We start from the raw sequence: 70,397 nt of genomic DNA, 5'->3' as shown, positions 1-70,397 counted from the left end.
GCGAGGCTGTGATTGACAGGCAAGGGAAGCGAGGCTGTGATTGACAGGCGAGGGAAGAACAGCAGTTGTGCCTGTGATGAAGATCCTCTGGTTCTTTGTGGTTCTAGGCCCCATCGCTGTATCAGCAGCTGCCAGTCGTATTCCACCTTTAGCTCTGAGAATTTCTCTGTGTCTGATGGAGAGGAGGGAAATACCAGCGACCACTCCAACAGTCCTGATGAGTTAGCGGACAAACTTGAAGACCGCCTGGCGGAGAAGCTAGATGACCTGCTGTCCCAGACGCCAGAGATCCCCATTGAGATATCCTCGCATTCAGACGGGCTCTCTGACAAGGAGTGCGCTGTGCGCCGCGTGAAGACGCAGATGTCTCTGGGCAAGCTGTGCGCAGAGGAACGTGGCTATGAGGTGGGGCTTCTCCCTCCTCCTCTCCTCACTGTAGCTCTTTGGGGTCAGAGCGTGCCTGGGTCCCTACGGCCTTTATAATTATTAAGTATATGAGATAAAACAGGTGCCTCCAAGAAGTAAGTAGAGTACAGAGATACACAGAGCTCCCCAGTAAGGGCAGGTCTCCCAAGTGAGACTCAAACATCGAACGGCTCAGGCCTCCTTCATTCTAAGATTAGGTCAAACATCACCTGCTCCTGACCCCGTCTCGCTCCTCCATGTCCCCACCGTCCCCTGGATGATGCTCTCATAGCACATGGGATGCTCGAGGTCTTGCACAGCACAGGACTGTCCCTGTCTTGGGAGGCAGGATAGCATGGTGGCCAAGAGTGCACACCCAGCCTCCAACGGCCTGGATGCCAAGCCCAGTCAGGGTTCTCTCCTGGCTGCCACGCTGGGCCAGCTGCTAACCTCTCTGTGGGTCAGTGCCCTCGTCTGCAAGGGGGAGTGATGACGGCATCTGTCTCCTAGAGTGCTTGTGAGGATTAAGTGAATTTCTAGACGTAAAGCCCTACAGCAGTGCCCAGATCATAGCCAACACTCTGCAAGCGGGGCTGAGGTGGTCCTGCTGTAACTGCCATCATCATCATCGCTGTCATCACCTCTCTAGGTCTTCTTTCTCCAGAAGCCCAGCAAGGGCGGGACCTGGGCTCATTTGTCTTAGCCAGCAACCCAGTATGGTGCCTGTCATGTGGGAGGTGTCCGATACGTGTTTACTAAATGATTGCCCAAATGGATTAATGTTTTATTTTGTCTCGACTTTGCAGAATCCTATGCAGTTTGAAGAATCGGACTGTGACTCTTCCGATGGAGAATGTTCTGATGCCACAGTTAGGACCAATAAACACTACAGCTCTGCTACTTGGTAATGGAGGAAAACCCATCCTGAAGATCTCATGACTATACTGGCATTTCAGATCGTTCCCCCCCCTCCCCCCAGACTCTTTCCCCTCTCTCCTTGCTTTTTTGTCTGGGAAGAGAGCTGCCCCATCTTTCTTACCCCTAGAAATGAGCTGCAATAACAGGAACATGAGACTTCGCAAATCTCTGGAAAAAAATATCCAAATGAAATTAAGTCTCACTGAACATTTCAATCAAGAATGGCAGGGATCTATTTTATTGAATATTCTAGCTACTGTAACATTGATATTTATTTTTGTTTGACATTTTAACACTTTGTACTGTAAAGAGTGAACTATATATGATATAGAGAGAGAGACAATAATTCTTGCAAAAAAAAAAGAGAGAGTGAGAGAGAGATAAAGGAAGAAAGAAAAGAAAGAAGTGGAATTTAGGAGCAACATCCTTGGGAATTTGTGGGGCCAGGAGGTATTACTGCTACTTGAACAGGGGACCAGTTTTTTGGCCATAAGTGACTGAAGAAGAGCCAGAGCAAGACATATGGATTATTTTAGAAAACAAAGAACAACAAAGGAAAAGCAATTCCAGGTAACTTGTGAACAGACCACATTAAGTTCAACCAGCTTGTCCACACAGGTGATGGAAATGGCCTAGAAAAGATTGATGACCAGATACTTGCACCCAAGGCCTTTGAGGGCATGTGCTTACTCTAGGAGGAAAAAGACAACTACACCTGTGGAAGCTGATTTCATTTTAAAAATTTGAAGCAGCATCTGGTAGTGAGACTTACAGATAGCGTCAAACCTTGTCTTTGACAAATACTTCCCTTTTTAATGCTGTCATCGTCATGACCTTGACAAACGTGTGACCTTGACCAGTGTGTTGATTTTTCAGACTCAAGTGCCATTTTCTTCTAGCCTATTTCCTTTCCACCTGTTGACCACTTCCTTTAGGAAAAAAAGGCGGGGGGTGGGGTGCTGATAAGAGAAAAAGGGGATTTACAACAGTATTAGAAAAGCAAATGTGGAATTTGTGAAAGTACATTCTAACAGTGTCTCAGTTCCACCTCGTGCAGAAGATGGGACCGCCCCTCTGTGGAACCAGGTTGCTTGTCTACTAGAGTCATATTCATTCAAACAGAACAGACTTTGAAGGCAGCTAGCATGTGTGTGAGTCTGTCCAGTGTCCAACCGCAAACCACCCCCTCGTTTTCATTCATTAACTCATTCCATCCGGGAAGCTTTAGGGCCCGGCTACCCCTAGCAGGCATAAAGGCAAAAGAAGCGACTGGCAAAAGGCAACCCCTTTCCCACCACAACAGCATTTTCCTTAAATGCAACTTGTAAAGTATATTTTACTGCACTCCGGATCAATGCAGTTTGGAACAATTGGATTTGGAAATTTCTGGAAAGAACTGATGCCGAGCAGCAGTTAGAAAGATCTGACACTGTCCAAGGCATGAGGTCCTGCTTGGCTCCGGGGTCCTGGGCTTTGAAAAGCACCCCAAGGTACTTCATGGTGCCTTGGCTTCAAGGAAATTTTTATCTAGAATTTTATATAAAAACAGGTGTTGGCCTAGTTTCCGTCTCTTTCTCCAAGAAAGGTTACTGTCAAATAACCTCTCTAGGCTCAAGACCTGAAGACCCTGGCTCAACTCTTTGACACTGCATCACGTTGGACATTAGGAAAGACTTACACATACAGGTATTAAACTATTTCCAACACAGATGAAACTGTTGCCCCCCCTTCCCTCGGTGTCACTGATTGCATCAGCCAAAAAGGAAAGGCGGAGGGAATTTAGAGCAGTTCCTTTTGCTTGTTTGATCCCTCCATTTGTTTACACTTTATGTTGAGACATCGATTTAAAATTTAGTGTCTATAATTTATAGCTCTTAGGTAGGATGAAGGAGAATGTTTAACTTATACAGAGAGCAGTATTGTTTGCATTAAATTATTCCATTTTGTATAAATTCTGTAGCTGGACTACATGAAAGATCTTAAGTTATGGCATTATTATCATTGTTATTTTATTTTATAATAATTATTCTCATTTTCTGTCGATCAGAAGGTGTGGTTTACAGTGTAGCACAATGATTGTGTGTATTGCTAACCATGAGTAATGATGGCTTTTTATGATCTTTATGAAAGAATGAAAATGGAACTGCCATTTGGGAGCTCCCTGGTATTCATCTTAGTTGTATTCCCTCATTTTCTGTGTGCAACAACAATCATCTGAGGATGCGGGTTCTGCCCTGGAGCCCGGTGGATACACTGTGGTTTTGACTTGATCCTAAAAGCTCCTGGGTGGGCAGATGACTGAGTGGATGGACAAATACTTCAGAAGCTGTAAACTTTCTCAAGTTTCTTAAGAAATAAAATCATGGGACTACATTAGAAGCAAAAAGAGAATTATTTAGTGCCCTGGGAGGAACCGACCTAGGGGGTTGCCGCCCGGGGCCCGTAGGTCAGGCAGCGGGCGCGGGCAGCAGGTTGTCCTCTCCCTCCTGCCGGGTCCCATAGCACCAAACCCTTTTTTTTCTCCTGGCTGGGAATAGCAAAGAAACATTAAAACAAAATGACATAAAATGCCTGGCTGTGATGTCATCCAGTAAAAGATGAGAGAAATTCTAAAAGGACGCCTAGTCACTTAGAGGGTCATACGGCTGGAAAGGTACCTTGAAAGGCCAGAGTTTCCATCCTTGGACCTTAGACCCACACTGTCCTCTGACTCTCTCTGCTTTGTTGCTTCTGGGAACAGAGAGGCTACAAGTCTACATCCTCTTTCTCTCTAGCATAAAACACACTTCAGCTCGTCCAGTTCTTGCCCACCTCTAGTGGCAAAAGAGAAACATGAGGGTCAGCTTCTGTCTTAGCACCTTTCAGTGATGGTCTTCCTAGAAAATCTGATACCTGATACCTCATAATTTTGATGTTTTTTTGAATTACCATCTTGACTGCCTGTCATGATTATGCCATATATACCCATCTGGGTTACTGTTATGAGCATGCTAGGCTAGCAGACAGTGTTGAATCTTTAGTCATTCACCGTATTGTCAAGAGTTGAATAAAGTTCCACACTGAACATTTTTATTTTTAGTAGAAGTGACTAGAGGCTTCAGAAGAGAACAGTGTCCATAGTCTAGGTGAAAAGCCTTCTCTATCCCAGCCTGGCCCTTCACTGCCTGCCTTGAGCTAACCAGGACAGTTGTGAATCGGTGTGTGTTTCTTTGAGAACAACTTCACAGTCATCTGAAGAGTGCTGCATCCAGAGCTCAGGGAATCGAAGAGTGGATTCTTCAGTCCTCAGGACCATGCAACATGCTGTAAGGAGCCTCACAAGACTATGATTTCAAGCTTCAGTGTTGACTGAAAGTTTAACCCCCTTGGGATGAGCGTTCACATTCATTTAGCATCTGTTTTTGACTGACTGCAAGATAATGGGTTTTGTCTTGCAGATGAACATTTGGTTCTGATTTTCATCTATTTCTAGATCATGTCCTCTGATAACAATTCCTATTAAAATGGCTTAGCAGAGGGACTGAGAAGCCGACATCCACTTTGAAATAATAGACCTTACCGCCAGTGAAGTTTCAACCTGTTCGCAAGATTGTGGGAGCTCCTACTCAAAAAGGGTAGCGATGCTAGCTAGCTCTGCCGTAAGATGATTTGGTACAGCCTACTTGAATTTCAGATATTTAAAAACTTTAGTATCAACAAATCATCGTTCTAGAATTAAGGATTTTTAAAGTAGGACTTAGTAAATACTAGACATACATTTCAGAGCCTCATTTTTGCTAAATTTCCCTCTCACCCCAAGTAATAGATGTGATGGTATTGGATTTTCCTGGTACCAACCCAATTTTAAATGCCCTCCCCTACTATGAAGAATTGACATCCTTTCCATGTGAATGCAGCCTTATTGATCAAATAATTTACTTTTTTATCCCCATGCCCTTTTGTCTCAAGTTTTCCCCCTTTTCGTAAAATGTTCCCACTTGAACTTTCTGGAACTGAACTCTCCAGAAGAGAACATATTTGGAACCCAAGGAATTCCTGCCCTGCCCTGCCCTGCAGTATAGTGTGTTTTGTTTTTCCACTAGAAAAAGAAACCAGAAACCAAAATACTACTGCATACCGCCATCTACCACCTCCACCCTGAACACCCAAGACTGGTGTTATTTATTGATCGTCATATTCTTTCCACAGCCTCAGAACCTCTCACAGCAGGGCACTGGGGACAACTACCACTTGATTGGAATTGGTGTGTAGGGGGAGATCCGTTTTGGCATCCCAATCCTAAGCTCATAATTAATTTTCTCAAGGTGGTTTGATATCTTGAGTTAGCTCTGAAGGGAGAGTGACAGGATCACACCAGTGTCCTCCTTATGGAGCCCACCCTGTGGCTGTTGGGGCGTCAGCACCATTGGCAGGAAAAAAGGCCACTTGCTTCCACCCACTGCCCTTTTGGATGACAATTCCAACTGAATAATTTCCAATCACTGATGAATGGAATTCCAAAGTGTCTCTTCATTTACATCATTTCATTGTGTTCAGTAAGCATGTTCCTCCCTCCCCTTCTATGAACAAAGTTAATACGTTAAGTCCCAGTTACTTGCTTCTTTCTTAGACTCCGTGAGGCTAATGTACCAAAACAATGTGATATTCTTTTTAAGACTTTGACTTGTACTGTCGGTATGAATTTAGTGCCTTTCCAGGCAGCAAGATTTTTCTTCTTTGCTGATTTCATAGAATAAATGCCCTAGTATACTCCTACCACCGTTACCAACCTCATAGACTAGCACATAAGAATTACATTAGTCGGCTTGTTTGCATGCTACCGCCAATATTGCAAGCGCCTATTCAAACTGGAATGAACAAGGTTGCCAGGTGGAAGACCCTTCTGGAACCCGGAACACTTCTCAGGGACAAATGGCAGAAGAAGGGGAGCTCTCAAAGCACTGCTTTGAGAAACAGGGTTACCTCCAAAGAGTTGGGGTAAGGTTTCTGTTAACTGTCACGTGATGAGGGCATCGTGGCAGGATTTCACAGAGACAGCCCCCTACGTGGATGCAAGGCCGCTGTAAGGAAACCTTCAGCCGAATGCCAGGCTTACTCCCTGGAGCCACTTCACCGCACTCAGGAGCGCTAGCCCCTGGCCCCAGGTTGCTGCCCAGTGTCCTGGCAGAAAGGGTCCTCCGATGGTGCCACGCAGAGGGCCCCACAGTCAGAATGTGCCAGCTCTTAGGAAGATGGCCCTTAGGGACCGTATCACCTGGGCGGCTCTCCACCACTCGGATTCTTTATTGCAATAATTGGAGTTCCTATCAGTTTGGAGCAAATTCTTTCCTGTGGTTAAGTCTCAAAATGAGCTTCCTCATCTGTCTCCCCGGGGTCTCCAGTCCTGTCAGTCCCCCGCTCCCTGTGGTTTCGGACGCCAGCTCCATTTGTACTGAGCAATTGTACGGTGAGGGGAACGGGAGTGACGATCGAAGCAAACCAATGCATGGAATTAAACAAAAAGTGTGCTTCACTCCTTTCTGGTCCTGTCTTTTCCTAAGGTGCTATGTGGGTCCTGACAGCTGCCTTCACCTGTCCGGGCACTTGTCAGAGCTTTCGGGAAGGGAAGACTCGACAGGCAGGGTGTCCTGCGGCCAGGAAAGCCGGGGGTGGAGAAGCTGGTTTCTGTGGCTCTGTTGTTTCAGACACACCCACAGAAGGAAGGGAAACCATCGTTTTCTTTCCTCATAGTCTCTTCTTGTTTTGTCACAGCCTGGACAGGTGCCCTCTTGCCTTCCCACGGCTTCCCCGCTGCCCATCTTGTAGGTCCTCCTCTGTTTCTAGTGACCCCACTATCGAGTGAGTGCAGAGAAGAAAAAGGGGAAAACAAAAATCTGGCATCCAAAGAATCATAGTGGTGAGAAGCCTCCCAAGAGTGGAAAGCTAAAACACCATTTTGGATCGTCTGCTTTTCAGCCAATCCTAATTCCCACTGGCAAGGGGAATGGAAAGTTAGCAACATGTCCAACACACACCACACAGAACATTAATATCCATTTATTTGGGAAATTGCTTTACCTGTAAACTCACAACTGGTAAGGCACATTGTAGCAAAATCATGGGGGGAGAGACAAACACAAGGATCTGTGAAGGGCAAAGGGCACATACTTGCAATAGTGTAGAAGACGCTGGTTTCCCCCTTCCCTCCTCCTCCTCCAGAACACAAAAAGCTACAGATTTCACACAGCCTTCTCCTCACCCCCCACTCGTTACCAAGCTTCTTTGAAAGCAACACATCTTTAAAAATGAAGTCCTTGTTGTGTTTTTTTGGATCATACCATGTCCCTAAAGCACAGCTTGGGAACTGATGCTTCCTACTGAACAGGAGCATTCTCAGGAATGCATGTAGAACAGTGGGCCAAGTGAAAGCCTTGGTAAGACTTTGGCCAAGCCAGATCAAAACCCAGCAGGTGACGCCCAAAGGCAACAGTTCCGGTAAGAAACGATGAGTTACTCCTGTAGGGTCCGGGATACCAGAGCTGGCCAGTTTAGGTGCCAAGGTCCTTGTGTCCCTGGCAGCATTAACCCAGGCCTGTGCCCGTTCAATACCACAGCTGCAAGAAGCAATGACAGCTACAGAACATTAAAACATCACACAACAAAGTAATCCAAAACCAAGTTTCCCTCTTTGGATTAAAAGATAAAAGTATTCCTCAGTTATTCTCGACAAATGACAACATGAAAAAAAATAGAGGGCACACTGGCTGATAGCTGAGTGTACTGAATCCATTCTCCTAGCAGGAGGATGGAGAAAGGATTCATACACAGAAAGGATAGATTAGAAAATGTACTGATAGTCATTTGGTTCAAGTGAGCCAAGGACGCTGCCCCATTCAGACAGGTAAGAATTTCTCCAGAACATACCTACAACATAGAGTTTGCTGCATTCGTATTTAATCTATTTGCAATCAGCTTATTTGTCAGGACATGCAGCTAAGAGGTTTGACATATATGGTTAAGGTCAGTGCATCTGAACACAAAGAGCATCACGGAGATCACTGTGCATTTGAGCTGTACGTGCAAGTTCTGCGCAGTCCGTCAGCTTGTTTCCCTTGGTTTATGGAAGAGGTAGCTCATCAGCAAAAAAGTAGTACACAATACTCTTCGAGAGGCTAACAAGATGAAGGGTAATGTCAGTGATGCAGGTTCACGTCATCATTTATACCACGAACACCCACTAGGGACTTAACAGGAGAACACCTATCACAACAGCCTACCACTTAGCAAAAGAGGCACTCTGGACAAGGACAATCAGCATCTTCTCCTAAGGCAGCTCAGGGCTTGGCAAGAGGCAAATACAACAGACCACCCTGAGTTCCTTGTTATTCAATAGAATATAAATAGGATTTTCTAGAAGGCCATCCGTTTCACAGAGTGTCCTGCTAAGCCAGGACTGGTTTGAGGACCTGGAACAATCCCCCTTCTAGGGCACAGAAAGTCCTTTATGAAAACACTGCACACAGATGAAGAGTGTCCAAATCACCTGTTGAGGGTAATTAAAAACGATGAGGGGCTGCAGAGGACCACACCATCACACAAATAAGCAACAGAGTCCAGGGACGTGGCAAACAAAAAACCAAGATCACGTGTCCTTTCTACTATTTAGGTGATTAGTGTTGCTTATTTCATTCAAATGCAGGTCCTTCTGACTAAATTTTTTAATGAGGGTTCCAGGAACTAAGGCGACCAGGGCAATGGCCAAAAGCTTGAAGACTGTTTCCCAGGAGAAAAGAGCATCCAGAGAGGTAAGAGTTGACAGGATGGAACCTGTCTGCACACAGATAAAATTGTACGGGACCAAACCTGGAAGAAAGGGAAAGAGCCTGTTACCAGGGGCAGCAAGATGAGAAACAATAACCCCTCAGAAACGTCCCCAGGAATTCACAACCATAACTCCAGATTTTTTTTGCCCAACTCCTGACCCCTAAGCACATTACCTCTTTCCCCTCTCCACCTCTTCCCCTCCTTTCCTCACTTCCCATAAACTGCCCTGTTTAACAAAAAGACTTGAGATGATTTACAAAAAATGCATGTGGCACAATAAGATAAAAATATTTTTAATAGGAAACAAAAAAATAAATGAAGGATAAAAGAAATCAGGAGATACGATTAGTATGAAAAAGTGTAAGGTTCACACATTTGCTAGAAGTGCCCTCAAACTGGGTTCTGAGGACCCAATAGCCTAAGTAATGAGAGGCACCAGCATTATGAGACTTAAAATATGCATAAGATAAAAACAAGTTTCTTAGAAACAGCACTACTTTCGCGTTCTATACTGTCTCTAAGAGATCATCAAATCCACTGGATCCCCGAGAAGTCTGACTGGTGGCCAGACAGGCTGGCTGTTTAACAATCCCCTGGGGAAGCTGTTAAAAACACATCCTCGGGCTCCCCCGACCCTCCCCCAAGATTCTGGTTACCTGGGCCTGGAGTAAAACCCAGGAACCTGCATCCTAACAGCTTCTCCTGACCGCCACTCCTGAGACTAATTGGTTTGGGACCCCCTGATCACTCAGTCCTCCCCTACAGTAGACGATGCCTCAAGATCACAGAGCACTCAAGGTCACACAGCTTGTCAGAGAGGAGACTGGAAGCCCGGTCTCCAGAGTCTTTCCCGGCCTCCTGCCACCTAGGTAATCACAGGCTGCTAAGTGAGGAACCAAGACACTTTGTCTGAAAGCCAATATGACCGGAATGAGCTGTGGTCGATTTTGCTTCGACTTAAGATCTCAATTTCTCTCTCAAGCGTTCCCTACTAATAGCAGCTGCTCAACCACAGATTTGTTCTGTCCGACCTAGAAGTCCTGAGTAGTCAGTCTTTCTCTCCATGCTCTCAAGTAGGTTTACGAGCAGCGCTCCTTGCCTTAGGCTTACAGAGGGCGGTTCACCTCCAATGTGAAGACGACAACAGTCACTGACTTTACGGGCTGATCCGAGGCCCAGACCCGGAGAAACCATGCTCTTGTCCCAGCCCCTCACCTGGCCAAGCTGCTCTGCTCCTCTCTTCAGCCTCCACCCTTTCTTCACCCACACCCCCTCACTCCAGCTCGGCTTTCCTGCCGGCATTTCCTGAGACCTGGCTAAGGGCCAAGTGACTCATCTTCCACAGAGGATGCTACCAACCCCCGTGCCCAGCACAGTGCTGCCCACAACAGGCGCTAAGCACCGCTGTGGGGTGAACTATCCTTACTTCTCCCAAAAGTATTTTTATAGGTTTTCTGTTCAGCCCTGAGCAGATCTGAAATCAGGAATAATTACTGGAGGTCGCGACTCTTGATGCTGTTCTTCACAAACCTGGGCTCTCAGAGGCAGACACAGGCCCACGTGGGTAGGCCTCCGACACAGCAATGCTCAAGACTCAGACTTACCCCACCAGCTTCTTACCAATCAGAACAGAGAAGAAGAAATGCACAATCGGGATGTTCAGAATCGGAGCTGAGAGGTTCAAGAACCAGTTTGGCGTCATGGGGAAAAGTCTCAAAAACAGCAAGAAAAAAAACAGGCTATTTCTATTCTCCTCCACCTGTAGCCAAAAAAGACAAGGCCATTAAGAAGCAGAGAATCTCTAGATATTGAAAATCTGATAGCACCAAGCACTGTTCTAGATACTTCATATATTCTGTTCCTGAATCTCCCAACAAACCTCCAGGGTAAAGACTATTTTCTTCATTTTTTTAAATTGAGATTTTATTTATTAATTTGACAGAGAGAGAGAGCACAAGCAAGGGGAGTAGCAGAGGGAGAGGGAGAAGCAGGCTCAATCCCAAGACCCTGGGACAGGGGCAGACACTTAACCGACTGAGCCGCCCAGGCGCCCCTGTTTTCCTCATTTTTAAAATGGAAGTACTGGGGTGCCAGGGTGGCTCAGTCATTAAGCATCTGCCTTCGGCTCAGGTCATGATCCCAGGGTCCCGGGATCGAGCCCTGCATCAGGCTCCCTGCTCCGCAGGGAGCCTGCTTCTCCTTCTCCCCCTCCTGTGTTCCCTCTCTCGCTGTGTCTCTGTCAAATAAATAAATAAAATATTTTAAAAAAATAAAATAAAATGGAAGTACCTGAGACTCAGAGAAGTCAGGAACTTGCCCAAAGTCACAGAGCGCGTAATGATGAAGCCGGAATTTGATCCCAGGTCTGTGCCTCATGAACAGACCAAAAGGAGCCCCTAAGAGCTCCAAAGCAGGGCGGGGGACCACGGTAGGAAATTCCTGCCTGCACACCCCTCAGGGCCCTGAGGTGACCGTCAGGGGGCCCAGCACTAGGTTGCGGCCCCTCCCCTTACCTTCCTCTGCAGCAGGGACACTTTCTCAGGAAAGTAGGAGACCACCAGCTGCTTGCCAAAGACACTGGAGAGCAGGTAGCAGCACGTGGCGCCCACTGATGTCAACACACAGCACAGCAGAAGCCCCAGCCATGGTCCGAACAAAGCACCAGCTAAAATATTCTGCAAAAATAAAACAAACCCCTCAGCCGTTAGAACATCTGCTGGCTACCAGTCACCTTGTACTGGGGCCCAAGAGTCATAGGTTCCCTCCTCTTCCAGTGATTTTCCCAACCCACACTCAACTCCCATTCTAAAGGGGTGAATGAACAGTGATGACAGGGCTGGGAACTGTACCCCTGGCCTTGGTCTCTTCACCTTCCAAACAGGGATGAGGTGAACACTTCAGAAGGCAGGAGAACATTCTCTGGGACAACATGGGTATACAGCCCCCCGGCCTGCTGCGCGGGCTGTGGGAGGTCCTGCGATCAGGAGTGCTCCAAGAAGGGAGAAATGCAACTCACACGTTATTGTTACCATTTTAAATGAACAGAAACCATGAATTTTCCTTCAGTAAGACCACCCAAGTTATATAAAACGTCCTCTTTCTTTGCTTCCTGCTGGAATTACATCTGTGGTAGAGAACACTGGGGGTTCCATGTTGACCAGAGCTCTAGCTGACACTCAAAAAAGTCTTAGATTCAGAAAAATGAAAAGTGAGCAAATACATCCTAAATACAGTTTGGCCGGTAGACGTCACCCTGCCAAACATGGGATCCAAGAGAGAAAGTAAAAGGGGAACTTCCAAGTGAGAAGGTGGGGGTCTGATGAGCACCTACTGTAAGTGAAGTGCTTGACTACATGTCTTATTTCATCCTTACAACGACCCTGTGTCATATGCCATCCTTACAGCATTCTCGCAGGGAGAGATTAAGTATCGTGCCCAAGCTCCTCCACTAGACAGAGACAGGATTCACTCCCAGGTAGCATCTGACTCTGCCCTGAATAGGGATCAGCTCAAGAGGGGAGGCAGGGGGCGCCTGACTGGCTCAGTCAGTAGAGCCTCTGACTTTGATCTCAGGGTGGTGAGTTTAAGCCCCATGTTGGGCATGGAGCCTACTTAAAAAAAAGAAAGAGGGAAGGCAGCTACAGGGGCACCCCCAAGAAGTCAGTCCCAGACCTCAAGCACCACACACCTCCCTGTCTCTCTTGACATGGACATGTTTGCTTTTCTTCCAGTTTCCAGCCCGAGCCTGGAGTAAAGATGCCAAGGCAGGAGAAAAAAGCAGGACGGAAGGAAGCTTTCAGGGTCTCCTGCTCAGTCACTTAGTCATTCAACAAGTGCTGAGGGCCACTGTGCACCAGGCACCATCACCGAGCCAGGTGCTCTCCACGCACCGTTCCATTTAACCCTCCACAAGACAACGCGCAGGAGTAGCCCCAATTTCCAGATGAGGAAACAGAGTTGGAGAAGTTAAAGGGTTGCCCGTGGTTACACAGCTGAGATTCAAGCTCACCCCAAGCCCTAAAATACACACACATTGACATGAAACAGCTGAAAATGCTGTGGGGAGGACAGCAAGGTTCTTCCTTAGAGCCTTAGGCAGCAACTGAACAGAAGCAGCCCGCAGCGAGAGTGCACACCCAGGCCCAGCACCACGGCTCCGAGGGCGGTGGGGGGGGCCGCCTGGGAAGTCAGGACGATTCGTCCTCCCCACACCCTCCCCACGCAGGGAGGTCTCCCCGGCCTCTCCAGCCTCACATCATCATCAACAACTTGCATCTGTTCGTCAAACATCTGGGAAGGCACTTCCCTGAGCCGGGCAAAGAAACACAAAGCCGAGAATCAGGAATGGGCCCGGTTCTCAAAGAACTCAACGACTAGTGGAGAACACGGATTTTCAAAAAGTAATAGAAAACGGTGCCAAGATGCAGAACGTTCTGGAAGCTCCGAGAGGAACAGCTCACCCAGCCCGGACTGTGTGTGTGTCTCTGGGACAGCGCGCAGCCATCAAGGCCTTGGAAACAAGAGGAGAGGCCGACTCTGGGGCCAGGGAGACACAGGTTCAGCCCCCCAGCCCCGCCCCTCCTCTCCCTGTCACCTCGGACAGTCCCTTCCCACCGCAGTGTTTCCTTATCTGTAAAATGGGATCATGACGCCCACACGCTAAGGCTGCTAGGAGAGTTAAATAAGGTCAGGAAAACAACCAGGACAGTGTTTGACCCAGGGGAGGCTGTCGACAAATGGCCGCCACAGTACTCTTCCTCTGGACTGTGTGATTTGCAGCCTAAGGGCCCCTCTGCAAAGACAGAAGGTGGATTCCTGGCGGGCACAGAAGGAGGGCAGGGCACTGACCAGGAAGCTGGAGCCAGGGATGGCAAAGCCCTGCTTGTAGAGGTAGGCGCCGCAGAAGAGCAGGAACACGTAGGCTGGGTGCTCCTTCCGGTACTCTCGAAGGACCTCGGAGAGCTCCCGCAGCTCCGCCAGGTCTGAGGGGAACCACAGTGACCTGGGGATTTGGAAAAGCGCATGGAAACGTGAGTCCAGATCGGCCTAGGACCTAGGAAAGTCACTTGTGCCTTCATTCCAAAGTAGGTTTATAAATGTGCCCATCATCTGGTTTGCTGGGAACGCACACATACTGGGAGCCCAGGGTGACAGGGGACCTGATACCACACAGCGGAGGAAGACAGAAGAGCCCTGGTTTGGGAAGCAAGACCTGGGTTAGCATCTCAACTCTGCTGCTATCCAGCAGTGTGATCTCGGGCTAGTCCCTAGGCCTCAGTTTCCTTATAGAAAAAATGAGTGGTAAGTGCCCTTTTAGTTCTCAGGTTTTATGATGTATTCTTAAGAGGCAAACGCATTCATTTTCAGGCAAGAACTAAATGTCCTAAATTGGCTTCCCTTCATGGAACGCCCCCTCCCCCACAAGCTTCAGGCCAAGGACAATTGAAACTTCACAGTGCTCCCCAGTTACTAGGTAAAAAGACTGTTTTATCAGTCACTAACAGGCCAATTAAAGATTCTCTGGGAAAGTATATCTGTCCCATACCATAAACATAAGCTTCTTGGTAACATGTCAGGCTTGAAACCAACCCTTTCAAAGAGGCTCCCCCCTCCCCAACTCTTTATCTGGCCCTTAGGGCATTCTGAATCCTGTACAAGGGTTACAGTGTAAAGGCTACCTTGCCTTTGAGATAAGAGTAACCCTTGAATCCATCAATGATCAATTATGAGCAAACCCGCCTACTTGTCATCAGAATGTTTCTCTTAGTATGTCTGACATCCACAGCACAGCCTTCTCAACTAGAGCAAAAGAATACTGTAACTGAACACAGTTATCCTCATATTCAAATATAAGTAACATCCTTGCCAACGCAAGGCTGTGCCAGGCACACTTCCATAAACTTCATAAACTGTATGCTACACTCCCGGGGAATCAGCCCGGCGGCGCCGCCTCCCGCCCCACCAAGTCGGTCATGAGAAGGCAAAAAGGAGAGACAGCCAGGAAGACGGGCGGACCTGATCATTAGTTCGTGAATAATTTAAAGTCCATGCAACACTCCTGAAGACCGAATGCCTGCAAGCCCCAACGGCAGAGCTGACGGGAAGCGAGATGGGGTGGGGAGGACGGAGGAGGGAGGCTGATAGCAGTTGTGGAGAGGGGGGCTGCCGGTCCACCCCGGGGCGAGGGTCGGGTTAGGGCTGGGCCCGGGAAGGCGACGGGCGCACGGCTCCCGCGGCGACGCCACCGCGCCGACAGAGGCGCGCGAACGGGCGCCGCGGGGATAAGACGCCGCGTTTCCCTCTGCAAATCACCGCCCTGCGTGCAAAGCCAGCGATCGCGCGCCCAAACTGCACACCGCGCAGCCGGCAGCCGGCAGCCCCAGCCAGGGCCCCGACTCCCATCCACCCCGCCGGCCCGACACCGGACAGATGCGGCCGGGCCACCAGACCCCGATCCCCAGTCCCAGAACCGAACCCCCCGCCCCCGACGCCTCCGCTCCCGGAACCGAATCTCCCACTCCCAGACCCCCTCCTCGGACCTGGCTCCCTTCCTCTGACCCGAACGGCGGCCCCCGCCACGCACCTGCCTCCGGTCTCCTCGCCGGAGCCCAGCGTCCGCCCCCGGGGCAGTCGCGTCGACAGCAAGTACAGGGCGAAGGTGGAGCCGACGAAGACCAGCAGGAGGCCGAGCAGGGGGCGCATCTCGGCGCCCGCTCCCGGACCCGCCGAGCCGCCGGGGAACCTGCAGGTGGCTCCCGGCCCGGGGCTGCGCGCGGCCTGCGCCTGCGGAGCGCATTCACGGACGGACCGGGGCGGGGTCCGCACCAAGCCCCGCCCCTGGACCCCGGCCCCGCCCCCGGCCTGGGCTCCGCGGGCTGAGCGGGCTTGTTGAGATTCCAGCCGAGATTCCAGCCGAAACCTGTCTTGCAGCAGCTCTACTGTGCGTCTGCCCTCCTTCCGTCTGCGCATCTTTTTCCATGTTTACCTCTGTCTCTTTCTCTGCTTATTTGCAGGCTCTTTGCCAGGCGCTGGGAGATCCAGAGGTGATTCACGAGCCCTGCCTACAGCGAGCTTGCAGTCTAGTGCTCAACACTCTCTTGTCCACCCCCAGCTGTGATACAAAGCAGATACAGCCCGTGCTCCAATCAAGTGCGGTGGGACGGTCATAATGACCACAGAAATAATTAAAATTACTTTTTATTGAGCCCATTATCCCTACCCCTCACAACAATCCGGCAAGGTTGGTATTTTTGTCTTTATTTAACAGATGAAAAAATCTGAGTCTCAGATTAAGTGACATCCCCAGAAAAGAGAGCCCTGATTACTGTTGCGGAGGACCACCTGAGCTAGGGCGTCTCAAGCTCTTTGTTGGTCTCTGATGGCTCTGGCGGTAGTCAGCTATTTTGTTAACAGTTCTGGTAAAACTGCTCATCATAGCTTCTGGGCCCGCTGTGCCTGCTCCAAGCCATGAACCTATGATTCTAAAGTATCAGTTAAACTGATCTCTGGAATATCCCGCAGGAAGGTGGCAGCCTGGGCTGTGGCCACAGCTTTTTTTTTTTTTTTTTTTTTTTTTTGAGAGGGAGAGCAGGGGGAAGGGGGAGAAGCAGACTCCCGCTGAGCAGGGAGCCTGATGTGGGGATCCCAGGACCCTGAGACCATGACCTGAGCCGAAGGCAGACCCTTAACAGACTGAGCAGTAACTTTCTATTACTGATAAGTCTCTTGACTCTCTTGAGTGAGGTTTGGGGTAGTGGCTATAATCATTTTAAGAATAATAAGAGCGATTGTTAGGTATCCTAGAAAACATGCATCAGTAAGGCCTCCAACTATTAAGACATTCATAAGCCCAAGGCTGGTGATCATATCCACAAATGAAAATGTATCCCCCTGGTGGGCAGAGGACTCCAAATGTTAAAAGAGAGAGAGAGAGTCAGGATTAGAATCCAAGTCAACCTGGGTACAAAACTAATGGTCCCACACTGCGTGGATTCATGGAGGAGGCAGGGTTTGAGTTTACCTTAAAGATGAGCAGGATTTCCACAACAGAGAAAGGAAGGAGAGGGTGAGCTAGGGGCCCAAGTAAGGCACCAGAGTCCAGTTTCGTGAAGCCTAAACTATATGAGAAATGAGAAGTTGGAGACAAACTGGAAAGCATTGGAAGGCAGGCTCGGGAGCTGGATTTTTCAATATTGTGCATGGTGAGACAGGAACAGAGGTGTTTAAACAAGAGAGTGATTTAGTTCCCGTTTTAGGATGTTTGCTCTGGCAGATGATTAGAACACGTTCTGAGTTGGTAGTTGCAACTGTCCTAGTAAGAAAGGATGCAGGCTGAGACAGGACCACAGCAATGAGAATGAAGGGAGGAGGATGGACACACGAGGAGGAGCTGAGTTGGTAGGAAATATGACGGATTACATGGAGAAGAGGCAGAGAGGACTCCATAATGCCACAAGCCTAGACAACAGAGAGAAAGCGTCTTCATCATATCATTGAGAGCACCTCTTGGGCCAAGTAAGAAGCACCTGTCAGAATTTGAAGTGTAGCAGGTCCTAGCAATTCCGTGTCTAGGAATTTAACTTAGAGATATGCTCACAGACAAAGATGTATGTTCCAGGGTATTCTCTCAGCTTTGTTTTGGTATTACGAGATTGGGAACAACCTAAATGCCCATCAGTTGGGGACTAGTGAGATTATTTGTGGTATATTCAAAAAGGAACACTAAGTAGCTTCCTAAAAGAGGGAGTCAAATCTATATCATGATAGAGCGCAGTCGCCATGGAGATAGCAGGGATAAACAGCGAACAGACAAGTCGCATTGTTAGAGCATACCATGATACATCTATAGAAAGAAAAAAGGGATATGCTTTCCCTTTTCAAACTACTGAAGTATTTATGAATGAAATGATTCAGTCTGGGATTTGCATCAAAATAATGGGATGCGAGTTTAGTGGTAGGGATAGAAATCAAAAAGATTGGCCATTGAATTGGTAATTGTTGAAGCTGGCTGATGGGCACGTGGAGGAGGATTTTATACATGTATTCTATTTCCGTATGTTTGAAATTTTCCATTTAAAAAATGTGGGGAAATTGTCTCAGCCCTCCATTCGTTCTCTCCCTTCAAACCCTCCATACCAGCTGAGCATGCACCATGTTAGTTCATGTCTTTACAACGCTCTTCCCTCTCTCTTGGGCAATCTCTGCCTGAAAAATTGCTACTCTTTCATAACCACACAGGGCAATTGTCACCTCCTCTGAGAAGCCTTCTCCAGCTCCCACATTCAGAAAGGTTGTTCCTTCTCTGTGCTTGGGGTTCCCTGTGAAGTGTCTGTATTCCTATTATTACAAATACTGTGTCATTATCCATCTCCCCAGTGGACAGTAAACATTTCTCTAAATGAGACAATGTCTCATCTATCTTTTGTCTGTCCCAGCCCTTAGGCCTGTGCTTGGCTTATAATTGGCACTTAACAAATGTTTGTTAAATTAATGGGTCAGGTCTAGCGAGGAAATGATTAGTTGTTTGGATGGGTACATGTTGATTTGAGAAGTCAGAGGAATACAGGAGGAGAGAAAGTAAATGAACAACTAACATTATTGAGCCTGTGCCAGGAGTGTGCTGGGGCCAAGAACAGTAGTGAACAAGAAGGCAAGGCTTCTACTCTCAAGGACTTGACTCTCCCTTTGGTTGGGGGACAGCATGGGGAGAGTTATCATTTTAGAGTAGAATAGGTGCTCTGGGGGAAATAGATATGGCAAAGCTTATTCAACTCCAGAGAAGCAAGTATCATGAACCCACTTAATGAGTGCATGGGTGAGCAGGTGTTCAGATGAAGGCTCTTTGTGAGTGCTGCTGAAGGCCACAGCTGTGAGTGCTGAATAAGACGCAACCCCCGTCTGCCCCTCCTGAGCCCCTGCTCCTTCCTCTGTCCTGCAGTGCATCTCAACAAGCAGGTGAAAATCCAGAGCTCCAATTGCATTCGGATCTGGAGATCATCTTTCTAGAGTAGAGAATCGAAACAAGGGGATGGGAGAAGGTCTCCTAGACAGACAATGAGACTTTGGAAAGGAACAGCAGCTGAGAGTCACTGAGTACTTAGTACACTCCAGACCGCACAGAAAGCATTTTACATGCATGCATGACAGCAGTTATTCCACATAACGTCCCTTATGAAGCAGGGACTTTTTTTAATTTTAATTTTTTAAATATTAATTTAATTTTTATTTTTTTTAAAGCTTTTATTTATTTGACAGAGAGAGAGCACAAGCAGGGGGAGTGGCAGGCAGAGGGAGAAGCAGGCTCCCCGCTGAGCAGGGGGAGCCCGATGTGGGACTCGATCCCAGGACCCTGGGATCATGACCCAAGCCAAAGGCACTCACCTAACCAACTGAGCCACCCAGGCGCCCTGAAGCAGGGACTCTTAACAGCCCCACTTTACAGTCCAGGAAAGGGAAGCTTAGGAAGAGTTAAGTAAGTTGACAGAGGTCACACACCAGAGCCTAATCTCTTACCCTACGCTACCTTCTTGAGAAAGAGAGGACTGAGATCAGAAGTCTGGTAAGGAAATCATGGAATCAGAGAACAAGATGGCTCACTCAGGGATGTCGGTGAGGGGGAGGAGTGTCCCAAGAGCCCAAGAAGCAGTGTTAGAAAAGGAAGCAGTGTGCAGTGTAGAGTCTGTGGGAAAACCCAGCAGGCACACCTGAGGGTTGTGGGATTCCGCGAACCTGGGGGGGGAAGAGACCGTTGACAGAGCTCTTTTGGGGGATGCAAACCTGATTTCCCACAGGCTCACCACCCAAGCCACTGCTTGCTGCCTGATCCACCCCACTCCCCGGGATTCCTATTCTGATTCCTCCTGCTCAACCTGTCTGCATGGGAAAGAAGCCTTAAACTGGGTTCCTCACTCCCATCCCACCTCCACACTGATCTGTCTCCCTGACCCAGCACCTGCAGAGCTAACTCTAACCAGCTGGTGCACCACCTGGCATATACACTAGCCTCTGTTGAGCCCATTCATTTACAGCACATGCCCAGGCGGCCTGACAAAGGACAGCAGTAACCCCCGACCAGGGACACATGCTGGACTGAGAAGCAGGTAGGTGCCAGTTGCTCAGGGAAGTGGGAGGGAAGAAAAGGCAAGAGTTTCCAGTGAGAGTGGATTAGCCAGGCACTCACTGAGGCTCTTTGTCAATAGCACTCAAGCTCCTTTATTGGCTGGATTGGATCTGCACAGAGCAGTTGAAAGGAGTAGCTCAAGGACCACAGGATTTAGCTACCCTACCCCGTTCCAGCCATAACTGATTGGAACGGGATGGACACCTTCCCCAAGAGGAGGATCTAAGTGCTGCTTCCTCTCCCTGGATTTTGGAATTGGGCCACCTAGTGATTGAATAGCTGGGGACACAATGGTACCAATGATCTCAGGGGTCCACAGCTGCCCTGTGAGGGAGCCAAGCTGAGTCAGAGACTCAAGGTAGAGCACAGGGTCAACAAAGGCCCATGAACTCTTGCTAAAGGCTCGGGGCTGCCCCATCCCTGCCCTTCCTGAAGGCTGATGGTTGAGCTCTTGGGTTTCCACAAATCCCCTCTCTAGTAAAATTCGCATTAGTATGAGTAGATTTCCCTTACTGGCTTCAAAGTCTTCTGGCTAAGCTAGGGTTTTGCAGGACTGGGAGCATGGCGCATGGGTCCAAGGATGAGAGGTTCCAGATTTAGGGTTTGGGAAGTAACAGTGTTAAGTGTATTGATGTCTAAATCCAAGTGGAGGTGACTCCCTCAAGTCCTAAAGATGAGTCCACTCCATTCTGTTCAGCAGACATTTATCGAATACTTGCTTTGCGCCTCACACTGTGCTAGGTGCTGGGGCAACAAATAAGCCACCGCTGCTCCTGCAGTGCTCACAGTCTCAGAGGGGGGACAGACACAGAAATACAGTACAATACAGCGTAAGAAAAGCAGTGATGGTGCACGTATAAAGTCAGTGGCAGAAGGGAGTTGTGGAAAGCAAGGGGGGACTTTGAACCACAGCTTGGAGTCATCCAGGAATGCTGGAGGGGCCTGGAGGGTTTTAGCCAAGGCTCTAAAATGGGGAAGTGAAGGAAAGCAAAATCTCCTTGCCTTCAGGACTGGTGGTTTTGGTGAAGAAGGGTGTCAGGACCATCTGGAAGGTTCTAAAGAGGAGTGAAAAAAGAGCCAACCTCTCTTTTTTCCCGGGGAGCCTGGGAGATGGGTAGTGGGTCTCCAGAGAGAATGGAAACAGTAAAGAAGTGCTGGGAAAGAAGGCTAAGGCAGAGAAGGCTGTGCGCCTCCGTGGAAACGGGCAATGGCTGGGAGTAGGGGGAGCTCTTACAACTGAACATGGTTCCATAGGGTTCAGAAGATCATGATGAGCATTCATTTAATATGCCCTGAGCACAGACTACGTTGTAGGCGCCACATTAGGCTCATTGCCCCTGCCTTGCAGAGCAGTCTAGTAAAGACAGACATTAACCAAATAATCACACCAATAAATGTAAGGGGGAAAAAAGCTCAGTAGGAGATAATTGATGAAGATGGGAGGGAAGTGGGTAGACTGCAATTTAATTGCATCTTGGATTTGGGATTCAGACAGAGACTCTGACAAAGAGGAGGGAGGAGAGGCAAGGATAGCAAGAGTGGGAAGTTCAGGGGCCTTGGGAGAACCTGTGAAGGGAGTGGCCACACCTGCCCTCACTTCTCTGGATCACTGTCACTTGAGACTCATTGAAATTCATCTCCATCCAGTGAACAAACTTCCTTCAAACTTCCTTCCGTTAATCATTCATTGATCCATCCGTTTGTCCATTCATCCACCCATTCCCCAGTGAGCCAGGTACTGTGCTAAGAGACACCAGAGAAGCCAAGACAGACCCCCTGGCACGAGGAGTTCATGATGATAGCAATGCTATTCTGACATTTTCTTGCTGTTGTTTTGGCCCCTGCCTACCAGGTGAGGGAAAGAGGGCAGAGAAATGGCAGTGCTAATCAAGATATGGGACCAGGGCGCCTGGGTGGCTTAGTCCGTTATGCGTCTGCCTTTGGCTCAGGTCATGATCCCAGGGTCCCTGGGATTGAGCCCCTTGTCTGGCTGTCTGCTCAGTGAGGAGTCTGCTTCTCCCTCTGCCTCTGCTCCTTCCTCCAGCTCATGCTCTCTCTCTCTCTCTCTCTCTCTCGCTCGCTCGCTGTCTCTCTCTCCCAAATAAATAAATAAAATCTTAAAAAAAAAAATACAGGATCAGTAAAACTCTAAAAAGAAATCAGGGCCTATCAGCACACTGATCTCTCTGTGCACAACTGCTGGAGAAATGTGGAAGAGGGAGGAAGGATGAGAAGATAGCCAAGTGGGCAGGAGCATCTCTGAGCCGCCTTCCGTCCCAAGTTCAGGCTCCACACGATGCATTCAGAAACCTGTACAAGATGTGCCACACAGGAATGTATGTATAGAGTTCTATAGTTTATCAAATAAAGACTCCATTTCTTTTAAAAGGGCTGTTCTCACGGAAAGGAGAACAATCACTTGGATGAGGAGGGGGTTATGGGCCTGTGACACTCCGGAATCTCAGGAACCTTCCTGCAGTGGCCACAGCTGCGGGATGGGTGGTGCCCCCCCTTCTTTGGCTCTGTGCCTGCACTGGGCATAAGGCCCCGGGGATGGTCCTCCCCTGGTTCTGGCCTCTCTGGCCTTGGCCCTCCAGGGCCTCTTGACCGAGCGGCTGTTGTCACTCCAGATGCACTGAGCATACCCACTCCTGGGGCAGCCCAAGGATTTTTCAAACTGGAGCACACCGGTGTATGCTTTGAATTCACATGTTAGCAACACAAGTTATTTAGCATCATTCCAGAAGGTTAGCATTCATGACCTCCAACAGGTGGATCATAGATAGCGTATGTTCATTTTGCATCTATGTATTCTCTATAAATTTCCTTCAGATAAGCAGGGATTGCATCAGTAACAAGGAAAAATGAACATTTCTGAAGGACTGCTTAAAGTGAGGGTTGCCTGGAAAGTGACCCTTCTTCACCTCAAGTGAAAACCAAGCTTTTTCTCTCCTACCTCTCGCCGCATCCACGGTCACTGTGAGCGAGCCTGTCCTACCGCTTCGTCTGCCTTTCTTCCCTCGGGCGCTTACTGTCTAGTCCCGGCAGCTGCCCCCACCCCCGTGCTGTCCCTGTGTCCCCACTGCCTCCACGCACCAACCCACTTTAGAGCGGGGTGTGGCTTTCCTGTCTTCCCAGAGCGAACAGCTCAAGAGACAGGCTGCTGTTGAGGAGGACAAGCTCTCTCATTGTATATTACATCAGCCCTATCAAAATAAATAAAAGCATATTCACATTTATCAAACCACTCACGGATGTGGCACCGGGATTTCCAAGAACCCTTCACAGACTTGCCCCCAAACCCACACGACAGCCCTGTGAGGTAGGTCAGGCTCCATTCCTTCCTATGTGCAAGGACCTGGAGGAGTTTGGCACAGGGAGTGCGGGGTCGAGTCCGAAGTGAGGTCTCCAGCCAGTCCTTCCCTTTCAGGTGCTTGACCGGCCACAGCGCTGAGCAGAGCTGCCCGAGTGACTGGCAGCAGAGCCGACAGGCCGGGACAAAGAGGCCCCAGGACGCAGCCAGACAGGCGCTGGGCTCTTGGGAGCCTGGCTATTTCTGACTTGCCCTACTTAGGGGCTCCCTTCCCAGGACCGTTCCATAATCCAAGGTCGTTTGACATTTTGCAATGTGACATCCATGGGACGCTGCTGGAAAAACACCCATACTTTTTTGTGCCTTGAGGAAAAGGTGAGGTGACAGTTGTAGCTTTAAAAAAAGCCTACAGTTGTAGCTTTCTTGACGTTACTGGTGCCCGAGTGTCCCAACAACAGTTACATCAGCAACTTGGGGCACAGGATGGGTTGGAAGACCGTCTCCATGTTCTCCATCAGCACAAGATCATACCGACACAACTGGGGCCTGCAAACACGAGACAGAATAGCCTTGTCAATCAAGTAGTAAACAGAGCCCGTTCTAGGAAAAGAAATCATATTCTGTCCTTAGGATCTAATATCGTGGAGCAATTATTTCTAACGTGATAGGAAAATGCTTATGGTAAATAAGCAGAACAAGATCAGCAACAATAAGAAAGCAGGATGTAAGATGTTATTTGCCACCTAACTTCGTCTAGCTTTGTTTTTTTTTAAGATTTTATTTATTTATTTTCATCTAGGTTTAAAGCAATAATAGAAAGGAGATTAGAAAGAAATAACCCAAACTATTAACAACTGTTGCCTCTGAATAATGACATGATGGGTGATATCGTTCTGCTTCTTAACACCTTTGTACTTTCCAGGTTTTATGAAATCAACATGTATTCCTTTGATGATCAGAGAAAAAAAAAGTATTAAAAAGTCCCATGGTTTTAAGATGTAATGACTGTCCTCTTAGAAGAAAGGTGTATTATGAAATGTTTTAGGGTACCCTAAACCTTCAGGAGAAAGGCAGTCATAAGCATAAATCACTGACTGCTCACAGCATTGTCCACCTCTGTCTTGTTGACAGATTGGATGCTAGGACTATATGTTGGAGTGGCATTAGTCGCAAAGCGCCCATGCCACCACAGCTTTGCTCTTTCTCCCCCAATTTGACTGTCCCCCCGTACACACACACACACACACACACACACACAAACACAGTTGCTTATTTTTTCTGACCCAATTGAGAATAGGTTGCTTACCCCTTAATACTTCAATGTGTATTTCCTAAGAACAAGAACATTCTCTGTGCAGTTATCAAATTCATCATCGAGATAGTACTTTCATACTGTATCAATGGAATAAAATATTCGTTATTCTGTACCTTTTTTTATATGAGGCTCTGTGTTTGCCAAATTATATGAGGCTCTTTTCCACAACAAAAATACTTGCAAGCAGTGTGGGTGGAGTGATTAGGGAAGAATTATATAACTATAAGCGTGTAACATTATTTCTTTGGATTACTGGGCCATTTATCTTTAAGTGCCTACCAGTAAAATTCTCTTGAATTATGGGGCTACTGGCTTTCATCAAGTCTGTTTTTGGAAAACCCCTCCCCTCCTTCATTATAACGGATGAAGTCCTATTAAAACATCAGATCAAGCAGATTGGACAGGAACTGAGAAGGTCTTTGGAAAACAAGGGCTTGTCAAACCCTGATAATGGCTCACCTCTCTGGATGGGCAAGTGACCTTAACTTCATGCGGAGAATCCTGAGCTTGTACTTGGGGCCTATAACAGATCCGGTAGAGAACACCAAGGAAATGTTCGCCACTTTATCCAAGTCTTGATTAAATCTTGCAAGCAGACTCACTTGGTGGTATTTCTGAAATACTGCAGGTTCACTGGAAGGAAGAGATAATAATTTTTAAGTGGATGTAGACTGCTAATGAAGCCTACAAATCACTCATAAGCAGGTAACCACTTGACCCCAAAGTTCTGCTGGGTTCCAAAGGACTGCGTAAGTGAAGCTTCTGGCCCCAGGAATGATGACATACTGTGGCACGAGAGACGTATGCCCGCCTACCATACACCAGTTAGCATCCTCAGCTCTTGACATGTCTCCATTCCCCCGAAAGATTCTTCAAGATGAGTGTTATTCATTTTACAGACAAGGAAACAGACGCTTGTAGAGCTTAAACTCCCCCAGGTCACAGGGCTTGTCTGCACCAGTGCAGGGACTCATACTCACTTCTGAGTTCAAAGTTAGTCTTTCCATGAAACTGCATTGCTAGAAGCGTATGTATATCATTAGCCCAGCTGGCTAACTAACTGAAAAGTTGTGCTTCAGCATCTGTTTTTTTCAGTCCTGCCTCTCAAATAAGAGAGCTAAATCCCAGGTTCCAATACTTTTTCCCAAGTGTGCAATGTTTCCTACAGTTGGAATTTCACATTGAGCCTAAGGTAAATCCACTGGGGAGGTTTAGCTGGGTCAATGTCCCTCTGGGGAGCTGGGGGAGGAGACTCCGGAGACCCACCCTGGGCTCAGAAATGGGAGGCTTGCTCTAGAAATCAATCCTTAATTTGGAGGTGGGAATGGGGGCTGAGGGGGGGGTGTGTCACCCCAGCCTCACTAGAATCATGTGTAAGTCCTGTGGAGAGCAAACATGCCACATGTAAAACTAATCTGAAAGGTCCCCAGATTTTAGTTTCTAAACACCATCCTCACTAAAACCTCCTTCTTCCAGGAGAAACGGCTGATTCCAGGGCTAGGTCAGGGAAAGTGCAAAGCGAGCCTGCAACAACTGTGTGCCTAAAAATGAGAAGTGCTCGAAGAATGGCGGGAGATGTTCCAGAGGATCTAGAATCACTTCACACTCATCCGGATGGCTACTATTCAAAAAAAACAAAAACAAAAAACTGAAAATAAGTGTTGACGAGGAGATGGAGAAATCATGCACTGTTGCTAGGAATGGAAGGTGGTACGACCACAATGGCAAAGGGTCTGGGGTCTCTTTGAAGAAGGAAAAATAGAATTACCTCATGATCCAGCAATTCTACTTCTGGGAAAACAAGGTCTTAAAAAGATATTTGCACACCCACGTTCATAGCAGCATCATTCACAAGAGACAAGAGGTGGAAGCAACCCAAATGTCCATCAATGGCTGGATGGATAAACACCATGTGGTATCTACATACAATGGAATATTATTCAGCCATAAAAAGGAAGGAAATTCTGCCATATGCTACAACATGGATGGACCTTGAGGACATTATGCTAAATGAAATAAGCCAGTCACAAAAAGATAAATATTGTTGGACTCCATTTATATAAGATATCTAGAGTAATCAAAGTCATAGAAACAGAAAGTCGAATGGTAGTTACCAGAGGCTGGAGGAAGAAGGAAAAGGGAGCTATTGATCAATGGGCATAGAGTTTCAGTTTGCAAGATGAAAATGTTCTGGAGATTTATTTCACAATAATGTGAATATTCTTAACACTACTGAGCTGTACACTTAAAAATGATTAAGATAACAAATTTTACATTATGTGTCTTCATCATGATCAAAAATGCATTTTAAAAAAAGGGCACAGACCCAGTTTGAAGAGATTTCACTGGCCAGATTTGAGACAATTTAAATAAATAATGGTAGTAACTGAGTGTAAGTCCCCATTAACAAAATAAAAATCCATGATTCCATCTTGATATAACCAACTAAAGGAATAAATAAATGGGGAGAAGAGAAAGCTTTTCCTAAAGGACGAATTAGAAAAATCACCATCTTGGGCGCCTGGGTGGCTCAGTCGTTAAGCGTCTGCCTTCGGCTCAGGTCATGATCCCAGGGTCCTGGGATCGAGCCCCGCATCGGGCTCCCTGCCCCACAGGAAGTCTGCTTCTCCCTCTCCCACTCCCCCTGCTTATGTTCCCTCTCTCGCTGTCTCTCTCTCTGTCAAAAAATAAATAAAATCTTAAAAAAAAAAAAAAAGAAAAATCACCATCTGGCAACCATCGTAGTAACAATTCAACCACAAAACATCAAAACTAGTGGGTAGAAGTTTGAGGACTAATGGAACATTTACATGGTCTTGAAGTACCTCTGTGCAACATACTTATTAATACAAAGGAAAAACAGAACTTGATAGTGAAGAAACTTGGCAGAAACCACCTTAATGAACTGATCCACGTTCATGGAAAGTTGTGGGCCGCCTGATAGGGCACGCTGAGCCAAACACAACATCAATTCTTGCTAGAGATGCATGATCTGAATGTAATCACGAGGAAGCATCAGACAAACCCAAACTGAAGACATTCTGAAAATAACTGACCTGTAAGTATCAAAGTCAAGAAAGTCAAGGAAAGATGGAAGGTTCCAAGTGAGGACTAAAGAGACAGGATAACCAACTGCAGCCAGTGACCCCAAACTGGATCCCTCTCCGAGAACATCTGTGCAACCACGAGCATGCAGGGACTTCAAGAGGGGGTGATGCCACCAGCAGATGGCAAAACCCAGCGTGGGCAGACGGAAGGCAGGAGAGGGAAAAGCCTTCCTGTAGCTGAGAAGCCTGTCTACGAGTACAGGTGGAACCCGCTCTTCCACCTGGAGGGATGTCTGGAAAGACTGGGTGCGGCACTCCCCAAGGGATTGGGCTCATACCCGAATAAAGGGAATGACAGCCAGTGAGCTACAGATTATGACCAATGATAGGAGCCAGATGTTTGTTTCTGGTAGCATGGTGCACTAAATAGCCTGAAAACAACTCCTGGTGATGGCTACAATTCAAACAAAAACAAAACTAAAAACCCTCTAAATTGCACCGAAGGGGAAAGTGAAGAATACTGGGAAGGCTCAAAAATATGTGGAGGCAGAAATACTGAAATCACATCACCTTTTGTTGTCCTCTTGCGAAAGCTAGTAATGGGTTTTCTTTTTCATGGCCTTGCAGGGCAGTAGGACAGGGAACAAAGCCACTCAAGGAGGGGAGTTGAGGGCACCTGGGTGGCTCAGTCGTTAAGCGTCTGCCTTCAGCTCGGGTAATGATCTCAGGGTCCTGGGATCAAGTCCCGCAACGGGACTGAGCAGGGAGCCTGCTTCCCCCTCTCCCACTCCCCCTACTTGTGTTCCCTCTCTCGCTGTGTCTCTCTCTGTCAAATAAATAAATAAAATCTTAAAAAAAAAAAAAAAAAAAGGTGGGGAGTTGAATGGGAGACTCCGGGGAGGGGTGAACTAAAAATGAATTCTAAGTAAACAACCCTCCTACCTCCTCAGGGGCAGAAACAATCTCTATCAAAATCCCGGCTGCCTTATTTTTTTTTTCCAGAGACTGACAAACTAATTTAAAATCCATATGGAAATTCAAGAGACCCAGAATAGTCAAACAACTTTGAAAAGGACCAAACTTGGGGTGCCTGGGTGGCTCAGTCAATTAAGCATCTGACTCTTGATTTCACCTCAGGTCACGATGTCAGGGTCCTGAGATCAAGCCCCACGGTGGACTCCATGCCTGGCGTGAAGGCTGCTTAGGACTGTCTCTCTCCCTCTGCCCACCACACCCCCTGCCCAGCATGCACTCTCTCTCTCTCTAAATAAAAAAGAAAGGAAAAAGACCAAATTTGGGGGATTCATACTTCCTGATTTCAAAATTTGTTAGAAAGCTTCAATAATGCTATAGTGAGCTACATGACACTGTGGTACTTGCATTAGGATAAATATATAGATCGATAGAAGAAAATTCAGAGTGCAGAAATAAACCTTTCCATTGACTGTCAATTGATTTAGGCAAGGGTGTCAAGACAGTCACAGAGAAAGAATAGGTTTTTCAATAAAGGGTGCTGTGACAACTGGATATCCACAGGCAAAGGAATGAAGTCGGACCCCCTACCTCACTCTACATGCGAAAATGAACTCAAAATGAATCAAAGACCTAAATGTGAGGCCTAAAACTATAAGGACTTGTGCCAGAGTATTTACAGAACTCTTGCAACTCAACAATAAAAAGATAAATAACCCAATTTTAAAGTGAGTGAGGCACGCAAAAACCTGTACCCAGATGTTTCTAGCAGCATTATTCAGAATTATCAAGACTTGGAAGTAGCCAAGATTCTTTCAGTAGAAGAACGGATAAATAAACTGTAGTACATCCAGACAACGGAATATTATTCAGTGCTAAAAGGAAATCAGCTAGTAAGCTATGGAAATACATGATGAAAACTTAAAGCCCATTACTAAGTGAAAGAAGCCACTCTGGAAAGGTTACATACTGTATGAGTCCAACTACATGACATTCTGGAAAAGGCAAAACTGTGGAGACAGTACAAAGACCAGTGGTTCCCAAAGGTTAAAGGGAAGAGATGGATACAATAGGCAGAACACAGAAGATTTTTAGGATTATAGGATCTACTCCATGATCTTATAATGGTAGATAAATGTCATTATACTTTGGCAAAACCCACAGAATGTACACCACCAACAGTGAACCCTAATGTAAACTATGGACTTTGGGTGATGATAATGTGTCAGTCTTAACAGGTGTACCACTCTATTATCCAGACTTTGATAGTCGGGGAGGCTGTGTGTATGGGGCCAAGAGTGTATATGGGAAATCTCTGCACTTCTGTTCAATTTTGGGAATCTAAAACTGCTCTAAAAAATGAAGTCTATTGAAAAGGGAAAAAATGAGTAAAGGACCCGAATAGACATTTCTCAAAAAAAGATATAGAATTGGCCAGTAAGCACATGAAAGAAACTCAAAGTTATTAATCATTTGGGAATTACAAGTCAAAACCATAATGAGATATAACATAATGCCCACTAGAATGGCTACAATAAGGAAGACAGACATGCCTGTGATATATACAGAAAACGTGAAACATACACACAAAGGAATATTATTCAGCCTTTATAAAACAAGAGAAATCCTGTCTCATGCTGCAACCTGGATGAACCTTGATATTATGCTAGGTGAAATAAGCCAACCATAAAAAGATGAATATTGTGTGATTCCACTTATATGAGTGGAATCTAAAGTAGTCAAATTCGTAGAAACATTAGGATGGTGCTCGCTAGGGGCTAGGGGGTGGGGGGAAATGGGAGTTGTTATTTAACGGGTATAGAGTTTCAGTTTTGCAAGATGAGAAAGTTCTGGAGGTCTGTTTCACAACAATGTGAACTATACTTAACACTACTAAACTCAGAAATGATTAAGATGGTAAATTCTATGTTCTGTATTTTTTAATCACAATGCAAAAGAAAAAAATTTTAAACAGGTATTAACAGTGTTGGCAAGGATGTAGAGAAATTAGAAGTCTTACACATGGCTGGTGGGAATGTAAAATGGTGCAGCTGCTTTGGAAAACAATTTGGCAGTTCCTGAAAATGTGAAATACATGGTTATCATACGATAACCAGCAATTCCACTTGTAGGTATATAACCAAGAGAAATGAAAACGTATGTCTACACAGAAACTTGTACACATATGTTTGTAGCCAAAAAAGTTGAAACAACCCAAATGTCCATCAACTGACAAAAGGATAAATAAAATGTGGTATGTGTGAAGAGTGGCACAGTGGGAGTGAGCTGGGCCCATAACCCAGAGGTCAGTGGATCGAAATACAATGGGTCTATCCATACCACGGAGTATTATTTGGCCATAAAAAAATGAAGTACTGGGGCGCCTGAGTGGCTCAGTTGGTTAAGCGACTGCCTTCGGCTCAGGTCATGATCCTGGAGTCCCGGGATCGAGTCCCGCATCGGGCTCCCTGCTCAGCAGGGAGTCTGCTTCTCCCTCTGACCCTCCTCCCTCTCATGCTCTCTGTCTCTCATTCTCTCTCTCTCAAATAAATAAATAAAATCTTTAAAAAAAAAAAAATGAAGTACTGATACATGCTATCAAATCTTGAAAACATTACGCTAAGCAAAAAAAAAAAAACCCAGACACAAAAAGGCCACATACTGTATGATTTCATTTATGTGACACACCCAGAATATGGAAATCTATAGAGATAGAAAGCAGATGAGTGGTTGACAGGAGCTGGAGAGGAAGGAGGAGTGAGGAATTACTAATAGGTATGGGGTTGCTTTTTGAGTTTTTAAGGTTTGTTTTTTTTTTTAAGATTATTTATTTATTTAACAAAGAGCACAAGCGGGGGAGTGGCGGGGTGGGGGTGGGGAAGGAAGCAGGCTCTCTGCTGAGCAAGGAACCTGATACAGGGCTCAATCCCAAGACCCTGGGATCATGACCTGAGCCCCTTAACCGACTGAGCCACCCAGGTGCCCCTGGGGTTGCTATTTGAGATGATAAAAATGTTCTGGAATTAGATGATAGTAATGTTTGTCCATTTTGTGAATATACTAAAAACCACTGAAATGTAAACTTTAAAAGGGTAAATTTTATGGTATGTGAATTATATCTTAACTTTTAAAAAAGGTTTAAAAATAAAAAAAGCAATACATCCAAGACATGGATACAGGGAGAGTCACCAGGCAGATAATATCTTTGAATGTGACTCCATTTGTACCCATAGTCTGGTAAGACTGAATAAACCCAGGGCACATTCTCTGATATTATTTTCCCTTTCTTAAACTATAGAAACACTAAATACTAAAAACTAAAAGTTTACCTTGCAAAAAAGAGAAAAGTAGACATAATCTCACCATGGAATAGAACAACCATTTTCTTTTTTCCCGTATATTCTCTGATTGGTGATGACTCTTTCACAAACATGACTAAACTAAGAATGACTAAACGTGAATAAAACAGAGATGTTAAGGTCTCTCTCTTAATCAAGAAAAAACCCTTCACATTTAGAAAGGCCTACTTGGGAGAAATTTACTACAGAAAATTAAAATTTCTAAGACATGTAAAGCCAATATGTAACCAGTTATTGGCATGAATAACCAAATTTTGTTAAGTGAGCATTTCTCATTATAGGACCGCATAATTTCCCCTGCTATTTCTTAGAATCTCCAGATGAGGTCTCTGCCTAGCTTCCTTACTGAAGATCACAGCCTATAAACTGCCTGTCGCTGGTTATTCAAGATGCGCCCCCCAGCGGTGCCCTCCCTGAAAATGCAGCCCTACTGGGTTTGGGGACATCTGAGCCTCCGTTTCCTTCTATATAAAATACAGATAGTAATACCACCTCACAGGTTTTAGTGTGACCTGCATTAGCCAGCGTGTGTAATGTGCCTAGTTCAATAAACAAAGGCTGTTATTATTATGATCCCAGGATGTCTTAAAAAAAAGTCACCTACAGACCACCAACACACACCTGTTCTATTCATCTACACAGTGAAGCCATAGGCAATTGCCAGTTTCAGATGACATTCCAGTTGGTTCTCTATGAGTGAAGCCAACAGACAACCCAAGTGCCTAGTAGATAATAGGGCCCCCCAAAAATGTTTCCTGAGTAAATGAATAAAATGAGCCTTAAATTTCTTTGCTTAAAGGTTTTGAGTTATTTTCCCCCTTTTCCTGATTATAAATTAATGGATGAAAACAATAACTATTTTTAAACTATATATATATATACACAACTGCATATAAAAGTAAAAGAGAAAGTAAAGAGAAGCTGAAAAAAGAAACGTAAAGAGAAGCTTAAAAAAGCACTCATATTCCTACCACTAAGGGACAATCTAACATATTAGACGTATTTCTTTTTCATTTTTTTGGCATTGTTGAACTAATTTTATACTTTATATAATTTGATATCCTGCATTTTCCACTTCGCACATTATAAGCGCTTCATTTAATATAGTTTCATAAATGAACGTATAAATAATATTATATGAGAATATTTAATTAACCATTTCCCCATCGTTGGATTTTTAGGGTGTTTCCAATTTTCTATTGCAAATTACATTTTCTGAGTTTCAGAAACATACATATATATGTTTATATATATGTATGAGCTCACAAAAAAACTGAAATGTGTGTGGGGGTGGGTGCCTTTAGGTGTGGGATTGTTGGGATGGGGCAAGTATTTGCATGTTTATGTTACATATTTTATGCTATATATTTCTTTTTTTTTAATTTATTTGTCAGAGAGAGAGAGAGCACAAGCAGGGGGAGCGGCAGGCAGAGGGAGAAGCAGGCTCCCCACTGAGAAGGGAGCCCGATGCGGGACTCGATCCCAGGACCCTGGGATCATGACCTGAGCCGAAGGCAGACGCTCAACTGATTGAGCCACCCAGGCGCCCCTTTATGCTATGTATTTATTTACTGTTTAAATCCTTTATAGCAAGCAAGGATGACTTCTGTAATTAAATGTTTTTTAAAAATGAAGCAGAAGAGGGAGGAAGGGAGGGAAGAGTGAGAGAGGGAGGAAAGAAGGAAGTGAGGGAAGAAGGAAGGAAGGGAAGGAGGGGGGGTAAGGAAGGGAGGGAGGAAAGAGGAAAAGAAAATAAATCTCTGTACCACTTTCATTTGTAAAGAGCCTAGAAGATCAAGAGCCACAAGAAGCGATTGCTCCCTACCCTACGACCCAGCAATTGCACTACTGGGTTTTTACCCCAAAGATACAAATGTAGTGACCCAAAGGGGCACCTGCACCCCAGTGTTTATAGCAGCAATGTCCACAATAGCCAAACTATGGAAAGAGCACAGATGTCCATCAACAGATGAATGGATAAAGAAGATGTGGTATATACATACAATGGAATATTATGCAGCCCTCAAAAAATGAAATCTTGCCATTTGCAATGACGTGGATGGAACTAGAGGGTATTATACCAAGCAAAGTAAGTCAATCAGAGAAAGACAGTTATCATATGATCTCACTCATATGTGGAATTTGAGAAGGCAGAGGATCATAGGGGAAGGGAGGGAAAAATGAAACAAGACGAAACCAGAGAGGGAGACAAACCATAAGAGACTCTTAATCTCAGGAAACAAACTGAGGGTTGCTGGAGTGGTGGGGGGTGGGAGGGATGGGGTGGCTGGGTGATGGACACTGGGGAGGGTATATGCTATGGTGAGCGCTGTGAATTGTGTAAGACTGATGAATCACAGTCCTGTACCCCTGAAACAAATAATACATTATATGTTAATAAAAAAATATGTATCTATCTATATATAAAAGCAGCAATTACTCCCTTAAATCTTTTGTAGAACAAAGACAAGTACAAACCCATAAATAAGAAAGTCAGTATATTTGGGATTTAATTTCTCTGCGCAAAAAGGGAGAGAGCAAACTGCAAACCATCCCAGCCCAACTTACTGATTGATTTTGGATTCTGTGATGTTTCCATCTCTGTCTCTCAATTTGATTGTAATGGACCCTCTTCTTATGCTCTTGTTCCAAGTTATAATATCCACAAAGTAATGATATACTGCAAAACAAGGAGAGAGCACAGTAAGAGAGGGACACTCTCAACTGCTCCCCTGAAAGGTCAATTCCTAGAAACCCAACCTCCCTCATAACTTGAGTCTCTTGTTCTCTTCCTCCCTAGTTTCTCTGCAAAGATCCAGGGCAGGATTTTCTAATATTCCTTTCCATTCTTTTTGGTAAAGATGGCCTGGGTGATGGCAGGATTCAGTGGTCTCCAGTTGTCATGTTTAGGCATCACAGTTGGACTGGTGTTCCCACCTTACTGACTGAGGTATCATGGTCTACTGCTGAGTATGATTGGTTCACCGCAATCCCTGCCCTCTTAGACAAAACCAACGAGGCGGCCATGTAGAGACTCTCTAGAGCTGATAAGGTCTTCCGTAATCTGGGCCATGCCCACCAGCCCCCCTCATGTCTTCCCCAGTCATGCCATATCTAACCTGCACTGCCAGGCTGTCTCTTGCTCCTGGGCCTTCTCCCCACTTGGACACTCTGACTTTGCCCCCTTTGCCAGCTCATCCTTCAAGTTTCGGCTTAATGTCCCTTCCTCCAGGAGGCCTTCACTGACCCTCAGACTAAGTCAGGTTTCCCTCTTAGAATTCTTATCATGCTCGGGTATTCTCCCATCATTAGTCAGCACACTTACCTATATTTACAAAATGCAAGAGAAAAAAGTGATAATCAAAAAAGTGGTAAATATATGGGTGTATCTAAGCAAATATTGCCTGAGTAATGTCTTACGCAGTTAAAAAAATAAAGCTAAAATATACTACAGGAGTAGCTGGGAAGGGATGCCTCTTTGTAACCCTGGTGGTGGTACCATATGCGCTTGGTGTGTTCCTACTGAACCAGTGAGAGTGCATGATGTGTTCAGAGAATTCTTCTTCCTCCCCACTCTTTGCTTCCCAAGGTCAATGATGCTTTGGGAAGATGGGGATCCCACCATGATAGCCAGATTGGCTATCTCTTGATCAGACTTGCAAAGAAGGGGACAGAGGCTCAGGGAGATGTTGGTCCCATGAAGGAATAAGGTTAGCCCTAGAGTTGCCATTTCATGGCCCCTTATTACTCGGGCACTTGCCTCACTTGGACCGGGCAGACAGCAAACCCTGGGCTGCCACGCATAGCTCCAAAGGAGGAGGGAAACCCACTGATCTGCAACCTCTTTTATTAGGGTTGCTCCTAAGAAAAGTGAAAAGGGGAATAAGATTGCAAGACATGCCCAGGAAAATCCCTACTTGATTCCCAGGACATCTAATCATCTGCTGCCCCATTTAGCCCCCATATGGAATACCCAAGCCCTCAATGTCTTTAGAAGGTCATCACAGTTGCTTTGGAGCTGGAACTGACCCAGAGATGTGGCTGTAACCTGATTTTACCTAGCGGCGATCTCAGGTCTTTGGGGAGTTAAGCAAATTTTCTGGAAGATCTTAGTGATTAGAATGGCTCACAGGGGACACCTGGCTGGCTCAGTCAGTAGACCATGCAACTCTTGATCTTGGGGTCATGAGTTCAAGCCCCACATGAGGTGTAGAGTTTACTTTAAATATATATATGTATATTTTTATAAATATACATATATTTATATAAAAAAAAGAATAACCATCCAGTGAAGCTAACAGTCATGATTTGTTGAGATTTAATCCCTGTAACCCAGAAGATAGGCATTGTTATCCCTATTTCACCTAGCAGGACACTGAGACTCAGAGAGGTTAAATGTCTTGACCAAGGTCACAGAGCTACTATGTGTTAGAGTCAGGACTCGACCCAACTCCTTCCAGCTCCAAAGTCCACACTCCACCATGGCCTTCATTTGCCAAGAGGTAGCCAGGAAGCTGAGGCTCAGCCATTTTAAAAAAAAAAGGAGGGAGTTGGGCCAAAGCAAACAACCACATCCACCACTCACTGCAGTATGGTTCCTCCTCGGCTGTGTCAAAGAACGCTTTAGTCATAGGAGGGTCTTTCCGCTTTAAATACTCTTTCCAATTATCAGCATAATAGCCTGTAAAGCAAGTTGGAAAAATGTAACATTAACATGTATTATATAAGTGTCAAAGTAGCTGGGAAGGTAGTGAGTGAAGTGAATTTGACCGCCCACACCACCAAGACAACCTCCCTCTTCCACCCACCCCCTACGGGGAGGACCTCCAGAGCCACCAACGCATGCCTCCCCTGCATCCACCATACCTTGCTTGCTACCCTATCCCTCAGAGCTGGGACTTGCAAAATGACCCCACAGTGGCTCTCCCCCATTTTTACTGACATTATATCACCCTGGTTCTTAGTAGCACACTAGTTCTCTCACACACTGGGTAGACTAAGAATAGCGCTGACATTTTTCAGTAATACATTCATTTTATAGATTAAAACAGATTCAGGTTTATACCTAAAATAGCATCACTCTTGCCAAGCATTGTGCTTTCTTGAAGAACTACAACGAGGCCCCTAAATTGCACAGAACCTGAGCTTGCCATGACTATGTCAACAAGCAGGGGACTCTTCTCCTTCATGTCTGCGCCTGCAGGAATGAGGCTGAGTGCTATCAGTGAGGTCTCTCTCTCTCTCTCCTGTCCCCACCCCTAGAGAATGGCCTTCACATGCTGACTTGACTGATCCGGAATGGGAACATGAGTAATTTTTAAAAGCTCCCTAGAGCTTTCCAATTAACTTAGGCACAATCTAGGTTGAAAACCCCTTGTGTCTAGCATGCCCTGATATTAACATGGGTTTTTCCTTTGAACAATTAGAAAATTCTCATGATCTTCCAGTTTCAAAGTCCTCGTCTGGAATATTTCTACCAATCCTTAGCAAATATGCAAGCAGCCTCCACAGTATATCTGTGACCCCCACTCCACCCTGCACACGCACATAAGAGTCAGGGTTCAGTGTGAGGGCATTTACAGACACAGTTTGTTGGAAGGAGTCATTTGACAGGAGAGTCTGGGCCCACTGTGACTCTCCCCCAGCGGAGAGGTTGCGTGCATGAAGAGGATGTTTCTGTCCCCAGGGGAGCTGGCTATGTAAGGTGACTATGCCCTGGGTGGGCTTAGAAACTCATTTGGAACTTTCTTTTTTATGCTAGCGTGTCCAGAGAGGTTGCACTGCCCTCTAGATGAAATCGTATACAAATGGCTTTTCTAACACATGAGTAGGAGGTCCAAGAGGACTTCACTGAACAAATTGGCTGGAAAAAGCTAAGTAAAATTTTCTTTAAACCACGTAACTTTCAGGCCCATTTTTAGAGAGTAAAATGGTGCTAGGATTCTACCAAAAATGAACTCTTTGTGAATCAAAGGGGAAAACTGCTTGGACTTACCCAGGAGGGGACAGGACTCCTTTTGCGGTATACCACAGTGGATACACTTGCCGTTTCTATAATCCCGGTAGGAGTCACAGGGATACGCGGTGATAGAACAGTTCTCTCTCAGAGAAGAAAGGTACAGGTACACAGACCTCTGGTGGTCACACTTAAAATACCGCAATCCTTGATTGTAAAAGGAAGGATCAAAGAGGAGAGCAGTTGCAGCATTTAACTATAGCGCATCACACGGTATATACACGCACAATTCATCATCTGTCTCCTATAGGCCAGGCACTGTGCTAACAGCTTCAATGTATTTTATTCCACTGAATCCTTATAAAAACCCATAGATCAGGATTCATGCTGGCACGTGGCAGGATAAAAGAAGATAGACATGATTATCCCCATTTTACGCAGCAGGACACTGAGACTCAGAGAGCTTAAATGACTTGACCAAGGTCACACAGGTATTATGTGGTAGAATCAGTATTCAACCTATGTCCTTCCTTTGTCATTGAAAAGGAAGAGAAAAATCCAATGATAGTTTCTCCAGAGATTTTCAGCAGAAGGCAAGCACATTGAAACTAGTGGACAGAGAAAGAAGGTATTGAGGATTACTCCCAAGGAGGGGAGGCAGAGGAGACAGCTTTTTAAAAGAATGGGGGATGCTTCCACCCTGGGGACACAAGGGAACAGGACAGTCAAGACTGACCTTGTAGGGGCACCTGGGTGGCTCAGTCGGTTAAGCCGCTGCCTTCGGCTCAGGTCATGATCCCAGGGTCCTGGGATCGAGCCCCACATCGGGCTCCCTGCTCAGCGGGGAGCCTGCTTCTCCCTCTGCCTCTGCCTGCCTCTCTGCCTACTTGTTCTCTCTCTCTCTCTGTCAAATAAATAAAAAAAATCTTAAAAAAAAAAAAAAAAAAAGACTGACCTTGTAAACTAAAATGAGGAGAGATAGAATGGCTCCCTCAGGTGAGAACTTAATCTAAGTAAAAAGGCACATTTAGGTCACCTTTAAGAGGTGAGGGTTTATAGGTAGGGAGATTTTCAGAATAGAAGCATGAGGGGTGATCATAGGGAGTCGGTAAGAGATAAACGTAAGGATTCTCTAGTTTTTTGTTTTTTTAAAGATTGTATTTATTTGACAGAGAGAGACACAGCGAGAGAGGGAACACAAGCAGGGAGGAGTGGGAGAGGGAGAAGCAGGCTTCCCGCAGAGCAGGGAGCCTGATGCAGGCCTTGATCCCAGGACCCTGGGACCATGACCTGAGCTGAAGGCAGACACTTAACGACTGAGCCACCCAGGCACCCCAAGGATTCTCTAGTATTTTTGAGAACCATGGAAAAGTTAGCAAGTTTGCCTGGACCTTGTACTCAATTAACAAGGCTCCATGACAGCTCCAGAATGTTCTCACACCAAGGTGGGGGCTGACCTGGCAGAGACCTAAGGGGTTCTCTAACAGGCGTACACAGGGCATTCATGAGAGAAGCCCAGAGGTAGGGGTTCCATTTCCGCTACAGGGTGAAGGGTGAAGTAAGAGAGAATGAACAATGGGAAGTGGCACTGCAAGCTATGAATGGGCAAGAAGAGGTGAGGCAAGCCTCCAGTTAATTCCTAGCGGGTGCCACACAGTGCAATGGTGAGAGAGGAAAGCTGCAAGGTGAGGAGATGGCATCAGGAGGGTTGGACATGATGAAGCACCACAGCACACAGCACTGAAAGGTTGTTGGAAGGTGGATGGGTCCGATGATGAAGTAAGTCATTCAGAAAAGGGAGCGGGGTCCCAAAGATGGGTAAACAAAGGAAGTGAGGATCTGAGTAGGAAACAGTGAACCCCAGGAAAAGAGGAGTTATGATTATGAGTTCGTGGCTTGGAGAGGCATTGAGTGCTGGAATCAGACCCATGTTTCCTCTTCCCTCTGAGTCCACTTATGCCCATAGAGGAGATCAGTGAAGGACAGAAATAAACTGGGGCAAGAGAAGAGAAGCATGGGTTGGCATGGGGCCAAGCTGGACTGGACTAAATCTGACAGGTCAGTATTGACTTATTGTTCCTGGAACTTCCACTTGCAGAAACAATGACATTGATAACAATACAGAGAATGTCCTTTATAAGCAAGGCACATTATCTTTGGCTCCTGAGAGGTAGTTACGCTACACCACAAGGACAGAATTTGAGCATGCACCATTTATGATACAATATGGTAGACCCTACTAATGCCATTTCATCTGGATCATTTCCAAACACCATGTCATTCCCAAGGGGCTGTATACAACTACCATTTTGTAACAAGATCATCTTTTTCTAGAATCATATCCTTGATTATTTAACTTTCTCTAGCAATGGTGAAATACATATTCAGAGCACTTAAGGATGGGTTTTTTTTATTCTGTCCCCCACATTACTTTTATGTTGCCCTCTAACTACCCATTTTTTGTTTTGTGAGTTTTTTCTCATTATAAAATAACAAATGCTCATTTAGAGAATACAACAGGAAATGATGATGCAAAAATCACCTAGAAGTCCAATATCCACAGTTTACCACTAATAATTATTTGCAGCATTTATGTTTAGTCTTTTCTTCTATACTTAACACATGTACAAATACACATTTAAAAAAAACAAATGGGCATCATACTGTATAGTTTTGTGTCTTTCGCACTTAATATCCTATTGTAAGCATTTTCATTAATCTGAAAATATGACTTTTTAACAATTATATTCCTTTATGTGGGCATACCATAGTTATTTAACCATTTTCCATGTTGGATATTTAGACTATTTCTAAAAATTTAGCTATTATAAATAATGCTGTGTCAGGTATCTTTGCACTTTGATTTTTGTCTACCTTTTCCATTACTTCTCTAGGAGAGATTCCTAGATATGGAATTTCTAGATCAAGCACACACCTTTTCAAGAGAGAGAAATAATTCATAATAGCTTTTAACCATATGGTTATGGTTATTTTTTAAAATTTATTTTTTAAACTAAGTATAATTAACATAGTGTTATATTGGTTTCAGATGTACAATACAGTGATTCAGCAATTCTATACATTACTCAGTGCTCATCATGATAAGTGTACTCTTAATCCCCTTGACCTATTTCACCTGTCCCCCCACCCACCTCCTCTCTGGTAGCCATCAGTTTGTTCTCTATAGTTAAGAGTCTGTTCTTCGTCTCTTTTTTCTTTGTTCGTTTGTTTTGTTTCTTAAATTCCACATTTGAGTGAAATCATGTGGTATTTGTCTTTCTCTGACTAATTTCACTTAGCATAATACCCTCTAGTTCCATTTATGTTGTGGCAAATGATTTGATGCATTCCTTTTTATGGCTGAGCAATATTACATTGTATAAATATACCACATCTTCTTTATCCATTCATCTATCAATGGATACTTGGGTTGCTTCCATATCTAGGCTATTGTAAATAATGCTGCAATGGGTCTTTTTTAAAGTAGTATATTTGAATAATAATTTTTAAGATATAATTTATATTTATACTATCTCTATCTTCTCAAATGATTTGTTTTCTATTAAAAACTATTATCCAGAGAATAAGATCAGATTTTTAAAATATGCCTTTTAAAACCACTACTGTACAATATGTAAAGTATCTGCACTTACCTCCCAATATTGTTTTGGGACAACCGGGTTGATCCAATCCTCCATTTGGGTAGAAGTCTATGTTTCCTAATGGCTCCTTGTAGCCCAGTGCTAAAGGAGAATACATTAGGCTTTTATTTTTGAACTTTTCACATTGCATAGTTCACTTGCTCGAAGGATATAGGCAGGGACTGTGGTGTTGTTGTTGTTATACTTATTTAAATATTTTGCCCAAAGTTACCCAGCTAATTGGTTAGAAAGAATTGTAGATTGATTTAATAATTGCTTATTCTCTTTAACTTTGTAACCACAAAACAATCAGTAAAATGTTTGATTTAAATGATTATTTGTACACATATACATATAGAGTGCATCACTGCAATAATAAGAGCTATTACATATTGAGAACCTACATGTGTCTGTGGGCATGGGACTAGGTGTTATATATACCTGTCCTCTAATTTTCACCATGTCTAAAAAAGTAGCCATTGGTAAATTCAGATGAAGTAAGTTACAGATGATGACACCGAGGTTCAGAGATTTACTGAACAAAATGACACCACTAGAAAGGACAGAACCTGGGATCTGAGCCTCCCTCTGCCTGACTGCAAAGCTTATTCTCTTTCCTCAAAATTCACTCTCTCTCCAAGAATAAAAAATAAATCACTCCATTCCATCAAGCATTAATATGGCATTGAGGTACTGCACTTAAGGAAGGTAATACTTTGCAAACTACATAGTATGAATGCAGCCATTTCACAGAGACATTTCCTCTAAGGCCAACAATTGCTGAATATCACACCGGAGAGCCTGTGATAGGTGGTCAAGGGTTTTTCTTTTTCTTTTTTTTTCAAAGATGGCAGTTTCTTTCTTTCTTTCTTTCTTTCTTTCTTTCTTTCTTTCTTTCTTTCTTTCTTTCTTTCTTTAGATTTTATTTATTTATTTAGGGACAGGGAATGAGGGGTAGGGGAGGAGCAGAGCAGAGGGAGAAGGACAAGCAGACTCTGCACTGAGCATGGAGCCAGATGGGGGGCTCGATCCCCTGACCTGAGATCATGACCTGAGCTGAAATCAAGAGTCGGATGCTTAACAGACCCAGCCACCCAGGCGCCCCCGATTAAGGGTTTTTCAGGTGGTTGTATCACAAAGAGGGTGTATTATTAAAGACTACTCTGCTCTGTTCCCTCAACCCTCCGCAGGTTCCTACTCTGGCTCTTCTCCCAGACACCTGGATATAAAGACCCATCTTTAACATCACCCCAACCCCCATATCATGTACCCAACCCCTCATACAAAATCAGCCCCATAAAAGACATAAATGGCCAAGAAGAGCCACAGAGAGCTGGAGAACTATAGATGGCTCAGAATTCTCTCCATAGAGACACAATACTTGAACATATCTTTCAGCTTACGAAAATAAAACATAAATCATACATCCAAAGCCCGCTGCATATATGGAAACATTTCTCCACATGGTGTGCAAATCAGCCTGCACTTGATTGGTCAAGATGATCACCTTAAAAATAAGAAATGTTGATGGGAAAAGCACCTCTGCTCCAGCAAGACATCTTGGATGCCTACATTAAACCAGTGTCCCTTCAGTATTTCGGTGGATTTGGAACCCTGCCCTGCAGGAAAAGAGGGAATCTGGAGGAACCTGATCCACCCCTGCATGATGATCCCCTCAGGGGGAGACTCTTTAGGAGCGTGGGAGGGGGTACTCACTGACCCACAAGGACAGAACTGTTACCGTCAATGTCGGAATGGATGACGTCAACGAACTGTGCATCACCAGGATCTAATCTGTCCTCAGGAGGTCTCCCATTGAATAAAGGGCCCGCAGGGTCGAGACCTGGAAAGAAAACCGAGTTGGCTTGGCAGCCCCACGCCATGAGTCACCGGCAGCCCGGCTTTTGATCCCTCCGCATGAGGATGGCAAACTGGCTGCGGGGCACTCTCGGGTGGGCAAGCACTCACATTCCCATCTTGCTTTGTCAGGCACCTTTCCACAGCCCTGTAGCCTTTTCCCACAGAAGAGATGGCTATCCTGGCAGTGTCCCCTGGGAATGGCATCCAGACCCCATTAGGAGCTGTATCTGGTGCAGGGCTCAACAGCAGGGAGTGCACACAGGGGGACCAGGGCATGGGGATAAACTGGTTCCTCAGGAAAAAAGCGCCTGAGGGTACATATAAAAAGCAGATGCTATGCTTATTGCATCTTAAATGATCCAGAAACCTCCCTCAACCTTTCCTTCTTGTTATTAATAAAACTCCTTTACAGTGTCAATTTTTATTCATATATACTTGCTCATATGATCCACATCACAAGCCTGTTGGGAGGCTGAGTAGCTATTATTCCCATTTTACAGATGCAGGAAGCGAGGTTCCGGGAGATCAAGTGTCTTAACAAGAGCCGCAGCCTCACAATGCAATGACCTCTCTCTGTCGAGCTCTTGGTTTCACTGCCAAACCCAGTGGCAAAGCGTGACACTCACTGGTCAGGCCAGGTATCATGGAGGGAGTTCCTGCAGAACTAACCCACCCCCTAAATGCCTGAGCTGATTTCTTGCCCTCGGTCAATGCGAGCTGGGCATTCCTAACCATCAGCTGGAAAAACAAAGAGTGCAGCTCTGGTGAAGTAACCACAAACTAAAAACTTTAAAAACAACAGTCAACAACGAACCACCAGAGGTTCCCAAAGGCCCTGCTTACTAGCAACCTACCTGGAGTGAAGAAGGTTCCCAGGGATGTCTCAGAGTCCTGACTCTATGAAAGTCATTTTAAATGTCATCTTCCATCCCCTGGTGTTAGATATAAAATCCAAGAGATGGCATTCTTGCCTGACTTCCCTGGTTCTGGCTTCAGTCTTTCTATTTCTCCTCTCCCAACTCTCTTGCTTCCTTGAGGCTTGTCTTGATCTGCCTCCCTTCTTTATCTTTCTCTTCCCCACCCCTCTAGCTTTTCTTCTTCCGTTTGCTCTCCACTGAAACTGATGTGGGTGGAGATGGACCAACACCCAGACACCCAGGTCCACAGGACATTCTCAACACAGCAAGAGAAACTCATCACCTTAGAAAGAGTTTGCTAAGGAAACCCCCTTCCCCCCATAAGATAGCAGCACTTTTGGTCTAAGAAAAGGAATAGTGAGAGCCCCAGTTTATAGCAGCCTCCAGATCCACGGCAGAGAAATCCGCAGAGAAATCAGTTTGAATGAACGAACATTCAAACCACAGCAATTTTGAGAGTGATGAAGGTGCTACTGAGAATTAGGACAGAAGGCACAAATGGAGACGGGGATAGGAAGTTTGGATATATCATCACCTTGGTGACAATTCATAGCAAATAACTGGCCTACAATGTCAGCCAAAAATCACAGTTACAGTGCCCTAAAAAGCTATATATTTTGTGTGGACAGAGACCACTGGAGTCAGAGAGATGTGACTTGGGGCCCCAAACCTACCACCCACCAGCTAGATGACCTCAGGTGGGTTACTTTACTTCTCTGAACCTCAGTTTTTTTTTTAATCTGCAAAATGGAGGTAGAATTAACAGCTACTTCAGAAGACTTATAAAAGGACTCCTGGATCTGAATCCAGAACATTTTGAGATGACTGTAGAATAGAAACACAGTGGGAAAATGGAGCTCTTTCTTATTGCTCAAAGATCACCAGAAGTGTCTAGATGGTGCTCATTGACTTTTATTACAGCATTAACCAATCTGAGAATTTGAAGAAAGCTCTACATCTCTCCCCAGACAGACAGACATCCAACATAAACCTCTCTGCAGACAGACAGACATCCAACATAGACCCCTCTGCAGACAGACATCTGATACTTTGTGCGCGGTTTCAGGGGCCTCCTTTTCCCATCCCCAACTTCACCGTGAACTCTCCAAGTGAGCTACATATATAATTTTAAAATTTCTAGAAGCCAATTTAAAAAGTAAATAGAAATAAGAAGAATTAATTTAATAATATACTGTATTTAACCCTGTTTATTTAACCTGGCATATCCAGAATATTATCATTTCAACATGTAATCAATATAAAAAATTTGAGGTTTCTTAATATCACTTTTTTAACCTAGTCTTTGAAATCCAGTCTGAGTCTTGTACTGACAGAACATCTCAATTTGTATTAGCCACATTTCAAGTGCTCAGTGGCTACATGTAGCTAGTGGCTACTGGATTGGACAGCATAGCTCCAAGGTCATTTCTCAAAGTATGGTGTTCAGACCACCTGAATCTTCTGCTTAAAGGTAGACTCCTGGACCCCAACCCCAGACTGCTGGTTCAGGAGGTTGGTATTGTAACCAGCACCCCTAAGGGGATTTTGACACACCCTTAAGTTTGAGAAGCAAAGGCAATGTATTATCAAGTGATGTAGGTACTTGGAATATTTTAAAATCCACTTAAGGTCCACCATCTTGTGTTAAAGAAGTTAATGAGAAATAGGGGACGCCTGGCTGGCTTGGTCAGTAGAGCACACGACTCTTAATCTCAGGGTCATGAGTTCAAGAGCCACGATGGGCAGGGAGCCTATTCAAAATTAAAAACAACAACAACAACAACAACATTAAAAAGTTAATGAGAGGGGTGCCTGGGTGGCTCAGGCGTTAAGCGTCTGCCTTCGGCTCAGGTCATGATCCCAGGGTCCTGGGATTGAGCCCCGCATCGGGCTCCCTGCTCAGCGGGAAGCCTGCTTCTCCCTCTCCCACTCCCCCTGCTTGTGTTCCCTCTCTCGCTCTGTCTTGCTCTGCCAAATACATAAATAAAATCTTAAAAAAAAAAAAGTTAATGAGAAATAAAACCAGGAGAGGTGCCCAGAGAGAAAAAGCAAAAGGAAGGGCAGATGAAAGGAGAGATATGGAGGAAATGAAGCAGCCATTATGGCCTAGCTAATTAACAAGCAGAACCATCCAATGTGGGGGAGTTGGGTGTGAATTGTGTCTCCAGGCAACAGGCCCAATTCCTACTCCACAATCCAGTGAGGCCAGTCAGAAAAGGTGGTGGAAGGTGAGCAGAGAAGGGAAACGCTTCACTCCGAAGCTGCTCTGGGGGACAGCTGAGATTGACTGTGGGGATCAGAGAGGATAAGGCATCTGGAGAACGTGCGGAAGTCAGGGGAGCCAGAAAATTGAGCTGTGAACCATTAGTGGTACCCAGGCCCAGAATGGAAGGCAGGCTGGCTTGGGGACTTCCCATCCATGGTCAGAAACCAGGTTACACCGCACTCACATTCATGGTAGTGGTGGGAACAGGTTTGCTGGGAGCAAAATGGGGCGTGAGACAGAATGAGGCAGTGGTGGGCTGGAGTCTGCTAGGGCCAGCACTAGACTATAGACTTTGCTCATCTCTTCCCAAACTTTGTGACTGGGGATGACAGGTTGGCAGCTTGAAATCAGCAGTGGTGAGCATATTCAAACCATGGAGATCAGGAAACACTACAAATCAGGACTATGGGGGTGGGGCAGGGTGGGGAGAGCTGTGCGGGTTCTTAACGCACCACTGGGGAAAGTCCCACCCGCCAGAAGAGCTCCCAACAGATAAGGGACACAAGCAGATTCAAGCTATCTATCCTTTGATCCCATAAAGGAAATGAAACATGCTCTCTCTTTCTCTCTCACTCTCTCTCTCAAATACATTATTTACAGTTCTTAGGAGAAACAAAGTAAATACCATACATACATACATTATTCATGTATTTGAGAGAGAGAGAGAGAACGATTGCGGGGAAGGGCAGAGGGACAAGCAGACTCCCCGCGGAGCAGGGAGCCTGATGGCGGGGCTCGATCCCAGGACCCCGGGATCATGACCTGAGCCGAAGGCAGACGCTTCACCGACCGAGCCACCCAGGCGCCCCAGGAAATGAAACTTTTTAGAAAGGACATGTTGCTTTCTAAAAAATAAAAATAATCATGTTAAAAACTTAAAAAGAACTCTGCCTCCCTAGAAAGCAGGTAAATAAAATGAGGGTGGCCTTGGCCACTTTCACTAATGTGAAAGTGAGAAAAAAAGAACCAGGAAAAACAAAACAAGTAGCGGGCTAGAGGAGACACCAGTGATGTGTGTGTGAGAGAGAGAGAGCATGGGAATGGCCTGCTCAGGGTACCAGTCAAGTAGCACATTCAGAGATGTGACGCTAAAAGTTTACCTCACTAATACAATTGGCTTGAATCTCTCCTTCCTCTGTTCACTTCTACCCTCCAGATTCCCTAGATTGAGAACAGCTCTCTCTGTGTGAGGATGGATTCTGGGAAGGGTATGAATTGGGGGGACAAGCCTTGAGCCTCTGAAACAGAAAGCCTCCCTCAGCCTGTCCTCTGTGGCTGTGGAAAAGTTACCTGAGCAGTAGGCAAGAGAACCCAGCAAGGGGGCCTTTGTTTGGGGTTTCACCTGCTGTATTTCTGAGTTTTCATTCAGCTTGGTCCTGAAAGCTGATATTCAGAGGGTAAAACCCCACTATCAAAATTCCTATCTCATCTTTCTATCATGAGACTCCAGCTGTGTCTGGGGATGGAAACATATTAGGTATGTGGCTCAGGCTATCTTAGATTAAGTGAAAGGAAGATGGCTATCTGTTTGGAGGGCACAGATCAAATCCCCAAAGGCCACAGCTGTATTTTCTCACCAGAAGAGAAATAGTTACCACCAATCTTTTCTATGGCATATACAATTTACAAAGTGCTTTTTTATTAAATATATTTTTATATTATATATTTTTTAATTTATTATTTTTTAATTTTATTTATATATTTTTATATTATATATTTTATATCATTTACAAAGTGTATTTTACTAAGTAATAACCTGTGGTCAGTATTATCATGGTCTCTCCTTTGCACAAGAGGACACATACTCAGAGGGGTTAAGTAATTAGAAGAGCTGGCCTTGAACCCAAGGACGTGGATTGCCTGCATCATGTTCCCTCAGTGAACATCCCACCCAGGCTGACTAACCTGTGCCCATTCACAGGAAGCCTTACCTGTAATTCTCCCCAGCTGCCCATTGTACATCTTTCCAACAAACCCGGCTATGTGGGCTCCTAGACTTACTCCAATCATATAAATGTCGTCAAGAGAAGCTCCTTGTACCTGGAATTTCAAGAGGTCCATCATTATAAATTGTGAGGGGCCGAGGAGTTGACAACACTTAGAGAAATTTCCTCAACTTGACTTCGGAAACAGTTCTTGGGAGAAACATTTCTAAGCAACTTACATCTATGAGCTCACTTAAATGTCACAACAACCCCACGAAGTAAATACCATTCTTTTGATTATACAGAAGAGGAAACTGAGGCCCGGAGTCAAAGTAACCTGCCCAGTATCAGGCAGGTGGGGAGGGGCAGAACAGGAGTCTGTTCAACGCAAAGCCTGGGCCTTAACCTTTATGCCATGGTCTCCATCGATGCTTCTGCTAGAAATCAAGCTTGGACATCTCTAATTCCCTCCCAGTTGAGGAAAAGGGCAATGAAACATTTTGGTGAACTCCTTTATCTTCATGCTGGCTCAGTTAATGAAGTCACCAGGGACAGAGAAGGAAGGAAAGGAAAGGAAGGAGTGGGGGTGGGGACAACACTGACTGCAGTCAGCTGGGACAGCCTGTGGTGAGTCATGTTAATATTATTCACTCTCCCAGGGCTGTGGCTTAAGTGGGGAGCTTTTGTGAAAATTCTGTTGCCCCTGGCCTACAGTGGCCACCAGGCCTGATTCTCTCTGAGGTAGTTTTGATATAAAGTCACTTTTTTTGGTTGTTTTTGTTATTTTTGTAAAGGGGGTAATTCATGAGATAGATCACTAGATAAAATTTAAGGTTTGTTTAATCTTTTTGAGTCTTCTAAAAACATAAATCATACACAAAAATCTCTCATCAGACCACGTGTATCAGTTTTGGTTGTGGATAATCAGGTCGGTAAACTTTAGGCATTTCTAGGAAAGGGAATAGCTCGAGAAGATGAGGAAACTCTACACAGTGAAGCCAGAACCCCCCCCCAGACAGAACTTCTCTTACCCATAAGACACCTTTATGTGAATTAGAAAAAGATGTCCCTTCCTGAGGACACTTAACTGGGAAAACATCATAATAAATATATAGATCTACAATGTGTACCATAACACTGGTGCTCCCTTAGATGGGTGCCCTGTGCAGTGCACAACTTGCACAACCATACCTATGGGCCTTCCCTCCAGCTGTGCTCTCTACCTTCCCTGAGACTTAGTTGGGTTTTCAAAATAGTCCCTCTTGGTTTTATCTTTTTATCTTTTAAAACCAAGATATTTCTTGGTTTTAAATCTCCAGACAACAGGCCAGTTTTAATTTGGCTCTGAATCATATAAGAGAATTCTCTCTTACCAACATCTGGTCGATAAATCCCTTCAAGACTATTGCTACTTTTCTGGTCTTACTAGAGGCATGGTTGTATATTACAGTTGTAGCTCCTCGATTCCAATCAACAACAACCACATTCATGTCTTCTACATCGAGCAAACCCTGTACTAAGTCCTCCATCCAAACTGGAGCGGAGCCTGTAGGCCTGAATCCATGGACAATGAAGGTGGTTTTCTTGGTCACATTCAAGTTCCCCAAAACTGTGGAGTTGATGACTTGTGCACAGGTCCGGTTTCTTCTTGCGTAGAGCATCAACTTCACATTTAGTCCTGTACCAACCACTGCACTGTGAAAGCTCAGTCTGGTGAATGAAGGACATGTTTCATCTGTGTCTGAAAATAAAAATTAGATGGCATCATGACGGTTCTTTCCTTAGTTGGGGGTCAAGCAAGAGTGCTGCCCTACATTCACTGGCCTTCTTTCTGTGCTTCACAGCACCCAGCAGGAGACTGGATCTAGTTGAATGAAGTTGCAAAGTCATACCTGATTCAGCATAACTAAGCAGTGACTTTTTTTTTCACCAGGAAAACCAGTTTTCCAAATCTTACTCTCCTCCAAGATCTAACCCAAGTCACCTCGATGAAACCTACTCCAACTCTCCCAGCTTTAAATACTGTCTTTCAACCCAGAACTCCCAAAACCCCTGTATGTACCTTATTGACAGCAAAATGAAAGCACTTGCAGGGGTGTATTATGGGTATTTATGGACATGTGTGTCTTATTTTGTTGGACCACCTCCTTGGAATGGGTGTCTTCTAATCTGTGTATCCCTCACAGTGCCCAGCACATAGTAGAGGTCTCAGTAACTGCATCTGCATGATCCAAATATATCTTTCCTTTTCTAGAGAACCTGCCTGGGACAAGAGTGGAAAAGGTGATGTGCCCTGTCCTGAGCCTTTCAGTAACATCTGAAACAGTGGACCACGGTGCCTTCTTGAACCCTCTCCTTATTCTTTAAGCACCATCTTCAAGCATTCCTCCTGCTCTGTAATCTCTAAGAATGGCCTTAGGAGAAAGTTGGGGGATGGGGTGGAAGCAAAAGATCAGGCTGGAGCATCTTGTTATGGCAGAAAGTAAGAGACTGTTTAAAAATTTGGGACGCCTGGCTGGCTCAGTTGGTTAAGCGTCTGCCTTCAGCTCAGGTCATGATCCCAGGACCCCTACTCAGCAAGGAGCCTGCTTCTCCCTCTGCCTGCCACTCCCTGTTTGTGTGCACTCTCTCTGTCTCTCTGTCTCTCCCCGACAAATAAATAAAAATAAAATCTAATAAATAAATAAAAATGTGTCATAAGGACATAGAAAGCGAGATTGAAAGGGCTTCCACTGGCCAGATCTGGGATATTTGAGCACTAAATAATTAAGGACAGTAATGATTTATGGACCTTTGGAGAAAATTAGAGATCCATGATTCCGTAACAAATAGACAAGCAAAGAAAGAAATCAATGGAAGCGAGAGGAGGACTCTTGCAGTATAGTGCTGAATGTCAACTGGTAAATGTGGGGTGAATGCTGGGGGTGAAACTCATCATTTTGTAGTCATCATAATAAAGATTGGTTAGGCAGGAATAATTGGTGGATGCTAAAACTGAGGAGGTGGTTTATTTTGAGAAGGAGCACATGTATATGGTCTTAAGTTTTGTCCCCCAGATTGCTAATTAGTAAGCAGGGGGAAAGTAGTAACTATATAATGGAGAAATTGAACAACACCTTGACTAGGTTATCAAACTGAACATTACCCACGAGGGGCAGACAGACACATGTGCCTTTAGCTGTAGTATTCCAGAGGGGAATGTATAACCTGAACCTAACCCCAGGGTAAAAATCACACAAACACAAAATGAGGAGTAATCTGTTTTTAAAAAGAGTACCTGTAGGGGGGGGCGCCTGGGTGGCTCAGTCGTTAAGCGTCTGCCTTCGGCTCAGGTCATGATCCCGGGGTCCTGGGATCGAGCCCCGCATCCGGCTCCTTGCTCCGCAGGAAGCCTGCTTCTCCCTCTCCCACTCCCCCTGCTTGTGTTTCTGCTCTCGCTATCTCTCTCTCTGTCAAATAAATAAATAAAATCTTAAAAAAAAAAAAAAAAGAATACCTGTAGGGTTTGGGTGTGATGTAACTGTGGCCGGCACTGGCAGGGAAGGGGGCTTGTGGTACCCAAAAAATGCCTTTTTTTTTTTTTAAGATTTTATTTATTTATTTGAGAGAGAGGGAGAGAGTGCAAGCAGGAGGAGGAGCAGAGGGGGAAAGAATCTCAAGCAGACTTCATGCTGAGCACGGAGCCCAACGTGGGGCTCTATGCCATGACCTGAGATCATGACCTGAGCCAAAACTAAGAGTCAGATGCTCAACTGACTGAGCCAGCCAGGTGCCCCCCAAAAAAATTCTCAAAGAAAAAACATTTTTTAAAGATTAAAAATAAAAAGGGACCCATATTCTTAAAAAAGATCAATGTCATAAAGGACAAAGAAAGGCTGTGGAAATGTTCTAGATTAAAGGAGATTGAAGAGATGGGATAAACAAATGCAATATCTGGTCTTAGATTGGATCCTGTAATGGAAGAAAAAAATTTCATACAAGAAATCATTGGAGGGGCGCCTGGGTGGCTCAGTCGTTAAGTGTCTGCCCTCGGCTCAGGTCATGATCCCAGGGTCCTGGGATCGAGCCCTGCATCAGGCTCCCTGCTCCGTGGGAAGCCTGCTTTTCCCTCTCCCACTCCCCCTGCTTGTGTTCCCTCTCTCGCTGTGTCTCGCTCTGTCAAATAAATAAATAAAATCTTAAAAAAAAAGAAAAGAAATCATTGGATTAATTTACAAAATTGGGATATGAACACTAAATTAGATAAAAGTATGGTATCAGCATTATATTAATTGAGGTTGATAACTATACAGTAGTTATGTAGGAGAAAATCCTAATTCTTTTTTTTTTTTAAGATTTATTTATTTATTTGAGAGAGAGAGAATGAGAGAGAGAGCACATGAGACGGGGGATGGTCAGAGGGAGAAGCAGACTCCCTTCAGGGAGCCCGATGCAGGACTGGATCCTAGGACTCCAGGATCATGACCTGAGCTGAAGGCAGTTGCTTAACCAACTGAGCCACCCAGGTGCCCAAAAATCCTAATTCTTAGGAAATACAACTTAAGTATTTATAACTAAATGGCCAACTTATTCTCAAATGGTTCAGAAAAAAAAATTGGGGCAGAGAGATAGACAGCAAATGATAAAGCATATATAGCCAGATGTTAACAGAAGGTGAATCCGTGTAAAGGGTTACTGGTGTTCTGAGTATTTTTTTTTTAATTCTTGTAGCTTTTCTGCAAGTTTGAAATTATTTCCAAATAAAAAACTTAAATAAAAGGAAAAAGAAAGGGGACAGGGCCATATCCGTGAGATGCAAAGTGGGAGTGAGGTTGTGAGCTCTGATATCAGAAAATGAAAATAGGTAAGAATGCTGAAGTCTTCTGTTTGAAAGGGAACAGGGAGTTGGAAATAAACTAAAGATCAAGATGCAAGGTGAAAGAGGGGTTAGGAAGGGAGGGCTTTGGGGTCCTTGGGTACTGAAACAGGATGTTACTTCTGCAACATTAGGTAAGGTCTTGATCAAGAACCACAATCAAAGGGCGCCTGGGTGGCTCAGTCCGTTAAGCATCTGCCTTCAGCTCGGGTCGTGATCCCGGGGGCCTGGGACTGAGCCCTGAGTTAGGCTTTCTGCTTGGCAGGGAGTCTGCTTCTCCCTCTCCCTCTGCTCCCATTCCACCCCCTCGAGTTCTCGCTAGTCTGCTCGCTCTCTCAAATAAATTAATAAATCTTAAAAAAAAAAAAAAAGAACCACAATCAAAAGTTAAAAGTAAACCTCTGATCAACACTGGCATGCAGATCCAAAATATAATGTTTGGGAAGACTGTTTTTTTTTTTTAATTATAAAAATTATTTGAAACTATGTTATGACCAACTCTCCTACATCCTATTTGGCTGAGAGAGAAGCCAAGTTGGAGGTAAGTGAAGCAACAATCAGTCCCTAGGTGCAAGCTGGAGATCGTCCTTTAGGACATTCAGGAGAGGGGGCAAAGTCCGACGGACGACCATTCTTTGTGCGAGGGAATAGAAGGGGAAGACTATTGACTTGCAAGTGGTCAACAGGAGACTAGACGGCCTTGGGAAACACCTGTTCTATCTTCCTCCGATAGAAATTTAAGAACCATTTGCCCTTTGCCTTTATTCTCAGTGAATCTACCCAGGAATAACTCTTCCCTCATTCTGAGCCTCAGAACATACTTCATCCTGGCATCTCTACCCTTTCTCAATAACCTGGGTCCATTCAGGGGTCCCTGGATGGCCCAGTTGTTTAAGCGTCTGACTCTTGGTTTTGCTCAGGTTGTGATCTCAGGGTCGTGAGATCAAGCCCTGTGTCAGGCTGTGTGCTCAGCACAGAGTCCGCTTGGGACTCTCTCTCCCTCTCCCTCTGTCCCCGCCCTCTGTGCTTGCTCTCTTTCTCAAATAAATAGATAAATCTTTTTTTAAAAAAAGAACCTGGGTCCATTCATGTATGCTTTTATTTGAAACTTCTTGCAAAGGCTGTGGTACTCAGCCATGAATGAAGTTCCAAATAGAATGAACAGAAGAAGCTCAAACAGAAGGTTAAAAACTGGGGTTTTTGAAATTCCTCACCCTAGGGAAAACTGGTTAAAAATTGAGCCCCATACTCACATATTCCTCCGTTTGCTCTAGCGTGTACAGTGAGGTGTGCTCACAACTGCCTGTCCTCCCCTCTCCCCCAGCTTTATTGAGATATAATTGACAACACTGTGTAGGTTTAAGGTATAAAGCATGATGATTTGATATATGTGTACATCGTAAAATGATCTCCACAATAAGGTTAACACACCCATCATCTCACATAGTTACACGTTTTTGTGTGTGTGGCGAGAACATTTAAGATCTACTCTCTTAGCAAATTTCAAGGATACGGTACAGTATAATTAACTAAAGTCACTATGTTGTGCATTAAATGGCAGACCTTACTCATCTATGTAACCATTTTCCCATTCTCTTGGCCTTTTCCATTTTTCTCTTCCTGTAGATTGCATGCTCCTGGAGAACGTGGACTCTGAATCTTGTCTGGTGTTTGTAGAGCAAGACCCAGAGCAAATAATTGACTGTTTAATTAGTCATTTTACTGAAGAGGAGGTGTCACGAGGTAGGGCTGAGCCTCTTGGTCTTAGCCACCAGTAAAACTGGGCTTTGTTCCTAGTTGTGCAACTGACTCACCGGGCAACCTGGGGAAATTACGTCATCTTTCACTTACCTACCTGCCCGAGAGAGGAATGCTGTGGAGATTAATTAGAAATGAGGCCATATCGGGGAAGGTAGAGATCCCCTTCCAAAGGAGGGGACTATTTAATTGCTAGGTCTGTTCATTTTGAGCCATATTAGGCCAGTGTGTCAAAAATCACACATCTGGGTTGTTGGAAGGCTGAGACTAGAGTCATGAAGTTTGGGCCAGAGCTATTTTCAGCACATGTGCCACTTTCTATGTCTACGGAATGGCTCAACCAACCTCTTTGACTTGCTGAGTCTTTACTAGACCCCTTACAATGGACAGTTACTGAAAGGCAAGAAGGGCAGAACAAGCGGATTTTTATTTACTTTTTTAAAGTAGGCTCCATGCTCAGTGTAGAGCCCAAGGTGCGGCTTGAACTCCCAAGCCTGAGATCAGGACCTGAGCGGAGATCAAGAGTTGAACAATTAACTGACTGAGCCACCCAGGCGCCCCCAGAACAAGTGGATTTTTTTTTTTTTTTTAAGATTTTATTTATTTGCGAGAGAGAGAATGAGAGACAGAGAGCATGAGAGGGAGGAGGGTCAGAGGGAGAAGCAGACTCCCTGCTGAGCAGGGAGCCCGATGTGGGACTCGATCCCGGGACTCCAGGATCATGACCTGAGCCGAAGGCAGTAGCTTAACCAACTGAGCCACCCAGGCGCCCAACAAGTGGATTTTTATTTTTCATTTGCTAGAACCAGTCTGACTTCATATATTTTTAATGTCTTATTTTTATAACGGCATTGGGCTCTGGAGAAGCCCATTGTTAAGTACTGAATGAAAAATGAATTTCCTTGTTCCTCTCTCTCAGTACAAAATACTGTAACAGCTTTATATGTATTCTCTCTCATCCTCAGAGGAAATGTGCAATTCATCCATAAGTCTACCCTCCCTTAGGTTCTGGATCAGGTGGCATTTTAGAGTGTGAGTCAGGCAGTAATGAAATAAAACACACAAATAAGTATGAAACTGCAAACTTGATATATGCCATGTAAAGGAGACATTGTATAAAACAAGAATTTAAATAGGGAGTTTCCCCTGGGAATCAAGAATCTTCTTCTCTTACATCAGCTTGAAATCATGTATCTAAATGCTAAGAATGGAAGATCCCTTTAGCAAAGTATAACATTACACTGAGGGACAAATTCAAGTTCCCAAACTATTAAGTTTTGATTTCATCCATTTTTACTTTTATTACCTAGACTTAATGTTTCAGGTATTATATCCTTTTTCATTTTAACGTGTTTTCTTTGCTTGAATCCCATCAAACGATTATAACTAGGCTTTCTTTTTGCTAGCATTTACCTAGCATGATTTTATCCTTTTTACCCTTTGAATCCCTCTGTTTTAAGGGGTCTTTCATATAGCGTCTAGCTGGGTTTTATTTTACGGCCCAATCTGAGAGCAGGTGAGTTCACGTTTATTGGCATAACAGATATAATTGGTGCGGAGGCCACAGACGTGCCTCCCTCAGATCTGCCTTCAAGAGAACCTGCCACGGGGAGTATGGTGAAGTCACCTGCGTCTCTAGCCACTCCGCAGTGTTCACACGAACCCGTGGCTCCCCAGCCCGTCGCCCCCCCCCCCCCACCAGGCTGCTCCCAGCCGGTGACCTAGCACGGCGGGGTGTTTGAGCCAGACCAGGCTGGCTCGTCCTGCCTCCCGGGGGACTCCCAGAACAGGCCACTTTGGCTCAGGGATACCCCATCAGCGCGGCTGAAACAGTCTCACAACCGTACCGCAGCTCTCCCTACGCAACCCTTCCTTGCCTCCTTTCCCGGATGTCAGATGTGCATCACGGTGTGCAGGCTCTCTCGGCCGGCCACCACCTCCTTTCTCCTTCCTGCGCAGTTCCTTCGGTAGATCTCTTGCGTGTCCCATCCCATGCTGGTGTCTGCTTCTGGGAGGACCCGAGCTGACCCACTTGGACTTAATACTCTATTTATCCACCAAGGTGAACCCCTGGCAAGGATTCTTGGGCGTCTGGAAGGTGCATTTCTGACTGCCGTGGAGCACATTTCTAACTTCTGCCATGCTTCCTACTGCTTTCCTTTGCCAGAACAGTTCTTTCCCCTCTCGGCTCTAGTCCTTGCTTTAGTAACTTGAGACAGTACCGAACGATCCTCCCTTACAAATAATGAGGGCATCAGCACACCCAGTACTTCTCCTCACTGACCCAATGTCTATCTCCTGATTTTCGTTAGTTATAAAATTATTTTTAATACATCTAGTGATTCCTTTTTTAGTTTAAAAAATAAACAATATTTAAGCCTCTATGTATTGATGCATCCACAGAAACAGAGAGTTTCTGTTGTATTTATTGTATCTGTTCTAACACACATTGTCTTTCATACCCTCCCTGGCCCCTCCTTCAGAACATACACACACACTCACACAAACGTACACTTTTTGTTCCTATTGTCAAAATACAGTCAATCCCCATTATTTGTGGATTTCATATTTATGAATTCACCTACTCACTAAAATTTATTTGTAACCCCCCCAAATCAATACTTGGGGTGCTTTTGCTGTCGTCCGTGGACATGTGCAGAATGACAAAAAAATTGGGTTGCCCCACATGCCCACTCTCAAATAAGGTCAAACATGGTGACACTCTGCCTTCTTGTTTCAGCTTCCATAACCAATGTCCTTTTCCCAGTCTATTTACTGGCAAGTGTTTTGCTTCTTGTACTTTTTCTTGGTGATTTCACCCTTTTATGCGGTCCCCAAGCACAATCCTGAAGTGCTGTGAAGTACCTTACAGAGAAAATATGTATCTCAGATAAGCTTCACTCAGGCATGAGTTATAGTGCTGTTGGCCGTGAGTTCAGTGTTATGAGTAAACAATATATATTAAATAAAATGTCTTTATTTTTTAATTTTTTTTAAAGATTTATTTATTTATTTATTTTAAAGAGCAAGAGTGCAGGGGGCAGGGGAATCTCAAGCAGACTCCCTGCTGAGTGTGGAGCCCGATGCGGGGCTCAATCTCACCACCCTGAGATCATGACCTGAGCCGAAATCAAGAGTCAGACGCTCAACTGACTGAGCCACTCAGGCGCCCTAAATAAAGTGTCTTTAAACAGAAACATACATAAAATAAGATTATGTATTGATTGGTCAACAAAAATGTTGTAACCAAAGGCTTGCAGGAACCTAACCCTGTTTTGCCCCTAGGAGCAATGGTTCAGTCTTTGCTAATTCAGTGTTTGCCGGTCCTTTATGGCACATTAACTACCATGATTAACGAGAATGGGCTGTATATAAAAATTATCTTCTGGAACCGTAGTTCTCATTATTTCCCCGGTTATGCAGTTTTAGCGCTATAATGTACACAATCATTGCTCCCCGTGAATCCTTTTCCTAGGCTTCTGCCTTCACCCCTGGGTGAGAGCTCTTGCTGTCTTTTCAAGAAGGGCTAATGGATAATACAGCTCCTAAGTTCATTCATATCCATAAAGAATTCCTAGGCCTCAATGATGACCTGGCTTCAAACAATATTCTTGCCCCCAGGATTTATAGGTATTATTCTACTTTCTTCTTCTATTGAATCCCATTCTAGAGAACTTTGACCCTTCTATGCTACTTGCTTTTTTCCTACCACACACCTGAAGCATTCTTTTCTTGTTCTGAAATAACTTTCCCTCCGGTGTCCATGCTCCAAAATAACTGCTCTGTTTATTGTTGTATACCCAGTGCCAACAACAGAGCCTGGCTTAGAGCTGACATCAATAAATGTTTCGTGAATAAGCAAGTATCACATTATTCAGCCATTCAGAATGATCCATCTGGATACCACAAGTGGTATATGATATAATGATATAATATTTATGAAATAAATGGAGTATGAAATGACACATGCATTATGACTACATTGTGTAAAAATATGTCTGCAGGTAACAAGGCCTGCAAAATAATGTGCAAACAAAAATGGGTTCTGCATTCCATTTCTGATGTTCTCTGCTTAAAACTACCTGAGGCTATTCATTCTTCTCCCCTCAGAATTAATAACATTTTAAAAGAAAATATTAAATTTATCTCCTTTTGGACCACGTTACAAGTTAGTTTAAGCTCCTTGAGGGCCAGTGTTGTCTTGTTTTTTGTCTAGTATTATGCCCCAGCACATAGAGCTGGAACGTGTCTTGTTGGACCCAAATTCTCAGGCAATTTGGAGGGCAGGCAGGCAATTTGGAGGCAAGGACTAGGTATCTGTGAATAGCAAATCTGTTAAATTGCTTCACCCTCATAAATATAGTTCGCTATATTTATATTTAATTTCTAGTTTATATTTCTAAAATAATTAACTACTTGTACGCCTTCAGAAAGCAAACCTCTTTCTGCTTATTGTGTTGTTTTGTTACGAAGTCAAATTTACTTGGAAGTAGTATTAACAGGGCCTTTAACCAAGTAACCACAGAACATGTTAAACTGGATTCTAAAGCTTAACCTCTTCTATTATTAGAGTTTATTTGAAGCAGAAAAACATGGTCTTTCCTCTTCAGTCTACTTTGAAATTCAATTCCTCTGAAATGCCAGTTAGTGTTAACGAACGATTGGAAAATTACAACTGAATGGGTGATGTCTCCCATCCAATGAGGAATTCAGACTCCGATGGAGAACAGGCTGAGATGCGAGCAGAGTAGAGTAAGATGTCAAAGAAACCTGGATAGAACATCTTCAGAGATAACATAGTTGTCCCCGAGGTATTTTGTCCTGGTCTAACGCATGGTCACCCATGGGCCAAGTATGGCCATGACCATTTACGCATCATCTATGGCCGCTTTCCTGTTATAAGGCCGAGTTGAGCGGTTGTAAAATGACCAATGGCCCACAAAGCTGAAAATATTTATTATCTGGCTCTTGACAGAAAAAGTTTGCCAACCTTGGTCTAATGTCCTAAACAAAATACAACATGATTTTGGAGCACGGATTTCAGAGTCAGGTCAACTCCATTGCCTCCTAGCTACGTGACCCTTGGTAATTAATTACCTAACCTCTCTGAGCCTCAGCTTCACATGTGTAAAATGATCATGGTCATGCCAATCTGTCAGGCAGTGCTCTGCAGAGCCATATAGAGCCCGAGGCAAGAGGAAAAAAACAACAACAAACAGCAACTACATATTTACTTACCAAAGTAGCCTCCCAGATTTTGAATCAAGTGGGGAAAAGTTTATAAAAGCTCGATAGTCAAAAACCATGACCACAGATATAGTCCTTTGCTATTGAGTCTGTTCAGATACCACTATCAACTCTCATAAACCAAATCACCTAGCAAGGAAATGAAGATGGCATGGGCCCAGGGACAGCGGGCTGACTGGAAATGACTTCTCCTATATATATAATAACACAGAGTTGTAAAACAAATAATAGTCTGTCTTTACGTAAAATTTAGATTTTTTTTTCTTTTTTTTGATGTAGTGTTCCATGATTCATTGTTTGCGTATAACAAAAAGATTTATTTATTTTAGAGAGAGAGAGCGCGCGCACATAAGTGGGGGGAAGGGCAGAGGGAAAGAAAGAATCCCAAGCAGAATCCCTGCTGATTGTGGAGCCTGATGCAGGCCTCAGACTCACAGCCCTGAGATCATGACCTGAGCCAAAGCCAAGAATCAGACGCTTACCCTACTGAGCCACCCAGGTGCCCCTGATATTTTTTTCATCACTGACTTATTTGCATTGATTTTCATTTTCCAAAGATATCACTTATGCCTATCAAAATATCAAATATCAAAATATCATTTTATGCCTAAAAATGTCACTTATGCCTATCATTTATTATGTACTGTGAGAATGCATTATTAATGATATACATATTATTTGCAGTAAAATATTACTTAAACATTAAAATATCATTTACATACTGCATTAAAATATCATGAAAAATATTTTCTTTTTTAAAAGATTTTATTTATTTGACAGAGAGAGAGGCAGGGAGAGAGGGAACACAAGCAGGGGGAGTGGGAGAGGGAGAAGCAGGCTTCCCGCCGAGCAGGGAGCCCGATGCGGGGCTCGATCCCAGGACCCTGGGATCATGACCTGAGCCGGAGGCAGATGGCTGAGCCACCCAGGCCCCCCATGAAAACTATTTTTATTGCATTAAAATCATAAATGTAATTTATCTTGATTATTGAGTTATGGTCTCCCTTACCCCCTTAAATTTTGCACCTGGTCAGTGCTTCACTGACCTTACCCTAATCCCAGCCCTGCTATCAGGATTGTGGTGAGAATTAGAGATAATGTGTATGAAGTATCTAAAGTACTAGGTGGTGCATAGTAAATGCTAAAAAATTAGTAATTGTCGATGATGTGGATGATGAGTTGGGTTAATATTTGTAGAGGCCAAGGGCAGTCCACTCTAACATGGACTACTTGACATGAAGATTATTTTGAATTAAAAAGCAATCAAAACCCAGTGGATTCATGAAAAGCCTTTACCTCCCCCTCAACAGCCTAAAAAGAATTTAGATAGAGGACCAGCTCCAGGAGGAGAGCTGTCACCATAGATAACTACACTGTTATGAATTAGGTGTGGTAGACAGGGAGGAACCTAGTAAGGCCTCTTTGATCAAAGTCTCTATGTCCCATTGTTTCTGAGTGGCCCAGCAAACACATTTACCAAACACTTAATTCTTTTTCATTTTCCTGTGAATTCATTCCTTCCCTTTGGAAGTCCCAGACCTCTACCTACTTCTCCTTAATTCAGAATGACATATATACCTCATTTTGCCTGACTGTCCTTTGGAATATCCATGTCTGTGTGGATTCCCCATAGGTACTAAATTAAATTTGATTTTCTGCTGTTAATCTGTCTCATGCTCATTTGATTCCTGGTCTGGCTTGAAGGGGACAGGAAATTCGTGCTCCCTGACAAAGTACTGATCTCATAGGGTTGTTATGAAGGTCAAGTAAAATAAGTAAATTGCTTAGCATGGGATCTGATATAAAGCAAGTGCTCAATAAATACTAGCTACTTTCCTTCCATCACTTTGGAAGGATTTTGGAAGGAAAAGGGAAGCATATTAGCCAGTGTACAGGGGACAGTGCTTCTCCCTGGCCAGAGAGCTGGGTTTGGTTCTGGCGCTGTCATTAATCAGTAAAACAAATAACCTCTTTGGGCCCTCCTTGTCCTCATATTGACAGATTGGTTCCTCATTCCTTAGAGATTTAGCTAATCTCTTGCATTCCTTTTGGACACAAAATTCTAAGATCTGCCCAAGCTAGCTGATTTGAAAGGACGTGAGGCACCTAATTTAGGAAAATAAATTTCCAGGGCAGTCTTACTAACCAAAGACAACCCAAATCTAAAAAAATTAATATAGCAAGAAATTAAAATTTCTTTTAATTTTAATTAAAAGATCTGAAAATAACCATACATTACTCTTGGAATTAAAATGTTGACCAGGGGCACCTGGCTGGCTCCATTGGTAGAGCATGGAAATTTTGGTCTCAGGGTTGTGAGTTCGAGCCCCACGTTGGGTGCAGAGATTACTTAAAAATAAAATCTTTAAAATAATAAACAAACAAAATAAAATGTTGACCAACTAGGTGTTTTGTCACCTTTATGCTAAGCAGGAATTTTTGGCTAATTAAATACCCTTTGGTTAACAAACATGCTTCCATATGCTATAATAAGGATGACTCTTGAAAGCATTATGATAAATGAAGAAGCTAGTCACAAAAGACCATAAATCATATTACTCCATTCATATGAAATGTCCAGAGTAGGGGAATCTATAGAAACAGAAAGTAGATCAGTGGTTGCTAAGGGCTGGGGGAAGGAGGTAGTTGGGGAAATAGGGTGCAGTAGCTAAAGGGTGCCAGGTTCCTTTCTGAGGTCATGAAAATGTTCTAAAATTGACTGGTGATTGTTGCACATATCTGTGAATATACTAAAAACCATTGAGTAACAGTTTAAATGGGAGAATTGTATGTATGAATTATATTGCAATACAACTGTTTTAAGAAATGGTTCCTATAATTTCAAACTTTCATAGAAAGACCAGAGTGAAAAGATGAAAAGTCTTTTGGGGGTAAATGGGCAGAAGTTTCACTTTTTCTGTCAACATCAAAAGAAGCCCCCAGTTTTCCATTTTTTTCTTACCCCTTGGGGACTGAGTGATGGACCTCTGAATAAAGCCCCCACTTCAGTTAGTCTGTTGTGGGGAGGGTTTGTACCTATTCCTGCAAAAATAAACTACTCTTGGGGCGCCTGGGTGGCTCAGTCGTTAAGCGTCTGCCTTCGGCTCAGGTCATGATCCCAGGGTCCTGGGATCGAGCCCCGCATTGGGCTCCCTGCTCCGCGGGAAGCCTGCTTCTCCCTCTCCCACTCCCCCTGCTTGTGTTCCCTCTCTCGCTGTGTCTCTCTCTGTCAAATAAATAAAAAATCTTCAAAAAAAAAATAAATAAATAAATAAACTACTCTTATTCTCAGGCTTAGGAACTACTTAACAGCTGTTAGCTTGTTTTATCTTTGCCAGAGAAAACTGTGCTGGATAGACAAAATGCCCTCTTGATTGCAAGGACACCTCCAATCTTTTAACCACTGGCTGTATTTACTTAGGATACAACAGAGAAAACAGATAGACCTCTGTTTCCCTAGATTGACCTATTTCAGCTGAGTCCCAGCTGGAGAGAAAAGCATGATTCCCTCAGACTGATCACTGACCACCCCACTCCCTTTCTGATGAGACTTCCAAGGGATACTTTTGCTTTATCGGCACAAGACCTACAGCCCTGAAGCGAAACGAAGCCACACAAGCGGTCTTGGTGGCACACACAGTTCTAGCCTTTTAGCTTCTACGTGCTTTGGGAACTGATTTCATTTCCCACATTTCTGACTGGGGGAAAGCTTCTACAAAAAGAGGCTCCTCATTCATATCCAAAGAGGTGTCAGTGAAAAGAGAAGATAGAATTATGGACAGAAATAACCCACTGATAAAGCGATTGTGAGTGAGGGCAGCAGGAGAGAAAGTTCTGAGATTCTCTGAGAATCAGTAAGTACAGGTAGGTTCATATTCAGTCTCTCAATGTGGCTGAGTCAACTGATTAAAAACGAAAGTATCAGTTTCTCTTAGACTTATGGTTGGTGAAGTGTAGTCCACTAGCAAGCCCAAGTGACAGGGTTTAATTTAATCTCGATGCATGGTATTCAGTCAGGAAGTAAAACAAGGATGGCCCTGACTCACACTTCTTTTATTTCAAGTTTTGGGTTTCAAGGTGTGTCAAGCTATCGTTTCTCCCACCCCCAAACATGACACAGGTGTTAATAACTTCTTTAGAACAGAGATCCCACGGACAGGTATACTGACTTGATGTTTCCTGAAAGTATTTACTGATACCAAGATTAAGGGATACATTGTCAAGGATTCCACATTCTGGGCTACGAATACTAGTCAGTGTCTGAGACACAGCTCGCCACATGTTAGTTGGTGAAGTCAGGATGTTTCCTGTAACCCACACTAGAGCACATTTTTATGCTTGCGTGAAAACACTGTTCTGAAGTAATTTCCAAAAGTCCCAGAAATAAAAATCCCTTTAGGCCAGAAACTGCCGTGGAGAAAACAAACAAACAAACAAACAAACAAAAAAGAATATGAGCTGGACTCCTATTTTTTTTTAAAGATATTATTTATTTGACAGAGAGAGAAGGAACACAAGCAGAGGGAGAGGGAGAGAGAGAAGCAGGCTTCCCGCTGAGCAGGAAGCCCAATGTGGAACTTGATCCCAGGACCTTGGGACCATGACCTGAGCCAAAAGCAGATGCTTAATGACTAAGCCACCCAGGCACCCGGACTCCTATTTTTAAAAAGAGGTAGAAGGGGGAAGTGACATTTTCCTACTATGAAATTCTATTAAATTTTTTAAATCTGGAAAGTAACTCAGTTCATATATTTTTTAATGCAGAGGAACCACACTGAATTTGGCATTAGAAATCTGTTCTGAACCAGATGGTGAAGGGTAGGGGTCAAGGGCAGGCTGCCCCCAAATAGGCCACTTTGGCATGAAGATTATTTTGAATTAAAAGCAATCAGTGGGGCACCTGGGTGGTTCAGTGGGGCAAGCATCTGACTCTTGATTTCAGCTCAGGTCATGATCTCAGGGTTGTGAGATTGAGCCCCATGTCAGGCTCCACGCTGGGCATGGAGCCTGCTTAAGATTCTCTCTCTCTACATCTCCCTGTGCGTCTCCCCAACCATCTCACTCTCTCTCTTAAAACTAACTAACTAACTAACTAACTAAATAAATAAATAAATAAAAGGCAATCAAAACCCAGGAGATTCAAGAAAAGCTCTTTACCTCGCCCTCAACAGCCTAAAAAGAATTTAGATAGAGGACCAGCTCCAGGAGGAGAGCTGTCACCATAGATAACTACACTGTTATGAATTAGGTGTGGTAGACAGGGAGGAACCTAGTAAGGCCTCTTTGATCAAAGTCTCTATGTCCCATTGTTTCTGAGTGGCCCAGCAAACACATTTACCAAACACTTAATTCTTTTTCATTTTTCTGTGAATTCATTCCTTCCCTTTGAAGTCCCAGACCTCTACCTACTTCTCCTTAATTCAGAATGACATATATACCTCATTTTGCCTGACTGTCCCTTGGAATTTCCGTGGACTCCCCATAGGTACTAAATTAAATTTGATTTTCTGCTGTTAATCTGTCTTATGTCATTTTGATTCTTGATCTAGCCTGAAGCACCTTGAAGGGGACAGGACATTCTTGCTCGCAGACTGAAACATTCCCAGTTGGCTAGGGCCAAACCTGGTGGAGTATCTCATTTCTTTTTTAAAACCCCAACAAATACAGGCAAGAAGCATATGGGCAAGAAGCATATGCCATCCTGGTTGGACATTTCTGCTTTTAACCACCAGCATAACTTCTAGGATACAACTGAGAAAACAAATGAGATACTATATTTCCTCATTCTCATCTCTTAATCATGTGCATAGGGGCGCCTGGGTGGCTCAGTTGGTTAAGCGACTGCCTTCGGCTCAGGTCATGATCCCAGGGTCCTGGGATTGAGCCCCGCATCGGGCTCCCTGCTCGGCGGGAAGCCTGCTTCTCCCACTCCCACTTCCCCTGCTTGTGTTCCCTCTCTCGCTGTCTGTGTGTGTGTGTGTGTGTCAATTAAATAAATAAAATCTTTAGAAAAAAAAAATTAAAAAAAAAAATCATGTGCATAAATATGCACATTCATACTCTACCACCTCTCACCTTTGTCTCCCTGTCAGAGAAGGGTAAGTCTGTCACACACACACACACACACACCACGGAGTTATAAATTATCTCGGGAGGCCTTCAAATATTCGAGGAAATAATTCTCTGTTTTGGGCACTAAGCTATTTTCTCTAGGCAAATATCTATGTAGTTTTACACAGGTTTCCATAAGCCAAAGTATTGATAGAAGAGTAACTTTAAAATATATTTATGACCACAGCCTTAATTTAGAACAATAGTTATCAGCATTTGTTCTTTGGATCACCTCCAGCTGCAAAAACCAGAGGTTTTGTTAGAAATGCCGATTCCAGGATCTCACCCTAGACCCATTGAGTCTGGATCTTTGGGGATGGTCTGCATTTTAAACAAGTCCCCGGGTGATTCTAGTGCACACTAGAGCTTGCTAGCCATTACTTTGTTCACTGGTAAAATTATGGCAAATATTCCTATCATGATTTCACAAAGGTTAGAACAGAACAAAGATCTCCAATAGTGAATGACCGGTATCCTCTGCATTTCCGAATCACATCTTAATACTTGTTGGTTTTTGGACAGCAAGCCAAAGAAGGGAAAAGCAGAAAGTCATTGTATTTATGATTAATAATTTCTACTATCAGATGCATTTTATTCAATACCCTCTCCCATGGAAGTTGCAAGATACTGAGAAGTCTAAATATAGCTTACAGCTATAATTAGTTTTTTCCTTCTAGGTACAGAAGTTTATTGTGGTGTGTCTCTGCTTAGATTCTGTAATTCAGCAGTAAGTCTTCTGGAATCACTTAAAATAAGACTTTACTGATGAGGTAATGTTAAGTAAAAAGGCAGGTCACCAAAAAATTAAGTTCCAACTTTGTATACAGAGATATACAATGCGAGACTGGAAGAAAAGTACCCACAAATCAGCATCAGGTTTTTGTGTCAGGATTAACCCCACTCTCCTAAAACTATCTCTAAATTTATGTTCATTTTTTAAATTTAAAAATTACAATTAACACACACTTTAAAATGTTGACTTCTCAGTGAAAAATACTATCATTAGTATAATTGTAACTTACTGTTAAATCAACTTCAAAAGCGCAAATTAAGAAAAATTTATTTATTTAAGCCTGAAATCCTAGTACAACTATTTTAACTTTTCCATTTCCTTTCTAAACCTTATTTACAGGCATGGATACATGATTTTAACACAGTTGTAATCTTAGTTTATCTACAAATTTGAATTCTGTTTTGTCTACTTGACATTATTTTATAAACATGTTTGCACAATTTTACGTAGCTTCAGAATTATTCTAAAGGCTACATTTTTCAAAAAGTTTGTTATGTTGGACTTTATCCATTCCTGTACGTAGAAACATTTCTGCTGAATCTAGTTTCAAGTTATTGTAAGTAACATAGTTAGAATCATCTTCTTATGAGTTTTTTTCCCTTTTAAAAGTTATTTCCTTAGAATAAATTCTCAGCAGTGGTTTTACTAGTTCAAAGGGCATGAACATTTTTATGGATACTATACGTAACATATTTCCCTTAAGAAAATTGTACCAATTTTTATTACCATAAACCATGGTAAAATTTCACAAGACTAAACTATCATAGAAAAAAGAACTGGATTCCTAAGAAGGCTGAGTTTCTTTTAAAAAAAGCATTTCATTTTATTTTTGTTACCCTGCTATGTACATTACTGATTTATTTATTTTTATTTATTTATTTATTTATTCATTCATTCATTCATTCACTCACTTAGTAATCTCTACACTCAATGTGGGGCTCAAGCTCATGACCCTGAGATCAAGAGTTGAATGCTCTTCTGACTGAGCCAGCCAGGTGACCCTGTACCTAACTGTTTTAATTTATATTCATTATGATCAATAATTTTTAAGTTATCAATATGCCAGGCACCATTCCAAGAGGTTTACATAAAGTCATGTTTTCCTAAAAGATAACTGAAATAAACTGTCAATGTATGAAAGCTTATAAAAACCTATCCTCTATATATTAGATATTATAATAAAATAAAACTTAAAATTTCCAGAAAATAAATGATCTTATTTCATAGAGGTGGAAAGGCACAGAAAACTTAACTATGAAAGAAAATAACTTTTAGATTTCTCAGCACATTTATTTTTTGTACATCAGAAGAACAAGTTAATCGAAAGGAACAATAATCTCTTTTATTACTGAGAAAAAAATTTTTTCAGGATTAGAAAGTTCATTTAACACATATCTTATTTCCTTAAAAATGATAAAATAAAACTTAAAAAAGTCCATTGAAGGAACTGGGCTAATAAAATGCAAAGTGACAATACTACTAATAATGTTTTTTAAATAATTAAGAAAACCATTCAGGGGCGCCTGGGTGGCTCAGTCGTTAAGCGTCTGCCTTCGGCTCAGGTCATGATCTCAGGGTCCTGGGATCAAGCCCCGCATCGGGCTCCCTGCTCAGCGGGAAGCCTGCTTCTCCCTCTCCCTCTGCCCCTGCTTGTGTTCCCTCTCTCGCTGTCTCTCTCTGTCAAATAAATAAATAAAATCTTAAAAAAAAAGATTATCTGGGCACTTTAAAAAAAAAAAAAAAAGAAAACCATTCAATAAATGACTTACCTGATTTTACCAAGCACATCAAACTGATGAAGAAGTATAATCTCAGCATATGGAAACTGGAGAGTGTATCACATTCACAACAAGACTGGTTTCCTGGGCAGAGCCTTAGAGTTTCACTGAGGGCTTTGCTCAGAGAGCGCTCAGATAACTAATTCAGAGGTGTGGTGACAACAGGAAGTTCCCGAGGGACTGCAGGCGGGTCCCAACCCTTTCAGGATATTTGACTCCTCCTCTTTTCAATGGAAGGTTGGGACATTTCTGCCTGACACAATTTTATGCATATCTTTTTTAAATTTTTATGCATATCTTAATATCATAATGTGTATTTGCAGAATGACGAGTTCAAAATAGTTTCATTCTTTGTGGGCGGTTTATTAGTCGTTTGGCGTGGTATGTTGAAATCGAGTGTGATTTGAGATATTTGCCTCCTTGTTCTTGTGAATGAAACAAATGCAATGAGTATTCTGTTGGCCTGTGAACACAAAACTACTTTTTATGTTAATTCACACACTCATGCCTCATACGGCAGTCTTTAGACTTTGCTAAGAACATTTCATTAAGTCTAATCATATACCTGTATTTGCCCAAATATACTTCAGATTAAAGGAAATTTTTATGGCATTATACATATTTTTATTTCTTCCTATCCAGAGTACTTATCTCTCCCTCTCCCTCTCTTCCGCCTTTTTAAAAGAAAAGTAAATGCAAAAGCTTTAAATAGAGAGCTATGTCAGAATCCATCCACCTCAGTATTGTAAGTAACTTAACTTGTGCTCCCACAGCTACAAGATACTTAATTCCCTCTGGTGGAAAGTGCTAATAGTATTTACTCAGGCTGGTGAGAGTCTGATGAGCTGAAACATAAATTTATAAATAAAGACACGAACAACTTAAGACAGAGCATCAGGGCAAAAACCACTAGTCGTTCAGCATTGTCTACCTGAAATAGGCATTTATGAAGCAACAGCATCTTTCATGTAAGTTTATCAGTTCTCTGGGTCTGTACTCCATTCGAATAGCAAGGCATTCTTTGCAGGAGGTAGATTCC

At 44.0% G+C, this 70,397-nt stretch overlaps 3 protein-coding genes across 16 annotated transcripts in view; 1 reads left to right on the top strand and 2 right to left on the bottom strand.

Moving 5' to 3' along the window:
• MAP3K13 (mitogen-activated protein kinase kinase kinase 13) overlaps positions 1 to 6,821 on the top strand; it is a 165,235-nt gene extending 158,414 nt beyond the window's left edge. For all 13 annotated transcript variants that reach the window (XM_032406986.1, XM_032406985.1, XM_032406984.1 and 10 more), the window contains 2 exons: positions 108 to 405; positions 1,212 to 6,821. In XM_032406986.1, coding sequence (XP_032262877.1) covers positions 108 to 405; positions 1,212 to 1,313 — 400 coding nt within the window. In that variant the 3' untranslated portion in view covers positions 1,314 to 6,821. The remainder of the gene's footprint in view (positions 1 to 107; positions 406 to 1,211) is intronic.
• A 529-nt stretch (positions 6,822 to 7,350) lies between these two features.
• Positions 7,351 to 15,896, bottom strand: TMEM41A (transmembrane protein 41A). Of its 2 annotated transcripts, none has more exons than XM_032406991.1 (5): positions 15,710 to 15,896; positions 13,975 to 14,128; positions 11,640 to 11,801; positions 10,747 to 10,885; positions 7,351 to 9,165 (listed from the first exon to the last, which is right to left on the bottom strand). In XM_032406991.1, the coding sequence occupies exons 1-5, from the start codon at positions 15,826 to 15,828 to the stop codon at positions 8,945 to 8,947; spliced, it is 795 nt and encodes a 264-aa protein (XP_032262882.1). In that variant the 5' UTR covers positions 15,829 to 15,896; the 3' UTR covers positions 7,351 to 8,944. The 2 variants fall into 2 exon arrangements, with proteins under 2 accessions (XP_032262882.1, XP_032262883.1); XM_032406992.1 differs by having other exon boundaries at positions 8,940 to 9,165; positions 10,731 to 10,885.
• Positions 15,897 to 24,016: 8,120 nt separating this feature from the next.
• Positions 24,017 to 59,194, bottom strand: LIPH (lipase H). Its single transcript, XM_032406267.1, has 10 exons — positions 59,146 to 59,194; positions 50,190 to 50,557; positions 48,823 to 48,931; positions 43,590 to 43,691; positions 41,861 to 41,950; positions 38,247 to 38,414; positions 36,837 to 36,932; positions 34,820 to 34,931; positions 25,333 to 25,506; positions 24,017 to 24,104 (listed from the first exon to the last, which is right to left on the bottom strand). The coding sequence occupies exons 1-10, from the start codon at positions 59,192 to 59,194 to the stop codon at positions 24,017 to 24,019; spliced, it is 1,356 nt and encodes a 451-aa protein (XP_032262158.1).
• Between the last annotated feature and the right edge of the window lie 11,203 nt (positions 59,195 to 70,397).

This window comes from Phoca vitulina, unplaced genomic scaffold (assembly GCF_004348235.1).
Source record: "Phoca vitulina isolate PV1807 unplaced genomic scaffold, GSC_HSeal_1.0 scaffold8, whole genome shotgun sequence".
Lineage (NCBI taxonomy): Eukaryota > Metazoa > Chordata > Mammalia > Carnivora > Phocidae > Phoca > Phoca vitulina.
This window is presented reverse-complemented; position numbering and strand designations above follow the sequence as displayed.

What these genes read in the sequence shown, in the direction of transcription:
- TMEM41A (XM_032406991.1), bottom strand. Translation starts at nt 15,828, where the DNA reads ATGCGCCCCCTGCTCGGCCTCCTGCTGGTCTTCGTCGGCTCCACCTTC. An exon ending in TGTCCCTGCTGCAGAGGAAG is followed by an intron (nt 10,886 to 11,639) that starts GTAAGGGGAGGG and finishes TTTTGGCTACAG; the next exon opens with GTGGAGGAGAATAGAAATAG. An exon ending in CTTCTTCTCTGTTCTGATTG is followed by an intron (nt 9,166 to 10,746) that starts GTAAGAAGCTGG and finishes CCTTTCTTCCAG; the next exon opens with GTTTGGTCCCGTACAATTTT.
- LIPH (XM_032406267.1), bottom strand. Translation starts at nt 59,194, where the DNA reads ATGGACACCGGAGGGAAAGTTATTTCAGAACAAGAAAAGAATGCTTCA. An exon ending in GGAGTCCTGTCCCCTCCTGG is followed by an intron (nt 36,933 to 38,246) that starts GTAAGTCCAAGC and finishes CTTGCTTTACAG; the next exon opens with GCTATTATGCTGATAATTGG. An exon ending in ACAGAATCCAAAATCAATCA is followed by an intron (nt 25,507 to 34,819) that starts GTAAGTTGGGCT and finishes TCTTCCTTCCAG; the next exon opens with TGAACCTGCAGTATTTCAGA.